Below are 72,089 nucleotides of genomic sequence, written 5' to 3' on the forward strand. Positions count from 1 at the left end.
ATTCTATAATCAACTCTGTGAATGTCAACTGATGGCTTAAGATCCAATACATGCTTGCTAAATCAACATTGTTTTGTGAGTTATTTTCCAAGAAAGTATAGTGGGCAAATACCAGGACATACAATTTTATAATAAATACCATACCATTTCTTTAGATATGATTAACATTATACGTTTAATATGTATATCATATTCACCTTCAATTTTTTAATAATTCTGGTCAACAAGAAACTAGAAACAAGGTGTCTTTGCTTTCACACCCCATACCTATTCAACTATTAAAAAATTATATTTTACATTATTAATAAATAATTATTAATAAAATTACATTTTAGGCATAAGTTTGTAATTTTAGCAGCAGTTAAAAGTATCTTTATAATAAAAATTTAGTCTTTAGAATTAACTCTCAAAAATTATAAATTATCTCAATTTGAACCTAATTTTAAAACATTTCAAGAAATATAAGAAAATTCATAAATATTTTCAAAAATATATAATAATAATATTTTAAAATATACAAAAAAAATTATATTAATATAAACTAAAATAAAATAAAATAAAATACTCTCCTCCCTCCCCCCGGCCCCTATCCCTACCACCGTCGGGGATCAATTTCTTCCGGAGATTGCCCTCTCGAGCTGATAGCATGCTCTGACAAATTGCTACTAGTATACTTTCCTTTTTTTTTTTTTTTTTTACTCTCTTTCGGATTTCATTCTTTGTCCTTCCAATAAAGTTAGTTTAAGGGGCTATGTTCTACTGGATTTGTTCCAATGGAGTTAAAATCTTTTTATTCACAAATTATGTTGGCTGCAATGACACAGGATTAATTGACCCTCACTAAAGCAACACCATTCATCCGGTAGGGTCCTGCAATGAAATGAAATTCCCAATTAGGGTAAACCATGGAAGAAATTCTAAATTCTAAACAGAAAATATGGATATTGGTTTTTTGGATTGAGTCATGAATAAGTTTGCCAACAAATAAGGATAAGCAGTAAGATTTTTTTCTAAAAATGGTTTAAATAGAGGAGAGGGACGGGGTTGGGGAGGGCATTTTTTTTGGTTTTATTTAATACTAATATATATTTTTATTTTAATATAATATTTTTTATTTATATATTTTTAATTTATTATTATATAATTTTGAAAATATTTATGTATCTTTATATACTTCTTTGATTTTTTTAGAATTGGGATCAAATTGAAACCATTTGTAAATTTTAAGGATTAGTTTTTTAAAATTATGACTAAATCGATATAATATATAAAATTTAAGGGAGAAATTTATTATTGTACCGCTTTTTTTAACTTCCACGTCAATTTTCCGTTTGTGATTTTAAGGGAAGTGACAAAAATGATCGAACTATATAATGTGAATGTTTAAATTGCAAACCTTTTATTTTGAGTGCCTAAAAAAAAAGTTTTTGATAATTAAATAACTATTTGTGTAGTTTACCCTTTTTCTAAATCTAATGATCCGTTTAAACTCTTAACAGTGACTAGGTAATATTGAAGTGGCATTTTTCTAACACATCTTTTTTTTAGATAAATCCCAAAACTATACATAGACTATGATTTAATGTATAATTGTATACATGAACTTTAATTTTGTATAATTTTATACATGAAATTTTGATTTGATCCTATTCTTGTAAATTATTAACACGCTTATTGATATAACACCATTTTATGTTTATATATTGTATACATAAATAATAATACTTATCCAATATAAAAATAAATTAATGTATTTATTTTTTAAATGTGTATGATTAAATCAAAATTAAAGTTTCAAGTATACATTTGAATAACAATTATTTAAATTGAAACCGAAACCGAATCGGTTTATTCAGTTATCTCGATTTAAATTTTCAAAATCAAAATTGAACTTGATTAACCATTTAAATTGATTTAGGTAATCGAATTAACCGAAAACTAATTAAACTAAAAAAAGTCAATTAATTTGGTTTGGTTACTTTGTTTAAACCAAAATAATGCTCACCCCTACTCAAAATGTAATCCTTGTAATTTGGTCATCCAATTTTTGGGATGCGCATAAAATCTCTAACGGCGGTTAATTGTGCATGTCAAATCATATTTACATTTTCATTTTAATCACCCGACTTCTAGGTCGCTTTTATTTTGGTCACCCAAAAAATATTTTTTTTAAAGTAAAAAAATGACTAAAGTGAAAAAGCGGTAGAAGCTAAAATAATGGGCAAAATTGTCAAATTTTAAATTTCTTTTTATTAATATTAAAATTTTAAATTTCAAAACATCAAAATAAAATTTTGAAAATTTTTATTTATTGATAATAATATCAACCGAGTTGTACTATAATATTAAAATTAATTAATTTAATCTCCTTTTAAATTTTAAATTTTAAATTTTAGTTTATATTTCTAAATTATCTTTAATGAAATCATTTCAAATAACTCATATTTAATAATTTTTATGAAACTTAAATATCTTTTCATTATATATATATATATTTTGGTGAAATACAAAAAGCATAAAAACTAACTAGTTACATCCAAAAAGGTTTGAGAAAAATCCCCTAGTCTGGTCCAAATCTAAGAAGATATGAACCCTAAAAGGGGGAACATCAAAATATTGTAGCTCAATTGTAGAGGATAAAGCTCCTTTCACCATACAATCAGCCACTTCATTGTGTTCTCTGGGAGTATAACGCAAAATCCAAGAATTTTCCTGAGATAGCAAACTCTGAATACACCTGATTATAGCATAATTCGATGTGACTCGGTTACTTCCTTGAATGGCCCGAATGACATCTAAACTATCCGAGAGGATTATTACTCGATCATGACCTCTTCTTTGAGCAAGTTTAAGTCTTTCAAAAATGCCCTACAGTTCAGCATCGAAGATCGAACACCTTCCAAGGTAACGATTGAAAGCCACTGTCCATTCATGTCTTTTCCAACCCTCCAGCAAATACATTTCCAGTATCCGAGCGTACTGCCTCATCGGTATTAAGGAAAATCGTAGACTCATAAACTTACTCTTCCAAGGGAGAACCAAAACCACAGCTAGTATCAACTCTAGAGAGTGAAAAACATTGAGAAGCCCAACAAAAGAAGTTGTTAACAATCTCTCTTGAATTCCAAGGGTGGCCCTGAAAAATAAAAAGATTGTTGTTCTTCCAAATCTGCCAAACCAAAATTCCAAAAAGACAAGCCCAACTAGCTCCTCCCTCCGTGACTAGCGACGAATCCTATACATTGAAAAGAATCCAGTCTTGTAAGTTAAGAGAGAAAAAGTTTGTTAAACGATTACCTATTAAGATCTGATTCCACACTTCCTTAGGTGCAGTACAATCTCTGAGAATATGCAGGATATCTTCCGAATGAAAACCACATATAGGACATGTAGGATCATCCGCTAAACCTCGTTTAACCCTTTCAACATTGCCGAGGAGACGTTGTTTGAGAACCAGCCAAATGAAAACACGAACTCTTTATGGTTCTGGAATTTTCCAAACACTCTTCCATTTATCATCCTTTGAATTCTATTCATCTCCCTTGTAACACTTATAAACACTTTTGACCAAAAAAGTTCCAGTCGAAGTATGGCACCAGGAAATTTTGTCCGACCCATCAGAAGGAAATTTTGAATCTTCCATGCTAAGGTAAAAAAGTAAAGGAAAATATATTCACAAGTAATTAATTCAATTAATTGCTTGTTCTTCGTCTAGGTGAAGAAAGTGATGAAAAATTTATGAGTTTTCTTTAGAATTTAAGATAAAATTAATTAATTAAATTAATTGCAATGATTTTTCTATACTTTTAGTTTAGCATGAAAAATTTAAAACCATATAATCAAAAGAAAATTGGGTTACATAGACAACTATTAAATTAAGACAATAATTTTCATTTATAATTTTGAAAATAATTTCAAAACATAAAAATAAACTAAATAAATTGTTGAAAATTTTTCTATTGATAATGTCAACTGATTTGTTACTATAATTTTGAATCTTAATATTTAAAATTTTATATTTCAAAACAAGAATTTAGAATCTTCGCAATTGGATAAACAATTACAATTTGACAATTTTGTATATATTTCTACCATTTTTCACTTTAATCATTGATTATTTTTACCCCAATCAATACTTAAAAATATATATATATATTTTAGTAAACAAAATGAAAGCGACCTAAAAATCGGTGACCAAAATGAAAGTGCAAACGTGATATGGCGTGTACGATTAACTGTCATTAGATATTGAACACTTGAGTGACTAAAATGGAAGCGTCTAAAAATTGAGTGACCAAATTGTAAAAATTTTATTTTAGATGATCAAAGTAAAAATGCCCAAAAATTCAATCAACAACTAAATAGTTTACTTAAATTTATTATTTTAACTATCATCCTATTCACCATATTCGATCAATATGGATTCTTGGTTATCGAATTGTTTTAACTTTCTTTCGTTCTTCCAACTTCACAAGAAAAAAAATACTATTGATATAATAAATAATAATATTATTAAAAATCAAATAATAAAAGTATCAAACATCAAATAATAATAAAAATCAAACATAACAGATAATAATGAGAACTGGGGGTGCAAATGAGACATTAATACTTGCAAGTTGTTCGAATTTGAGTCGGAAAAATTAGAATTCGATTAGATAATTATTGTACCGAGTTGAACTCGAGCACTATAATACTCAATTAGAATGGCTCGTGATCCTATCGGGCCTTCCATTTTAATATTTTTTTTTATATTATGAAATTACATTTTACTTTTATTATATAGTAAGAGCTTGAGTACAAACGAGCTCAAGCTTGAATGTGAATTAACTCGAATATGAAAATTGATAAATGAGCTTAATTGAGCTTTGATTAGAGAACTCTCAATTATATATCGAGCTGAGCTCGAGCTTAAAAATTAATGTTTATTTGAGCTCGAGCCAAGTATTGGACCCTGAATTTCGATCTACTATTCGGGTTTGACTTGATTACACCACTAATGAAATGATTTTTTTTTTTTATGATGGAAACAAAATATGAAAAACTGATCTTTTAGCTGTTGCTAGAACGAAAATGCCTTGTTAATGCATTGCTTATAGTGCTAAGAGCTAAGTTTTAGTTTCAATTAGTATGTAACTATAGCACTTAATCAATATTTTTTTATTTTTTTATTATCTTCGAGCCTATATCATCTAAGTATAAGACAAAAAAATCTAACCACTGCTCCAAATAAATTTATTTTTGTAGATTTATTTTAAATATATATTTTTTTGAGAAAAAAATGAGTAACTTGAACAAATATTAATTAGTGAAACAACAGCAGAAGCTGAATATTCCGTACACACTGCCATACTTTTAATTATAGGGGTTGGTTGGTGCACAGTGAAACCATTTGTGCTTTTTAGCCACTCTTTAAATTGAGTGGAGCATATGACAACAGGGTTTGGTGCACTTAGAAATCCTTTGTGTTTTAGTCTTTCTCTAAATGCACTTGGATATATAACAACTGAGTCTAAGCATAGACCACCTTTTGTATGTGTGCAATCGATTTGAGTCATTGATAACTTTATCTTTGTTGATGAGTCGGGGTTCTCAACGTTGAAGTCTCCCACATGGTAGTGAAACCATTTGCCTGCTTCATTCAAACTGCACTCACATGTGCTATGCTTATCACCTGATGTCCAGAGCTGAAACCTTACGGGTTTTATATCCCAACCGTGGACCTGCTTGGGGTCGCAAATTCCTCGACCGAAACCCCTAGATGCACGGCCGAGCTGTAGTCGGAAGAAAACACTATAAGTTCCCACCGGAAACGGGAATTCCACCTCCCCGTTGACTTCGAACCACCAGATTTGCCGAAGATACGCAATTGAGTGGAACCTAAAATCACAAATGAAATTGAAATTGAAATTGAAATCACTTGGGCAGAGTTTGATTTTGAACATGTGGCCTGAAGATGTATTTGTTCAACTAACCAACATTCAGAACATCAATTACATCAAGCATTCACGCATTCAACTAAGTTAAAGGATCGATCCATTGAAGAGAAATTTATACAAAATGACGAATTTCAAACGAAAGTCAGACTAGCAATGATGATGATACATTACTTAAGCACTAGAGGTACCTCATGAGCCTCCAGAAACACTTTGCCAAACAGCCAATGCCTGCCGGCTGAGTCGGACAGTCTGGTCGTGACAAGTTATTAAATCATTACCTGGATTCATTAGTAGGAATATGATTCCAGTATCTTCGATCATCAATCCCCGTTATTTGTAATCCCTTTGAAGAAATTGACATACAAACACCACCTGTGCTCTTATGCAGCCATACTTTCTGCAAAACCAACCAAATTCTCTAGTCATGAATGTTGATCTAGAAACCACCAACCAATACAATAAATCCAAGAAACCAAACCCAATTTTTTTTTCTCGGTATACACCCGAGGGGGAAAAACAAAAAACAGAACAGAAAGCCGTACCTTGGCGCCACCATCAAAAGTATTAGGTCGACATAGCCTTGTATAAATGTCTCGTTTACCCAAGTTTTGAGGCACAAAACCCAGAATTTTATGAACAAGAATATGATAATTAGGTGGCAATTTGGATTCCCAAACAAAATCAGCCCAAGAAGCAGCACTAAATGCTCGGTTCAACTTTGCAAGTTTACATATCTCCGGAGGATCCAAATGCTGAATAATTGATGCCACACAACTCTCTGGTAAGTCCCCCAAACAGGGTGAAGATGATGATGCGCCATCTTGGACGATGAACAAAGCAGAGAAACTAGCACCCATCAATAGAACAAGGAAATAAAATGAACAGAGAAGTTAGGAAGTTGTGTAAGGCAGAATATATTGAGAGGTGGCGGAAGGGAAGTGGGGGCGGTATTCTAAAACAAAGACGCCTACTCGTTTTCAAGGGGATTGTTTCCGTCTCTTTGTTTGTTTACTGAGAAAAAGACATTGATTTGGGCGGTAACCACCTTAGCAAAGGTCCATATGTTTGTTGAGGTGATCTCAAAACTGTGGACTGAACATTATGGACAAGGAATAAAGGATTCTATCCGAATTGGAAATATTTTGTACAATAAACAAATTTTATTCAGCTGGATCAGATAGTTTAATATTTTGATATTGCTGTAAGAATAAAAAAGAAATGAAAGACGATGTGTGGTCCTTCATGAGATGTCAGCATCCTTAGCTCTTAACTCACGTTATGTTTGGTTTTTTGGTGTTCAGGTAACATTGACTGTCGTTGGAGCAGTCCTGGAATGAAACGAGTGGTTGAGGCTGATGGTTTTTATAAAAAAATTATTGACCTAAGAAACGCGTCTTGTCAGCAAGACGTGTGTCTGAGTCAGCATGCGACATTGTCATCCACATAAACATGGCATAGGATATAGCCAAGCTATCTCATCTAAAACAATTACTATTGCATGAAACACATTTCATTTATTTATTTATAACATCCGACCAGTCGGATTCGTAAACAAGTAAGTGACTTTTTTAATTTCAACGGGAGATATCTCTCCTACATCTGAATGTTGCTCTTCAAAGGGTTTTAGCAGTAAAAGAACATTTGTTAAGGTGAGAATGCGTACAAAGACTTTGTTATTAGTTCTACAGCTATCAACTGTCATGGGTTGAAAATCACTGCACAACTCCTCCAATTCGCTTGTTTTGTCTCACACTGAATGAGAAAAGCCATTGAATGGGTGGAGTATTGCTTCAAATGTTTGAATCTCATCAATGAGGAGATTAGTAAAACATGCTCTAGTTTTTTTGATTGCTTGCAACTTAAATTTTTTTTTTTATTTCTCATTTACTCTTTTTGCCAACCTTATTTTAATTTTTTATTGATTCTTAGTTTTAGAAAAAGCAAATGCAATTTTTTAATATAATTATAAAATAATATTTAATACACCATTAATGAATAATAACATGATAAATTAAATAAAAAATATGGATAACTTATAAATAAAATAAATATTTTTATTTTAAAATAATCAAACATTAATCATAACATTTAGGATCTTAGGTTTAAAGGTGTAAGGTCTAAAATTTAGGATTTCAGGTTTAGATTTTTATAGTTTGTTTATAATTAATTATGTTTAAATAAATTTATTAGTATTTATTTTTAAGTCCTCCACAATTTTTGTTTTCTTCAATGATGAGATATCATATTATTATGCACCGATAATGCATAGTACTTATGCACGATAATACATCAAATATTCTCCTTAACTATAATATATATGAACAAAAAAATATAACTTTAATATGTAATTTTAATAGTTTTAACTACTATTTAACGTTAATATTATTTCATTTTATATTTTATTATAGAATATTATTTAATATAAGTATGGTTTTAATAATCTTTCTTTTTATTATATCTATATACTCATTTTAATTTAGTGTTTTTTAATTTTATCATAGTTGATCTCATTGCTCATCCAAATAAATCTTAGAACAAATGTTTTACCTTTAATTTTTTAGGCTTGTAGTTGGCATTCCAGGCAATGTTATCTTTAATGTTTGAATTTATTTTCTTTAAAGTGAACTGCCTTACCGCGGCTCGCAATATTTAAATAAATTATTGAAATAAAATTATATTATTTAATTATTATATGTTCCACTTGAATGCTTTCACAGTGGCTTCAACAAGATGGGTTGGGAGTACAGAGTGTGAGAATAGGCTGACTGATTCTTTCTTCTGTAGTTAGTTTCTCCTTTTTTTTCATTTGAGAAAAAAACATTAACTCAAGGAAAGGCTTGAGAATTAATGGAGTCAAATATGCATGGCAGCGTAGTATCTCATGAAGGTATTTGGCATGCTCAAGACCTGGGAGAATGACTGTCATGCATGAAACGTAATTCAACTATGTGCTGTATGTATTTTATGTTGTGCCACAATCACAAAGCCAATTGGGGAAGTTCATTGAGATATTCACGGTTTGAGTTACTGGTTTAAGGTGCATAATTTTCTATATCATTCGCTTAATATGATTTTTGGGTTTCAGGGCACTACTGCTTTCAAAGGGATGCAACACTTGACCCTGGTTCAGATCTAGTGTATGAAACTGCGTTTTTTTTTTCAGCAGTGATGACATCCTATTGCGCTGCTATGCTATCAACTTGAATATGGAAACTGGTGGTTCAATTAAATTAGCCACAGAAACTACGAGATTGTCTTTATGGTACCTATGAAAGCTCTAGTCGCTGAAGTGAGAGATTCTTAGTCACGCAGGAATGTTTCAAAGCAATAATCTTAAGGGTTTACCATGGTTTAACAATTCCTCATGCTGGGATTGGCAAGGAATTTTCACCAAATTGTATCTTCCAACTCCCTTTGCTGCTCCTTCAGATTCAGGGGGACCAAACCAACAGAGGTAAGTCCAAAATTTCAGCTGATTTTGATGGATACTCTATCTGGTTTCATCACAAATTTTTCTTTATTGTCTTTTGTTACAGGCCCTAAACTTCAAATTCTTATACCGCTGGAAATAAACAGGCATGCATCCATCCAATACATGATCTAAAATTAAAAAAATCAACAAAGTTTTTTTACAACATAAGTTTCAGCTTGATTGAAAACAACAAAACAATAAAGGATTCACACCATACAGTTTAGATTAATAACTAAAACCACAAATTAACAATCCCCCAACAACAAAGTTGGTTTGATTGTTCTAAAGAGGTGCTTAATTCCTTACTTTTCCCACTAAATAGCATTAGGCAGATCTAGAAAATGATATTCATTTTCCCATCAATCTTCATAGATCCTACACTCTTCAGTCTCAGGATTTTCCTGGCAAAAAGACTCCAAAGGATCTTTCTTTTCTATTTCAAGTCTAAGCCTAAGATCAGCCTTTGCTTGACTTACCTCTTCGACCTCGTCCCAAGCAACTTTGCACTCTTCAGATGTCTCATCTCCTTCACAAACTTGCTTAGCTTCTGTAACTTTTTTCTCAATCATCTCAGTTAGCTTCTTTTCCCTCATTTGAGTTCCTTTGTATTTGGCTGCTCCCATTGCTTTGACTGTCATTCTCGATGCCCTTCTTTCACCTTTGTTATTACATTGAAAGTAAGCCCAACACAGCCTTGGATTTGAAGAAAAAAATGATGTCGGGTTCTTTTCTAGGGTCCCTGTCAGTGAGTTAAACCTTAGAGTTGCCATGCCTGAAGTCTGGTATACAACCTTTTTTTATTTTTTTTGGGTTAAATGGAGTTTGTGGGGGGTTGTTTGACCAAGAAATAGGGGGTCTTTGTCATGTTCAAGAAGATGATAGTTGAAAGAGAAGGAAAAGAGGGTTTATGAAACGACAACGAACTAGTTTGGATGAATTGTGATCAGCATTAAGGCTGGTGAGGAAAAGATGGTAAAATCATACTCTTAGTCCTTATACCATGTGTAAATTGTAAATTTAATTTTTAGTTTTTAATTTAGTTCATTAGTCTTTATGTGGTATTTTTTTAAATAATTTCATTATAAATTCTAACCATATCTGATTTTATTGATGTAATGTCTAAAACTAGGCATAGCCCCTCCCCAACCCTAAATAAGAAGATAATGCACTTCAACGCACTCGAACCCATGTCTTTTTGCATTGACAACAATATCCATGCAAATTGAACTAAGACTTAATCAACAATGTGGTATTTTTAAATAACGTGATATATTTGTTTAGCTCATTGTACTTTGAAAAATTTATACATTTAGCCCTACTTGATACTATACTTTATTTAATGTTTAAAAGTAATATTTGAACTCACCCGATCTGGTCGTCGGACCCAAGTTATAGGATGCTATAACAATTAATGGAACAGTTACGTAAAAAACTAAATTCAAGAATATCAAATTACATACAATTATACATATATCATGCATAACAAACAAAATTGAGTTTTAGTCGAGCTTACGAAAACTCTAAAATTGACTCGAAAACAAATAGAGATCAAATTGTACCATTTATAAAATTTATGGGTCAATATATAAAATAAGAATCACGCGACCGTGTGCCTAAGTCGTATATTTCACAGAGGTTATGTGGCATAAAATCGACCTTGTTCACCAATAATCACACAACAGTGTCATTAGACCATGTTAGTAATTTAACTAAATCTATTTCATAAAATTGATATTGTTTAACTATTACAAAAATGATTATTTTGTTAATTTTTTATAAATAGAAATATTTGTAACACATACAATAAAATAATGGAATAAATTATTGTATTTGTGGTTTGTGTTTGGTTTTATCAAGTAGCATTCTCCTCCACATATATCACGCAAAGTCCACACACGTTTCAAAGAGAACAATGAATGCTTGTTTGGTGATGGTGATGGTGATGGTGATGGTAAGTAGGACAACGCCAATGCCCCATTTCCTCTTCTTGTCTTTACTTTTTGCATTTGAATACGATTACTTAAATTTAAAATATTTTGGTTTATTTAAAAGGTTTAAACTATCATTTTTCTCATTTAATTTTTTTTCAATTCTGTCTATTTTTGATAAAAAATTTGAAATGTGACATAATTAGAATATTTCGTATGGCACTTCAATACAATTATAAAGTGCCATGTGGTATTTATATGTATTAAAATAAAAATAAATTTATAAATTCTAAAAATTAAAAATTCTAAAAGTATTTATAAAATAAGAATATAATTAAAAGTTTTAGAAGTTACCATTTGACTTTGACCAGGGCAAATAATGTTTTGAGCCCATTTTGAAAAACGAGTTAGATTTTAAATGAGATTAGTAGTTTTGTAGGATTTGAATAATATTTTTATACTGATCAATTGACCGAAAAAAGTCTTTTTTTTTCAAAAAAATTATAGAAATAGATTTTTTTTAAGATGACGGGAATGATCCGTTTTTACAAAAATCCGTTAAACTAGCATCATTTTCAAGGGATACGCAAAAAAGCGTGTCTATTCAGCCTTTTTTTTCTTGATGTCAGGTAAAACGCATTGACGTGGAAGCACTTTTTAAAAAAGTGTCCACATGGGCGCACTTTTGCCCGTGCTTTCCCAGTTATGGTTTTGTTAAAATTTTTAATTATTAGGGTTAATGTTTAGGGTTTATAAAATTAGGGTTTAGGGTTTTTATTTTTTAAATGTCTAAGTTTAAGATTTCTTTTATTTTTTAGGGTTTAAGGGATCTAAAAAATGATTTGTACAGGATGGATTTTGGAAAAATAGTTTTGAGGGAATGGGTTCTGAAGAAATAATTTTGGCAAGATGGGTTGAGGTTTGTAAAGGAAAAACATTCCAAGCAGAATGCACTGTCAGCAAAAGTACTAGAAACGCTTCCAACTGGACGCCTTTTTTAGTACTGCTGCTTCTGAGAAAATAAATCTGATGAGATGGTTCTGAAAAAATATCTCAGGATTCTCAGGATGAGGTTTGTGAAAAATGCCTTGAATAGTGGGGGTTGAGGTTTCTAGTGGAAAATGCTCCAAACATGATGCACTGTCAGCAAAAGTACTGAAAGCGCTTCCAGCTAGATGTTCTTTTTACTACTGCTTCTGATAGTGCGTCTTGTTTGGAGCGTTTTTCCTCTACAAATTTCAACCCCCACTATCCGGGGCATTTTACAGAAAGGAGTGGGATGCATTCGCTTAGGCTATAAATGACCCATATTTCAGCCTCTGATGGCATAAGTTGGAGCAATAGAAATCGAAGAAATTCAGAAGAATAGAAGTTTAGAAGAATAGAAGTTAGGGTTGAAGGTATAATTTGATTTTTCTTGTTAATATTTATATGAAGCATTATATTTATTGCATAATGTTTTGATTTTCATGTTAATTTTTTGTGTTTTAATTTTTTCTCGATAGATAAATTGGTTGAAAATGAGTAGACGAATTAATGCTATTATTTATTATGATAGTGAGGTCTGTGACACCGAGAACGGCGTGACTTTTTTATTGGAGACCACAACGCGACTGGCTTTTAACCAGAACACAGATTGATAAAACTGGGTTAACTTCCACGTGGTTAAATCCAAATCTGAGAAGTTTGAGGGGAAGTGTGTAGTCCCAGATGGCAGCTGCTTATGAAAAATCATGGTTTCTGTTAGGAAGAAGATAGGTTTATAGATGATTAAAAAGTTCACCAGTTCGCATACATGTGTTACCTTGGGTACATTATCACTGGGTTATTAGAGTTTTATTTAGGGTTTAAGGTTATTTCTAATTTAATTTAACGTACTTGTTAGGTGGCAGGTGTTTCATGAGATCATCCGAAGCTGGATTCAGATATGATCGTGGGCTTAATACTATCGATGTGAAAGCAGATTTTAGGACTAACGTGTCAGTTTTAATTGTCAATATTCGCAGCCAAATCAAATATACGCCTTCGTCCCGCAAGGCGTGGATAGCTAAATAGAAGGCCTTAGAGAAGATGCACAGTGTGTGGAACGTGTCACTTAACGAGGTATGGCAGTGGTGTCAAGTGCTGGAGAGGTACATACTTGGTTGTATAACAGATCTTGAAATGGGTTTCGCATACTACAACTATCGCTTGCTCTGTGAGTGCTGAGTGTTCAAGCGGCTATTTTGGACCTTCAAGCAATGTCAAGATGCATTCCAGTACTGCAAGCCTTTGGTACAAATAGACGGTACCTTCATGTATAGAAGATATACCTATCAGCTGTTGTTGGCTGTGACACAAGATGGTAATCGGAGAATCCTTCCAATTGCGTTTGCAATAACACTGAGGTAGAAAACAGACGACTGAGATTTCTTTTTGTTTAGGTTGATAAGGCATGTCTGCCCCCAACCTGATATATACGTCATCTCGGATCAAGGAATCAGAATACTGTCTACAATTGAACGACAGGGAAACCTTTGGGATCGTACACACCATCAGTACTGTCTAAAGCACATTGTATCCAACTATTGCCAGCAATATCAGTTTACCATTGAGCAAAGACAAGTGGTGAACATGGGTATCTGATTGCCACTAGTATTATTTGGTTTGTAATGTTTCATTTGTATTTTTATATTTTTTTTGGTATGTAATCGTTACTATACACTTATATTGACAGGGTACGAGATCATGAATGATCGTTTTCATAGAATGTTGACAATATTGCGGTCAACCAACTCGGCAGGGGCAGCATATCTTGAAAACATACCATTCGAACAGTGGACACAAGCATATGACGTCGGGCTACGATATAGCCACATGATATCGAACCTGACGAAATGCATCAATTCTGTTTTAAAGGGAACTCGTCATTTGCCAATAACCGTAGTTGTGAAAGAGATAACTTCTGTCTTGCAGAACTTTTCCCAAAGCAAGCAACAAGTTATGTCAGGCAATTGTAGGGAGGTCATGTATAGTGCCCGACTGTAGTGGAATGAATTAATAAAGGTAAGGTATAAGCAAACTGCATGCACAAAGTTTTTCACATGCGCGGTGACCTATGGTGTAGGGCGACAGAGTTTGACAAGTCGGATCAAGGTATTGTCGGGAGCTGTAGATCAAGGTATTATCGGGAGCTGTACGGGTACACCTGAGAAATATGACTTACAATTGTGAGATATTTAATGCACTTCAGTATCTATCTGCTCATGTAATTGTAGGTTGTATGAATCTTCGTTTGAATCCAATGGGCTTTGTCAATGAATTGTACAAATTAGGAAACTCGTACAATGTGTGAAGATACGTATTCCCATTGGTTCTAGATGAACGTAAGTGGCCACCTGTATTGTTTGTTCCATTTAAGTTGTTACCCGATAAAAATTTGAGTCGCAAACCAAAATATTGATCGTGCTCGACCCGAATACGCAACAACATGAATATTCGTGAGCGTTCAAACTAATAGAGGTTATGCGGGTGGTGTAGGAACCTAGGTTATACAATGTCGTCCTATCCACATCAAAGTTAAACATTGTTATATGTCTTCATGGGAATTGTTAGCCATTGTTAATCTAAAATAAATTTAATACTTGTTCATGTGAATTTTCAACAAAAACATTTGGTATTTCTATTCACATCAAATCTTATTGCAATGCTATATGAAAATATTCAAGGTAAATTCGAATTTTGATTAGGGTTTAATGGATAGCTAAATCAGATAGTGTACAAAAAATATATTCAAAAGAATTTATTATATTAATTTAAATGATACAATTTACAATTCATCAGTGCATATACCGGTCGAAATCTATGTCACATCGGAGTAATCAACGATTACACACTAGATTCCTTCTAGGTTTAGCTTCTGGCTGAGGTTGTAGTTGTTGGGGTCTGCCTTCGGTCGATGTAAATCCTTACATTCATGCAACCTCCAATCTATACCTAAGTGGTTGGGAAGATGACCCACATTGATAGAACAAAAATACTGGAGGTGTTTACGTCACCCACGGCGATGCAGATCATCAAGCTCTTGAGATGCCACAAGAATAGATTATTGGAATCCAAAGTGTTGCAACACTCTATCCGCCTTGCATCTCGATGGTAGCATATACTACCAATTAGGCCTTAATGTGCCAGCGTTGAGATTTACAAAGAATTCCTCAAGAATTACTGCCCGAATTACCGAGTCCACGTATGGTGTGCATTCAAACTATATGAATATGATAAAAACACTAGTTATATATATACTAGTAAATACTAAATATTAAATACGAAATCGACTATGTTATTTGTATATAGTTCAAAAATAAATAAATACATACATCCGTTTCCTATCGCTGGTCCAATAGAAGTTATATATCTTCAAACTCGGTAAGTAATCCCACGTGACTCGGGGCATGGTTCTACCGAATTAAATAACTTATTAGCATAAAAATTTTATTTGAAATCAATTTAATAATGGTAATATATACTGAATTTTACCTTGTTACGAATGGAAATATATACAGGTTGTTCACTCAATGACGTAAAAATGGAAGGCGATATCGAGCCTATGATTGTAGTAGTAAAATACAACCACCAATTTTGATTTTTCTTGGTTTTGTCGCCCGACACATCTCCCGAGACAATGTCGCCAACATTGCAGACCCCCAATTGAGTTCGCCAGCCTGTCTAAAATCGACGAGTTTCAGCAGCCACCTTAGATGTACAAAGTTTCATGACTTATCAGACATCAGAATACCCCTGATAATTTGAAGGATGTATGCCCAAGCGTATCGTAGTCTTCTCTCTTCAGTAGAATCCTCCGCCAGCTCCACAAAATTATTTTGTAACCAGGCCATTTCGATCCTACCTCTGGTAATCATCTTTGGTACCACACCCAAAAGTTCGTAACAAACGATCCCCTAATTAACAGACTGAATAGACCCAATGACTACCGATCTGTCCATGGGCAACCCTAACTATAACTGCACGTCCCCTAGAGTGATAGTACACTCACCATATGAAAGATAGAATATGTACGTGTCTGGTCTCCACCTCGCCACCAACGCACTTAGGAGTTTCGGGTCCAACTTACACCCCCAGCCTAAGTAGGTCACGTTGAAAAAACCAGCTTCTCTCAAGTATGTTGTAACACCCCCTAACCCCACGCCGTCAGCGGAATAGGGCTACGAGATATTACTGGACTTATACACTAACATTTATACAAAACCCAGTCATACACTTTACATTCCAGATCAATATTCATCAAATTTCATCATAAAGTCCCCAATATGGACCTACAGGGCCCAAAATATGTTTTAGAAGTGATTCGGGACTAAACTGGCAACTTTAGAAATTTTTTTCCTTTGGAGATAGGGCACACTCCCATGTGGCCTGGGACATGCCCGTGTGGCCTGGAACATGGTCGTGGGGCCAGGCCGTGGGCAGATCTAACTTGCACACACAACTGTGGGAACAGCCCGTGTGACATAAACAGAGGGCCATACGGCCTGAGCACACGTCCATGTGCCTTGGCCGTGTGAAAACATGATTTTTGACCATTTTTATGCTATTTTCACTTGCTAAACACATCTAATTCTTGCCCAAACATTTACTGATAATTCTTAAACCAAATATCATACATTATGCCACTTAGACTTAGCAAATATTCATTCATTCACTTTAAAACCTCTTAAGGATCACTTACCACAATACATATCAAAATTTACTACAGTATCATACTAGTCAAACTCATGTAAATTTAATTTTTAAAAGATACATATTTCATACCATGCTTCAACAACTTTCATGTTTATACACTATCATATACAAAATAACACCTTAACAACCTAGGTACATGCCATTTTACCAAAAGAAAAGTTTCACCACTTTGAGTCCGGGATTGGCTTGGATGCTGAGTCCTTAACTTTCTTTCATACCTAGACCTACGCACGGAAACTGTAACATTTCGAAATAGGGCCTAAACGAAACAGTGGTTGTGAAACCACAAATTCAGGGTAAAATATATATATATATATTTTATTATTATTTTGAGGTTCATGGTATGATTACATGATTGTGTGAAAATTTCGTGATAAAATTCTATGCATAAAGTGCTTAAATTGAGGTTAGGGACTAAATCGAATAATTTGCAAAACTTGCATTCTAGAAGTTTTTAATATGAAATTATTTTGGAACATTAATTAGGAGATCTTAAATGGTAATTTGACCAATTTTAAGTTCATGGACAAAATTAGGACATGGAAGGAATTTTTGAAAGTTTAGTAAGGAGGGCATTTTGGTCATTTGGTTATTAACATTAATAAAAGGTAAAAAGATGATAAAATTGTATCATCTTCTTCAAGTTACCAGCAGAACCTTACCTCTCTCCATAGCTGGGGTTTCTTCAACTTTCAAGCTTCATAGTAAGTGATTCCAAGCCCGCTTTTAATGATCTTTACGTTTTGAAGTCCCTAGAGCTCGATAAAGCTTATGCTAGCAATAATTTAAGTTAGGAATCAAATTTGGAAAAATACCCATAGGTGAAATTTGTGTATTTTGATGTTTTATGATGGAATATGAGGTTTTAAATTATGTTAGACAACTTGTGCTACTTGGTTTTAAGTGAAAACGAGTAAAAGGCTTAATTCCAGAAAATACCTAATAGTCATAAGTACATGTTAGTGTGTGAATTTGATGTTGCCATAGAAGGGAAAAATGATCAGCATGTCATAAAACATAAGAAAATAGGATGAAGTTTAATTTACGAGCCTTGGGGTAAAAGTGCAAATATGTGAAAGTTTAGGGGCAAAATGTAATTTTGCCAAAGTTTGAGTAAAGGGTTGTTTTGATAAATGTTGATATTAAATAAGCTAAATTTGCTATTATAGATCAAGAAGAGCGAAATTGAGAGTAGATCGGGAAAAGAAAAGTAAAGGACTAAATTGTAAAGTTTAGTCACATTTTGTATCGAGGTAAGTTTATAGTAAATAAATGCAATATTCTTTTATTTTACATTATTATTGTCAATTTCAGCATTTATATATTTATGTTATGAAAATATTTAAAGTCGAATTTAAGGTGAAGTGACAGAGAAAAGTGTTAGAAAGCCGGTTGAACCCTAGGAATGTTAGGATATTAGGGTTGACAGATGAATCTAAATGAGCCATGTAAGTCCATATTAGAAATATGGCTTTGGAGACAGGATTGAGCCATGTAAGTCCATATTATATATGGCATTGGAGACAGAATAATTCATGTAAGTCCATGTCAAAGACATGGCATTGGCGAGATATTGATAGAGCAGAACGACCCTAGTATCCTTAGTATTCCGAGTGGTTCAACGGGTCAGGATACGAGTTAAATTACAGTGAATTAACAGCAAAGGAAAAGTAGATTATACTTATGAAAAGGAAAGGTCGTAAGAAAGAAGGTAAGGGAATAAAGAAGAAGATAGAAATTGAGAAGTAAAGAAATTTATGATGTTAGATGATATTATGCATAATTATCCATTATGTTGAATTTTGTGATTTATTTGCTTGTAAGCTTACTAAGCCTAGTGCTTAATCTCTTTATTTTCTTCTTCTTATAGTACTTATCTAGCCACTCGGGATCGAAGGAAACGTCGGAGGCCGATCACACTATCAAAGAAATAACTCGGTATAATTAGACGTTTTGTTTTGTGTATGGCATGTATAAAAACTTAGCCACTTTTGGTATAATATGAACAATGAATGATGTGTAAATACTTGCTAGTGATTAGCTAATAAAATGGCCGATGATATGCATGTTTATTAATATGTATGATTGAATGGTGATTATCACATGAAAATTATGAAAATGTGAAAGTAACCTAAAAACAGATTCAAGTAACAAGAATGACGTAACTTTGAAAAATCACTAAAAATTGCATAAACATAGTTTGAAGATGAATAATATATGAAATTAAATCTTATTATGTCTATTTTCTTATGGAATAAGAAAAATAGGTAAAGGTATTATATTTCATGATATATCTGAGTTTTAGTGAAACAGGTCGAGTAATTTCTGGAACCCTGTTTCAACTTTGAAATTCACCATAAATTGTACAAAACTAATTAGAAGGTATACTTTATATGGTTATAATCCTTGTTGAGTCTAGTTTTAAGAGAAATAAACGGCTTAGTGATATGAATTTTGTACAGGAAGAAACATGGTTCGTAGTAACAAGAGGTTAGTGCAATGAGTTTTGAAACAGGGAAACTTTAACTAATAAACAATTTAAACCTATTTAAGGGATAGAATAAGTTTAGTAATGCCTCGTGCTCGATTCTGGCAACAGTCTCGGGTAAGGAGTGTTACATTTATTGGTATCGAGCAGGTTTAGTCGGTTCTCGGAATGTTAGTGTGAGAAAAGTCTAGCTATACATGCCATACTTGTATTTTGATAGTGTGACGACTCGACGATTTTTTTAAATATTTTGTTTTATAGTAATGGATCCGGCGCAGCCGGTGATGATGATGTAGAAAGTAATGCTTGCTTCCACGTAAGGGCGCCATCATCGAGAATAGGCCGAGAATAGTTGATCGGGAGGAGTGACTCGAAAGCTCTCTTCCGAGCTTTGAATGATTTGTTTGCCGAGTTCGTTCGCATTTAATCCGGCGAGCTAGACCTCCACCCCTCATGATTCTCGGGCTACCCATGTAGCTCAAGCTTCCCGATCCACAGTACAAGTGGTAAGAGAAAAACCACCAGTTGATAGAATCAGAAACAAGGGCGTAAGAGTTCGAGCAACAAAAGATGATGATGCAGAAAGAGCGAATTTTGGTTAGAAAATACTATCGAGTCTTTGACGAATTATCTTGTACACCCGAGGAATGTATGAAATGTGTAGTATCACTTCTTAGAGACTCGACCTACTCTTGGTGGAAGACACTTGTATCGCTTGTACTTGAAAGAGAGGTCACTTGGGATTTCTTTCAGAAGAATTTCGTAAAAAGTACATCATCGAGGTTTATTGACCGAAGAGAAAGGAATTCTGGAATTGAAACAAGGCAATATGATTGGTGACCGATTATGAGCGTGAATTTGTCGTGCTCGAGAAATATGCTCAAGAATGTGTGTCCACAGAGGCTATCCTGTAAAAGGTTTGAGGATGGGTTAAATGATGATATCCAATTGTCGGTGGGTGTCCTAGAAATAAAAGAGTTCGTTATTTTAGTTGAGAGAGCACAGTAAGCGGAGGAGCTATTAAAAAGAAAAGGCAAAGTTGAGACAGAGACACAAGATACAAAGAAGAGACAGATGAGCAGATCATTTCAGGCTACATCCAAGAGGCCCAGAGAGTTTTCTACCAGATCTAGCTTTTCGGCAGGGCAATCTAGTCAGAATAGAGGTAGCAGATTTAAGGATCCGAAGGCTCAGACCACCTCGACTACGAGTGTAGGTAATGTCAGACAGGGTAGATCAGGGTGTCCACGGTGTGGTAGACTTCATTATGGTCCTTGTCGGGCAGGCAAAAATGTTTGCTATAAATGTGGTGCTCCAGATCATTTTGTACGAGAATGTCCAGAAGTGGCTAGCCGAGAGGTAACACAGAGTGCTAGATCCGGAAATGCTCCTACTAGAGGCAGATCACCGAGGCAACCGGGAGTAGGAGCAAGTAACAGAGGTACCTCTAGAGATTCGGCTGTGAGACCAGATGTTAGAGCCCCTGCAAGGACTTATGCTATTCGTGCACGCGAAGAGGCATCCTCCCCCGATGTGATTACGGGTACATTTTCTCTACATGATATTAATGTCATTGCTCTGATTGATCCGGTTCAACTCATTCTTATGTTTGTATGAAATTGATGCCTAGTATAAGTATGCCTATAGAATCTCTGAATTTGTGATTAAAGTATTGAATCCATTAAGCAAGCATGTATTAGTAGATAAGGTATGTAGAAATTGTCCTTTAATGATTAGAGGCTCTTGTTTTCGGCCGATCTCATGCTATTGCCATTTGATGAGTTTGATGTGATTCTTGGTATGGATTGGTTGACTACACATGATGTGATAGTGAATTGTGGAAAGAAATTCATTGAGTTGAAGTGTGAAAATGGTGAAATTCTTCGGGTTAATTCAGAAGAGTCAGATAGTTCATTTCCTATAATTTCTGTTATGTCTGCTCAGAAATACTTGAGAAAAGGGTATGAAGCTTATCTTGCTTTTGTGTTGAACACTAAAGATCCAGAATTGAAAATTGAATCAGTGCCTGTGGTATGTGAGTTTCCCGATGTGTTTCCTAAGAACTACCGGTTTGCCTCTGTTAGAGAAGTTGAGTTTGGTATTGAGTTGATTCCGGTACCACGCCCATTTCTATTGCTCCTTATAGAATGGCTCTATTGGAATTGAAAGAATTGAAAGCTCAGTTGCAGGAATTAACAGATAAAGGCTTTGTAAGACCCAGTAGTTCACCATGGGGTGCACCAGTGCTATTTGTGAAAAAAAAAGACGGATCGATGAGATTGTGCATAGATTATCGGCAACTTAACAAGGTAACAGTAAAGAACAAGTATCCATTGCCTAGAATTGATGATTTGTTTGATCAATTGAAGGGAGCTACTGTGTTTTCCAAGATAGATTTGAGATCCGGATACTATCAGTTCTGGAGTTAAAGAGTCGATGTCCTGAAGACTGCTTTCCGGACTAGGTATGGTCATTATGAGTTCCTTGTGATGCCATTTGGCTTGACTAATGCTCCTGCCATTTTATGGACTTAATGAACCGAATTTTAGACCATACTTAGATAAGTTTGTAGTTATGTTCATTGATGATATTTTGATTTATTCTCATGATGAGGCCGAGCATGCGAGCATTTGAGAACGCTTTACAAATTCGAGAGATAATCGGTTGTATGCCAAGTTCAAAGAAAAGTGAGTTCAGTTACGAAGTTGGTTTTCTTGGACATATTGTCTCGGTGAAGGTATTAAGGTTGATACGTGTAAGATTTCAACCATTGTTGATTGGAAGCCTCTTAGAAATGTATCGAAGTTAGAAGTTTTCTTGGTCTTGCGGATATTATAGGCGATTTGTGGAGGATTTTCCATGATAGCTACCCGCTTGACGAGACTGCTACGGAAGGATGTTAAGTTTGAATGGACCGAGAAGTGCCAACAAAGTTTTGACAAGTTAAAGGCATTGTTGACGGAAGCTCTATCTTAGTACAAATTTAACCGGGTAAAGAATTTGTGATTCTGATGATGCATCCTTGAATGGGCTCGGTTGTGTACTCATGCAGGAAGGAAAGGTAATTGCTTATGCCTCTAGACAATTGAAGCCACATGAGAAAAATTATCCGACACATGATTTAGAGCTAGCTGCTATTGTATTTGCATTGAAGATTTGGAGACATTATTTGTATGGTGAAAGGTGCTTGGGATATTTACCGATCATAAAAGCTTGAAATACTTGATGACTCAAAAGATTTGAATTTGAGGCAAAGAAGATGGTTGGAATTGCTTAAAGATTATGAGTTAGTGATTGATTATCACCCGTAAGGCAAATGTAGTTCTTGGCGCTTTAAGCGAAACTTTTATTTACATTGCGAGCTTTGAATACCAATTTAGCCATGTCGGATGATGGTTCTATTTTAGCTGAATTTAGAGCTAAACCGGTATTTCTTGAAGAGATTTGTGAAGCTCGAAAGATGATAATGAGTTACAAGCTAAAAGAGTTCAATGTGAGTCGGGCATAGAATCGATTTCGGATTGGTTCGATGGTTGTTTGATGTTTAGAGACGAATTTGTGTACCAAAGAATGATGAGCTTATTCGGAAGATTTTACGGAAGCACATAGCAGTTCTTTATCTATTCATCCAGCAAGACAAAAATGTATAATGATTTGAAGAAATTGTATTGGTGGGTAGGAATGAAAAGAGATATTTCGAGTTTGTTTCTAGATGCTTGATTTGTCAACGGTAAAGGCCGAACATCGGTACCCTCGGGATTATTGCAACTTTGTGCTAGTTCCTAATGGAAATGGGACAGAGTTACTATGGATTTTGTGACAGGATTGCCGTTAACACTGAAAAAGAAAGATGCAATATGGGTTGTGATTGATAAGCTAACTAATGGATTATTCACTTGACAAGTTGGCCGAGTTATACATTTCAGAGATAGTTAGACTACATAGAGTGTCATTATCGATCATTTCGCATGAGATCCAAGATTTACTTCACAGTTCGGAAGAAGTTACAAGAGGCTTTAGGTACGAAGTTGAGTTTTAGTACGGCTTTTCACCCTCAGACCGATGGTCAGTCAGAGAGAGTTATTCAGGTACTTGAAGATATGCTTAGATGTTGTGTATTAGAATTTCAAGGTAGTTGGGAAAAATACTTACCATTGGTAGAGTTTGCCTATAATAATAGTTATCATCAAGTTTGAAGATGGCACCTTATGAAGCTTTGTATGGACGTAAATGCCGTACACCTTTATATTGATGAGCTTAAAGAAAGCCGATTTACGGGGTTGAACTAGTTAAAGAAACGGAAGAAAAGTGAAAGTTATCGAAATTGTTTAAAAGCGACTTGACAAAGGCGTAAGTCGTATGCGATTTAAAAGAAAAGAGATCGAATATCAAGTTGGTGACAAAGTTTTTTGAAAGTATCCCGTGGAAGAAAGTTCTCGATTTGGCAAGAAAGGCAAACTAAGTCCACGTTTTATTGGACCGTTTGAAGTGATTGAGAGAGTCGGACCATTAGCATATCGGTTAGCTTTACCGATTGAGTTAGAAAGATTCATAATGTATTTCATGTGTCTATGCTACGTCGTTATCGTTCAGATCCGTCACATGTGATTTCTCAAACAGAGGTTGAGATTCACCAGACATGACTTACGGTGAAGAACCCAGAAAGATTCTAGCTCGAGAGGTAAAGCAATTAAGGAACAAAAGTATTGTACTTGTGAAAGTACTATGGAATAGACATGGGGTAGACGAGGCTACATGGGAACCCGAAGAGGCTATGCGAAAACAGTACCCATATCTCTTCACAGGTAAGATTTTCGGGACGAAAATCCCTAAAGGGGGGGAGAAATGTAACATTCCAAAATAGGGCCTAAACGGAACAGTGGTTGCGAAACCACAAATTTAGGGTAAAATATATATATATATATATATATATATATTATTATTATTTTGAGGTTCATGGTATGATTACATGATTGTGTGAAAATTTCGTGATAAAATTCTATGCATAAAGTGCTTAAATTGAGGTTAGGGACTAAATCGAATAATTTGCAAAACTTGCATTCTAGAAGTTTTTAGTATGAAATTATTTTGGAATATTAATTAGGAGATCTTAAATGGTAATTTGACCAATTTTAAGTTCATGGACAAAATTAGGACATGGAAGGAATTTTTGAAAGTTTAGTAAGAAGGGCATTTTGGTCATTTGGTTATTAACATTAATAAAAGGTAAAAAGATGATAAAATTGTATCATCTTCTTCAAGTTACCAGCAGAACCTTACCTCTCTCCATAGCTGGGGTTTCTTCAACTTTCAAGCTTCATAGTAAGTGATTCCAAGCCCGTTTTAATGATCTTTACGTTTTGAAGTCCGTAGCTCGATAAAGCTTATGCTAGCAATAATTTAAGTTAGGAATCAAATTTGGAAAAATACCCATAGGTGAAATTTGTGTATTTTGATGTTTTATGATGGAATATGAGGTTTTAAATTATGTTAGACAACTTGTGCTACTTGGTTTTAAGTGAAAACGAGTAAAATGCTTAATCGGTAAAAATACCTAATAGTCATAAGTACATGTTAGTGTGTGAATTTGATGTTGCCATAGAAGGAAAAATGATCAGCATGTTATAAAACATAAGAAAATAGGATGAAGTTTAATTTACGAGCCTTGGGGCAAAAGTGCAAATATGTGAAAGTTTAGGGGCAAAAATGTAATTTTACCAAAGTTTGAGTAAAGGGTTGTTTTGATAAATGTTGATATTAAATAAGCTAAATTTGCTATTATAGATCAAGAAGAGCGAAATTGAGAGTAGATCGGGAAAAGAAAAGTAAAGGACTAAATTGTAAAGTTTAGTCACATTTTGTATCGAGGTAAGTTTACATAAATAAATGCAATATTCTTTTATTTTACATTATTATTGTCAATTTCAGCATTTATATATTTATGTTATGAAAATATTTAAAGTCGAATTTAAGGTGAAGTGACAGAGGAAAAGTGTTAGAAAGCCGGTTGAACCCTAGGAATGTTAGGATATTAGGGTTGACAGACGAACGAAATGAGCCATGTAAGTCCATATTAGAAATATGGCTTTGGAGACAGGATTGAGCCATGTAAGTCCATATTATATATGGCATTGGAGACAGGAATAATTCATGTAAGTCCATGTCAAAGACATGGCATTGGCGAGATATTGATGACAGAACGACCTAGTATCCTTAGTATTCCGAGTGGTTCAACGGGTCAGGATACGAGTTAAATTACAGTGAATTAACAGCAAAAGAAAAGTAGATTATACTTATGAAAAGGAAAGGTCGGTAAGAAAGAAGGTAAGGGAATAAAGAAGAAGATAGAAATTGAGAAGTAAAGAAATTTATGATGTTAGATGATATTATGCATAATTATCCATTATGTTGAATGTTGTGATTTATTTGCTTGTAAGCTTACTAAGCCTAGTGCTTAATCTCTTTATTTTCTTCTTCTTATAGTACTTATCTAGCCACTCGGGATCGAAGGAAACGTCGGAGGCCGATCACACTATCAAAGAAATAACTCGGTATAATTAGGCGTTTTGTTTTGTGTATGGCATGTATAGAAACTTAGCCACTTTTGGTATAATATGAACAATGAATGATGTGTAAATACTTGCTAGTGATTAGCTAATAAAATGGCCGATGATATGCATGTTTATTAATATGTATGATTGAATGGTGATTATCACATGAAAATTATGAAAAATGTGAAAGTAACCTAAAAACAGATTCAAGTAACAGCAATAACGTAACTTTGAAAAATCACTAAAATTGCATAAACATAGTTTGAAGATGAATAATATATGAAATTAAATCTTATTATGTCTATTTTCTTATGGAATAAGAAAAATAGGTAAAGGTATTATATTTCATGATATATCTGAGTTTTAGTGAAACAGGTCGAGCAATTTTGGAACCCCTGTTTCAACTTTGGAAATTCACCATAAATTGTACAAAACTAATTAGAAGGTATACTTTATATGGTTATAATCCTTGTTGAGTCTAGTTTTAAGAGAAATAAACGGCTTAGTGATATGAATTTTGTACAGGAAGAAACATGGTTCGTAGTAACAAGAGGTTAGTGCAGTCAAGTTTTGAAACAGGGGAAACTTTAACTAATAAACAATTTAAACCTATTTAAGGGATAGAATAAGTTTAGTAATGCCTCGTGCTCGATTCTGGCAACAGTCTCGGGTAAGGAGTGTTACAGAAACATACCGTACGTTGAGTATACACTCAGTGGTATTTCTATAAACTAATACTTAAAACAATAATAAGCTATGTATATACATTGTAACATAAATTTTTATTTCATAATCTTATTAGCTTCATCACTTCCCTTTAACTTATAGCTCTTAAATGTATTTAAACAAATCTTTTTATACTTTTCATATCATTCAATATCTTTCAATACTTGTAAAACAATTAAATAATCAATAGTAGTCAGTCTTTGTCTTTAGTACTTTCAATTACCCCTATTAACATAACTCGGACCTAGACGGATACACGAATCCAACCCATACACCGGGGATAATGTACAGTGTTTCATCAGCCGAAACCAGAATACACTGTGGGGTAACAGTAACAGTAGCAGTAACAATCATAGTCAGGTACGGAGTACCTCTTCGGAACGAATCCGGAACAGTCACAATAGTCGACACATATAGTGTCTCATTGACACACAGTTGGAATATCCCTGAACACTTCCAATCCTATGGCATGTCAATTATATCTGACTAGTCCGACACTTATTAATAGGGTGTAAAAATTATTACATTTCAATACAAAAGCAGTAATAATTTCTATCATATCATTCATTATACATTCTAACTACTAAGAATAGAAATTACATTGTATTAAATCATTAAGCATAGTTTATAGAAATACAAACTGAATTTCTCGAGTTTACTCGATATCCTCGTTCACTTTCTCCTTTCCCTTTTTCGATGATGTTTCTAGTGCTACGTTGGCTACATAAAATTTAACATTTAAAATTATCAATATATATTATTTAATAACACACTCTTGTATTTCCATGTTTCTTTTACTTAAATTCCAATTTAGTCCTTCCACCATAACTATTCTTTTTCTTCAAAATAAATCCTATATTTTCATTCAATTATCATTTTAAACTATTCCAACTCTTAAATTTTCAGCATAAAACACTAATTATAACATCTTCTCAATTCAATCCCTATTATTGCAAGACCTATATTTTCTTTCACAATTTAATCCTTCTCCCACTTCTAACTTGAATTTCCATCAAATTAACATTTACTTCTTCCATTTATTCAACTTAATCAGCATCTAAAAATTCAATATCTTTCTAAATTTCAACATAACTCAAGTAGTATTCTTTCCTAGGATTCCATAGACATCAAAATTACAAGAAAAAGGATCAAATTGACTTACCAATCAAGCTTGGAACTCCAAAACCCTAAATTTTCCTTTTCCTTTTCTTTCCCTTTTTCTTTCTTTCTTTCCTTGCTCTGTTTCGTTTCCATTCATTCTTTATTTTATTTTTTTTATTTAATTACTTTATTATATTATATTATTATAATATACTTTAATCATTTTTTATTATTTCTTATTTAATAAGTAAATACTTATTTATACATACATTTGTACCAATTAAAATAATACAAATGTATTTATACATACCACACACTTGTCCCCAAAGGCTTATTTGCTAATTTAGTCTCTTGAATTTTCTATAGTTTATAATTAAACTTTTACACTATATTCGGTCTAGTCCTTTCACTAAATTAGCCTTGATTAAGCTAAATTTACTTAATTAAAATCTAATTAACCTCTCACTTAACTTCGTAAATATTTCTAATAAATATTTACGAATCTAATTTCTAAAATCGAAGACCCCAAAACTCACTTTTCCGATGACCTAAAAATTTGGGTCATTACATATGTTTCGATCAATAGTGATGGAAGACTGGATAAATTACGAATAAAAAATATTAAGTTCAATTATAACTATGAAATAAAAAAATTAAAAAATTTAAAAAATATTAAAAATTATTCTTACCATTTGCAATTGATTGACGGAGATATGCTTGTCATCAAGACGGATTAGAGACCCGGCCATTGCTTAATTGAATACGGACAAATTTTTAATAAAAATGCTGTTTCTTGGAATTACTTATAAAATAATAATAATATTAACTTAGATAAAAATAGAATTTAGGATTGTAATTTGAGACCTTTTTGAGAATTGTGAGAAATTAGGAGAGAATTTGTGAGAATTGTGTGTGAAAAATGTGATGGGGGGTTTATCCTTTTTTTTTTTGGACTATTGGGGGTCCAACGGCTAGTTCAAATAGCCATTGGAGTTGACCATTGGAGCACGGGCAAAAGCGCGCCGACGTAGACGCTTTTTTGAAAAGCGCTTCCATATAGCGTGTTTTACCTGACATTAGAGGAAAAAGTGCTGAGCTAGACGTGTTTTTCTGTGTTTTCCTTGAAAACAATGTTAGCTCAGCGCGATTTAGTAAAAATTGACCATTCCCGTTATTTTTGAAAAAATGACCCATTTTCGTAATTTTTTTTTGGAAATGGGCCTTTTCTGGTCATTTGGTCTTTTATACTAACTTGAATTGATTGAGTTGGTTAATTATTCATTAGTATTTTGTAAGTATCAAAGTTTAGGATTTACCAAAAGTTAATTTCATAAATACCATTATTAGCTTTTTAAATTTAGGTTATAGTGAGACTAAAGACGCACACATGATAATTGCATATGATAAGTTTTAAGCTTGAGTACTTCAAATTTAGGTCATATGCAAAGCCATGAACTTTGTATTAGAGGGGTCGAAATGAAATTAAAAAATTTGAAGGGTCAAATTCAAAATTATTTATGTCAAAATGGTTGAAATTAAATTATTAATATTTGAAAGTGACCAAAAATGTAAATTTTCCATATTATTAAAAAGCTAAAAGAATTATATTGAATAATTAAATTTCAAAGGGACTAAAAAAGATATTACACCTTTTAGCCAAGGGGGGCTAGGACTCGTGCCTTTGACATGGGCTGCATACAAATGCCCTTCACCAAGGCGCAGACTAATAACCTTAGTTGCTCTTATGGATGATTTGGGGTCGCTTAGCCTACTAGGACTGGTCCAATACTAGAAAGATTCAAGGTTTATCTACTTGAAGTTTAGTGAAAATATAAACACTCTAATAACTTGTATTGTACCAGGTAATTTTGTAATTCTAAGGTTAAGATTGTACAAATAGTTTAAATTTCTTAGTACTCTATCTTGTAGATATGTTTGAATCTAAGCCGTTGATGTAATTTGATTTGTACCATTAAATGTAGGAAAGTTTAACTATAAATAAAGGAATTCTCCTACCTCATTTGTAATCATTCAGTTTTGTGTAACTAAATTGAGAGAACATTTTCTTTAAAAATTTTGTTGTGCTTTTTTTTTTTCTTTTGATGCTTATTGCTTGTGTATATAATTGGTGCCTTAGAAATTTTTTTATTGAGATTCTCAATTTTCAGTGATTTAAGTTGATTTAAGTAAATTTGAAACAAATACATTACTTAGGTTTACTAAGTTATAGTCTAGGTCCATTGTACCTGCCCTCTTTGATTACACCCTTCACCCTTGCATCTAAGTGCTAAATAAAAGCTCTAAATACATTCCAAACAAGTTTTAAAATATATGTAATTTAAAATATATTATATAAAACTGTTTTTAGATGTTATAAGTTATATAAAAAAGTTAAATAATATATATTATGTAATTAAAAACAAGTTTAGCAAGTAAACTTAAGCCTTAAATATTCAGTACACATGCATGGACTTTAGAGGAATAACTCAATATATAAATAGATGTACTTTTAAGTCAATTTAATTTTAAAAATTAAATATGTATTTGATTTTTCACACTTTAGTTGAAATGACTATGTTAAAATAGTGAAATGCATCATGTCATGTGTTCAAATATCATAGTTTTTATTATGTGTATATATATTATTAGATTTGCCAAAATACAAAAAGACATAAATATCTTCAAAATAACGATTGTTAATTTGTAAAACTTTTTAATATTTAGTGTATATATATAAGGCTTAATGGATAAAAATTCTCAGATAATTAAAAAAATCAATTAAGTTCCTCTCAATTTTTGCATTGAATTAAACTCCTCATGTCAACAAAAAGTAAAAATTTAAAATATTTTTAAAATTATTTTAAAAATAAATTTATAATGAATGGAAAAATGTGGGTATTCAAAAACTCATTTGTTCAGATTCATTTTAAAAATATAAAAATTATAAAAATTGTAAAAAACCGTTAAATTTACAATCCAACCATAATCTTTTTCCTTTTTTTTTTTTTTCATTTATTTCAATTTAAAAGCAGTCTATTTTCACTTAATTCTTTCCCCATGTTCTAAATTTTGTTTAACTTATTATATAGATACGTACACTTACATTCCATTAATTTATACTTACATTCCATATTTTATATTTCAATTGAAAATGATATATTTTGAATATTTATATAAAAATTAATTGATTTGAAATATCAATTAACATGTTTGTTAGATGATCTCTCTTGCAAATGTGTTTTAAAACAAGAAATAAATAAACAACAGAATAGACAGAACATAATAACTGTTTAGTTTTAATTAACTCTTTAATGTTCAATTTTATATGAAAATGTGCACTTTATAATTTTAAATAATTTTAGTAATTTTAAAATTGTTTTATTTTTATATTCAGAATTAATTTGTTTTCGATTTAATTTTTAAAATAATTTTATTTATTTTTATTTTTTGAAAATTTTATTTTGACTTTCATCAATGATTATGTTTGTCATTAGTTTTCAACAATCAATGTTAGTTAAAGGATCCCACTAATCAAAATTGTCTATTCAAGAACTCAATTGGGTGTAGACCTATTCACGAGCCAGGCTATCTATTCAGGCATGAAGGTCCACCTGAAATTTAAGAGGGTTTAGACAAAAATATTATACCCAGAAAATGGGATTGAGCAAAAAATTTAGGGCCATTTAAAATATGAGCCGGGCTCAAGTTTGAGCTTGAACACATTGAAGTCCGAGCCTGACCTGACCTATTTTTAAGTTTATAATATTTTATGCTATGTTATTTTTATATATTATGTAAACTATAGCACATAAAAATAAATCTATACTAAATATATAATATTACTTTAATGCAAACATTAAAAAAATGTTAAGTTGAATATATAAAAACGTTAATAAAAATTATAAATTATTAAAATAAAATAAAATAAATATTTTAGAAAAATACTATTAGGCCTAAAATGGGTTTGAGTTAATCTTTTGGAAATATAGACATGCTTTTTAGGCCTATATTTTAATTCGGGTCAAGCTTAGACAAATATAAAGCATGTTAATATTATACTTAAGCTCAATCCGAATTTAAAGACCCGACTCTTAAACAAATCTAATTAAGGGAAAAAAATTAGGAGGAGCTTATTTAAAATAATAATAATAATAATTGAGGACTTTCTATACATTAAACCTAAAAAGAAAGATGGGAATTGACCGAGGCTAGCCCAGTATGTCAAGTTATTTTATTCCAAATCTAATTCTCATATAACGGCAACTTTTCGAGGAGCCGTTGTTACATTTCAAAATTTGAAATCTCGTCTCCTTTTTCTAAATTTCTCTCTTTTTTTTCCATTTCTCAAACTCAGCAAGAAGAGAGCAGAAGAGCAGCCAAGCGATGGATCCAGAGACCGAGTTCCTTTCATCGAAACGACAAACGGGAAACGAATGGGAACTCTTCAAAGAAAACGTGAGACCTTTGAAGAGAGGCCGAAACGTCGATCTCTTAAACCACGCTCTCAAAGCTCACACCAATGATCAACTCAAGAAATCTCTCCTTGAAAACCGAAGGTCTCTTCCAAAATCCTTATCTACGATTTTTTTGTGTTCTTTTTAACTTTATTTTTAATATTTGATCCATTTTCTTTCTGGGTACTTCCTTTTTTCTTACTTTGAATCTTTAGGAGATTGATCGAGGCAATAGATGAGTACCAAGGAGACGATCCTCTCCAGCCTTGGCTTGAGTAACTATTCTTCCCATTACATAACTTTTATTTGAACCTTGAAATGTTCTAATGGTTGGAAACGAATTTGGGTTTTGCATTTTGAATGATTGAAATTCGAAATTGAGTAAAAATGGAAAGCGGGTAGTGTTGACTGTTGATTCAATTGTTTTATTAGGGTGTCCTTGTTTCAAATTAGATATGGTTAAATTATTTCAGTGGCTTATTGTTTGTTTTGTGCGTTTTCTTTTTTGGGGTTAAGTTGCATTAAATGGGTTCAAGAGGCATTCCCACCAGGTGGAGACTTCTCAGGACTGGTATTGATCTATGAGCAATGCGTTCGTGCTTTCTGGCATTGGGATCATTATAAAGATGATCTCCGCTACCTGAAAGTTTGGTTGGAATATGTGGGTACTTTTCACCTTCCTTCTTTTTAATCATCTTATATAGAATCATAGATGGTGATGTTTATAGTTTGCTTAAGTTGTTTATGCTTGCTCAGATGTCAATTTAATCAGAAATATGCTGCTTAACATGTTATAAATGAACACATCGAAAGCATACCAATTGAAATGGCAATGGTGTTTTCTCTGAGTTTAAAATGCTGAATCAGTGTTTGGGAAATGGTGTTTGCAGGCTGAGCATTGTAGTGATGCTGAGGTCATTTATTGTTTTCTTGATGCCAATGATATTGGGAAGACACATTCAGCTTACTATATAGCATATGCTTTGCACATGGAGTCCAAGTCTAAGATGAAAGCAGCAAATGATATACTCAATCTTGGGATATCAAGGTAAAAGCTGTCTTCCATATTTAGTTTTGATGGAAGATATATGATTTGATTCAACTGATACTGAAGTGCATTTCATTTTATGTTAAAACATGCTTTTTCTCTCAAGGCTTACTTGGTTTGTGTGTAGATTTTTTTATCCATTTATACTTTTGTAAATTTACATTTGTTGATCTAATTAAGCTTTCCTGCAAATGTAGTAATGCTCAACCAATAGAGAAGTTGAGGGATGCATACAAGAAATTTCTTGCTCGCTCAATGAGAAGACCTAATGCTACTGAGGTATAGACTATAGACTGATGTTTAATGTCTTCTCTACATTTGAATTGCTTCTATAGGGATTTTCTTGGTTATGTTTTTCATTCTTTTCCCAAACTACAGGAAGAGTTGAAGGAAGATGACTTACCAGTCCGAAGTTTCGGAACTGTCTTGGCCAGGGGAGAGAGTCGTAAGTTCTATTTCTCTTCTTTGTCAATTTCAATTTACCATCTAAAAGCTTTTTCCACAGCATAATATGTAACTTCATGTGATTGCAGAAAGGCAGGCCATCAAAACTTTTGAGCTTGGCAGAAACAAGTTGAAGCAAGATCAGTAAGCAAAAGAACCTTTCTATACTTAAGTTTGAGCTCTCATCTTGTGTTATTCGGACTTGGATACTTGGAATTTGTATCTCCATATCCATGTTTCAGACACAAATGTCAAACACGTGTACTTCAAGAAAAATGAAAAGCCCAAGCAATGTAGCTCTCATCTTCCTCTACTTCATTCTAACCATGGAGCTCTCATTTTAATCACGGCACTCTATTATCTTCCGTTCTGCTATATTTTTAATAGCCATAAGAACTCCATTATGAGCTTGCTTTTCTATTGGTTTTCATTCATAGGGTGCATCGAACTCCATTATCTATTTACAATGATACAAATATGGATGTCACGAGGGGTCATCACTCTAAGCCAAATACCGGTTCAAACTCTTGGCACACTCTTGGAGGTAGAGCTGAGAGAAACAAAGAAAATAATGCTATGCCTGCAAAGTGGACATCACACAAGGTTTACTTCAACTCCCAAAACATGATATTTTTGCTACTGGGTGATGTATTGTTCAGATTGTTCTAAAAATGACATTGAGCTTCATAAAATTCTTCTCAGATTCCGCAGAGACCTGTGCCTAGAATAGTAGGGGCTGTTGCAAGTGCTCAAATTGAAGTTTTTGTTGATGAGGAATGTGAAGAGTAAGTACTAGTTATTTCTAAAAGTTGTATAACTTTTGGACATGCATGTATACAACTATGTTATTCCATCTCCTTATTTTTTCTTGAGTATCCCTATACAACATATAATTCTATCACATGAAAATAGAAACATATGGAACTGAATCATTTGTTCAAAATGTTGGTATGTAATCAGTGCCTGTTATATGTTCTATGGTATTTGCATTGCTTATTTTATCAAAATTTTGTTATCAGAAAGCCAAAAGTTCATGATGAGAAGGACAGAACTTCAAGTCTGCAACTGAGAGAGTTGGACGGCAGAAACATAAAAAAGTAAAACACAATTCGAGATTTCTGGTCTTTAAGCATTGTCTAAAGACAAAGATCACTAAGTTAGCTGATATCTCAAAATCTTTTGTGCAGGGAAACTGAATTACTTAGGGAGAACCCATTGCGAAATTTCCCTTCAAATAGTCTACCTAGATGATTTCAAAGCACTAATGACAATGGTGGCTCCTTGGTGTGTTTGTATCATTTTCATGGTGGGATCAGCTTTTAACTCCAAAGCCTGGTCCATAATATCATGCTGTACTACGTTTTTTACTTGTTTGTTGGCATTTAAGGTTTCATCTTTTGTTGCTCTCAATAAATAGTTGGAAGAACACCTTTCTAATGCTTGTAGTCAAGTTATTTCATGATTTCCCAGTGAAGACATAAGGTGGCTGAATGATTTAATGAAGGTTTGCCTTCTCTGGCAATTCAAATATTTGTATTGTATTCATGTATTTTACCATATTATAATTATCAATTCAATAGGTTCATGTGAAACATTTCTGATTTAGTGGATTGAATCAATTAATTTGATTTTTGGATTTAAGTGTCTAATTCCTTTCATCCGTTCCCAATTTTTGAGGAAGCTTTTATTGCAGGTTTTTCATAGGAAAATGACAAATTTGAAGGGAGGCAGAGATTTTAGAGAAAATGCTAATACAATGGGTTTGTGTTTGGGAGTTGTGTGTAAGCAAGTTTATCTAATCCATTTTTGGTTCGTGAACATAGATCAAAGGAACTAAATCATATTAAATTTGTGTTATTAATTATTTTTTCTTCTCAGAGTATTTATATAATTCACTAAAGAAAGGATACTTTTTGCTAATATTGTATGTAATTAATATTTATATAACTTGAATTTTAGAGCTACGCAAACCCAACTTTTTGGCAAGGAAAGAGATAATTAAACTTGAGAAACCTAATTCACACTAGATCATTAAATCTGATATATAAGCATTTCAGTATAATTTATTTAATATATGAAATAAGGTCTCAAATATACATTTAAATACAATATCATTTTCTTCTTCAGATTTTTAATTAGTGTGTCCTTGTAAAATCTAACAAAATCCCACAATACTATCTATGATATAGCTAACAACCACCTCTATAGTTATGAAAAACCTTTAATTGTGTCAAAACACACCATAGTGACCTCAACTTCAAGGATCACTATCATTGCTGCTATCAGAATAGAGCATTTCCAACATGTACTTACACGTTAACTTGGTATCTTATACCCATGACAACATATTGTCATTAATCATTTGCACACTAGTTTCAACGTACTATTGTTGCCCCAACTCACAATTGTAACAATTTAATTTCCAGTAGTATCAGAATCCCCTTTTCGAAGTTATTGTTGTTAGTAATACCCATAAGTACATGCCATTCGAAATCCATGAAGGATTGAGGATGTATTGTGTGTATGGTTGAGTGAGGGAATGCAAGCATAGATGGTTTTGTTGGGTTATTACAAGCATTGAAAATACTGACCGATAGTTATTTCACATGAAAGAGAGTTGCATTAGGATTTGATGTTTTTCTAAAGGATGCAGTTGTATCCTTGCTTCCATATACTCAACAGGGTGCAAGCGAAAGGCTTTTTCCTTGTAATCATGAGTGTTTTTAGGTAGAATCCATTATTTGAATTGAACCATCCAATTTCTCCATTTGGAAAATGTTAGACCTGATTGATTAATTTAACCCTAATCAGATTGACATTAAATGATGAGGTGTTCCAACTAAAGAATTAAAACATATAAATATTTATTGATAAATATTTGGGTGTAGTAATAAAATATATGATACTATTAAAAGAATATTATAAATTTAAACTTTAAAACGATATTATTAAAAGAGAAAATAAAAATATCAAAAATATTTAGAAAATTCACTTATACTTTATAATATTTATTTCATAAGTAACCATATAAACATAAATAAAATAAAGACAGCCTAAGCACATTATTCGTTTGCTGAAGCTAGGAGAAAGGTAATCCTTCATTAGTCGCTGTCAAATTTATTTAAATATAATACAAAATAAAATAGTAGTGCAACTGCAAAGTGTAAACAACTACTATTTTATATAATGCTTGACAGCCACACACACACCCGGCTCACATCATAGATTGCCTAGATATGATAGAGAAGCATGTAGCAAGCAAAGCCAAGCTAGCTTAACTCTGCTGAAACGAGATCATAGCAGTAAACATCTGCGAACCACTAGAAATTGGATTGATATCAGCCTGTGATGAGTATACCCTATGACCAACGTTGAGCTGTTCGGTGCTTCGGTTTGGTTGAAGGTTGTCTAAGATGTCTTTCCAAATAATAGGATCTCAGGATTTAAGGAGATTAGTAAACACCTACAATTAATTAAATTTATAGATAAAAATAGATTTAAATTACATTAAAATCATCTTAAATGTCTTTTTATTTGTATTATTTAAAAATTAAAGTCTAATTAATAATTTTGTTAATCGATCTTCTTTGAATTTGTACACGTGGCATTTTAATATTTAAAGGTCTTATTTAAAAATCAATGCGTAATTGATAACAAATATTTTAATATAACATAATTCAATTAACAATGTTAACAATTAAACTTTTAACTTTTAAATTTAATAAGTAGAATAAATTTCTAGATTAATAGTAGATAACTAAATTTCAAAGCTATGAAGAATCTAAAGATTGAAGGAAAAATTAGACCTCAAGGCAATTATATGCTATACTATTTTTGTTTTGTCGGCTAACCTCGTTAAGTTTCGATTAAATTTAGAGTTAAGGTCAGACTTTTAACCGAAAGCAACACTCACAAAATTTTTTCTTGACCTACAAAACTCCAACTTAAAATCTTAGTTAAAAAATATTGAACTTCTTACTACTTCACCTAAATCAGATGTTTAATATTATAAGTTATACAGTAGTACAATATAATGTGAGAGTTAATAAAATGTATGAAATCATACCTGATTATCGGTGGTCCAAAAGATTTGTAATGATTTGCGTAGGTTACTAAGTACATTGGTCATTTAAGGAAGGCTTTGTACGTTTGTTTCGGTACCATTAAATAAATACTGTATCGATGGAGTTGTATAATCGCAAGGTAGGTGTCTGAAATTTTAAAAGTTTAAATCCTTTCATTTCATACATTATTAAAATAAAGGGTAAATTATACTAACAGTCACTCAACTTTGGGGTAACTAACAAAACAGTCACCTAGGTTTCATATCAGTCACTCAACTTTTAAAAAATAACAAAACAGTCACTAACGTTATAAAAAAGTGACAAAACAGTCACCGATTAACAGTTTCCGTTAGGGGGTTAACGGGACCCCTGATGTGGCAAGTTAACCAGCTGATGTGGCAAGTTAACTTGCCACATTGGATATACACAGTAAAACCCACCCAATTTAAGAAAAAATTGAAAAAAAAATAACGTTAATAACAGAGAAGAAGAAGAAGAAGAGACTGTAAAAAAAAATCTTCTTTGCCTCTTCCTCTGTAACCTTCTGCCATTGTTGTCCTGGCAATATCGATCTTTCAATTTCTTGGATTTCCCATGGAATCCATCTCAAAAAAAAATTCTTATCTTTTCAAACAAAGTCTTCGCTGCTGGGTTTAAGTCAATGAGTTCTTCTACAAATCTCTACAATTTCTCTGTTTGGTATTACAACACATCTAGAAATAACGCCCTTGTTTGGTTGGCTAATAATTCTCTGCTGACCCAAAATTCGTCTCTTGTCATCGACTACTGATGGTGTAATTTACCCGATTAACACAGCCAAGAAAAAAGTGATGACAGGCAGGCAACTTGTCGTAGCAGCAGCTAAAGTTGCAGTGGTATAAACAAGGGCGATACCATTGATATCCAAGCTTAAAGTTATCCTGAAATCTAAAATTTATCAACAGTTGATATGATTTCTTCCACTGAAATGGCTGTGCAAAAACCTTAACAGCATCCATAGCTCTTCCTTCTGTAAGCTTCTTCTTCCTACACAAACTATTCAACAAAGTAGTATAACTCAATGAATCTGGTACAAATCTTTTATTCAACATATCTTCTAACAAATCTACAGCTCTATTCACTTGACTCTTCTTGCATACCCCTTGCATTAATATCCTATAAGACTCGACATTAGGCATAACACCTCTCTCAAATAATTTTTTGAACAGTTTGTATGCAATACTTAAGTCCCCATTCAAACAAAATGCACCCATCAAAATGTTGTAAGATTTGGTATTGGGGAAAACACATTATTTATAGGCAATATTGAAAAGGTTGAAAATAGGCATGATGAAGTCACAATGAGAAACAAGCAGCTCGAGGATATGATTTAAGTGTCTGGGTAAAGACTTAACATTGAATTCAAGCATTTTGTAGAAAACATTGAATTCAAGCATTTTGTAGAACACATTGAGAGCTTTCTGGGATAAATCAGCTTCAGCATAGATTTTGATGAGGTAAGAAAAGAGAGTCGACATAGATTTTGATCGGATTTGAGACGAATGAGAAGGTTGTTGACAAGATAGAAGTGCTTGGAACCACCGAGTTTGAGAATGAGGATGAGGAAGGAAGAGTAAGAATGACAAAAACCGGGTTGGGTGGTGGCAACATCGAAGATTTCTTTAGCGAGGGGAGGGTCGAATTAGGCGGAAATCAGTTTCAAGACTCGCGTAAGGGAAACTATTAGCGACAGCGACGGTTGCCGTTGATTTGAAAATTAGACACATCTCTATTTTTTCTCTTCTTTTTCTTTTTCTTCTCCTTTTCTTCTTCTTCTTCTTCTTCTTTTTCTTCTTTTTCTCTTTTTAAACCCTAAATTGGTGCTGATAGGGCTGTTAAATTGGTGGTAACCAGCCACCTGGAGACCGTCATCTGCCATGTCACTTTACTGTGACGTCTGTGACGGAAAGGACTGTTTTGTCACTTTTTTAAAGTTGAGTGACTGAAATGAAATTAAGGTGACTTTTTGTCAGCTGCCCCAAAGTTGAGTGACTGTTGGTGTAATTTACCCTAAAATAAAATAAAATAATTTAATATACATAAGATTGTTTCTTTTATCTTTCTCCATATTTCTCTTGATCCCTTATTCTTTCTCTTCTTTTTTATCAATACAATATTAGAATAGAGAGGAATCATGCAATTTACATGAAAAAAAAACCCTTTAAGCATTGATCCATACAAAATTCAGTTTTTTTTTATTACTACGAAAAATAACAAAAGGAATAAAAATAGCAACGTCTCATGTGGACATTTGGTACAACCGTTTGTATATCTAAAATTTGGTAAAAATATTAAATAATATTCACTTAAACTAAATATATTATGTCATATCCTAAAAACTGAGTTAGAAGAATTGAATTGTGAAATTATGTTAAGTGTGTTAATTTGGTTTAGTGGATAGGTGTTGTGCTTATATATTTGAGGTTCTGGGTTTGAATGTTTTCCTTAAATTTTTGCTATTTTTGCTTAAACCTCTACCTTTGAATATTTGATTTATATATTAGTTTCGCTCAATTAATGATAGAATGAGCTTGCTGGTTCAATGGTAAAGTGTTAGCTTACCTTTTGGTTTTGTGTTTGAGTTCCTGCGTGCAAAATGGAATATTAATTTTGTTTTAAACTCAGGGAAGTTTTAAAATTAGTGGTGAGGGATTTTAGGAGAATCCTAAAATCCCTCTCTCACAACCGTCCCTCTCTCCCCACTCTCTCTCAATTTGATGTCCAGTCTTCCACTTTCACCATTTTTTCCCTTGTTTCAATTTGAGTCCTTTTTACTTCTCTTCTATCGAAATTGCTTTCTCGTTCACAAATTTTGTGTTTTCTTTCTTTTATTGTTTCAAATCATGCGTTGGTGTGGTGTGAATTTTAATGCCAAGTTCTTTTTGGCCGTTCCAATTTTTGGTGTTGGCTTTGTTTGGTAGGATTGTTGAGTTGTGGTTTCGGTTTCTGGTAAGTACAAGAATGAACATATCTTTTCTCTATAGTAAATTTTGGGTTTGTGCCTCTTTTCGTGCAAAGAGGTTGTTTTAATTGGTTCTCATTGTAATTGGTTTTGTGGAATTTTTTTAGGAAAATATCGTGAGACTAATTTTCCTCCGACAATTAGTTAGCTTTAGGATATTTTCCGCAATTCGGGTAAGCGATCGAACACCTTGTGAGGGTTGTCTTTGTTTGCATTAAGGTTGATAGCATTTATTTCGCTTGTGGACAAATTAATGTTTGGGTTAGGGCGTATCGATTCTAATTGTTCATTTTGGATACTGATTTTAGGGGTCTATGATTGTGGCGAAGTATCGTATTTCAAAAATAATCGAGTGTGTACCGGAAAACTAAAAAAAATAGTGAATGATAGAATGCCGAAAACTAGTCTGTCAACGCCACACGGCCTGGCAGTGTGGCAGGCCATGTACGACACAAGGTCGTTTACTAGACCGTGTGCAACACACGGTCTGGACTAATTGGGTCGTGTGGGCCACACGGGCGTGTAGGCCTATTTTCTAAAAATTTCTTTCCAGGCCTGATTGGATCCGTGAATCGTAATTAGCCTTTCCGTATGGTTCATATTGCTTAAATGAGACTTGTAAATAAGGTATCTGTGCATATGCTTCTGTGTTGATGTATTTAAGGTTTATGTAATATATATTTGTATATGATACTGATAGTTCTAATGGTATGCCCTAATTTTGCTATGTTTGTATATGTATGTATAATGTACGATTATGTTAATTTGTATTTATGGATCTGTTATAACCATGCATGTGATTTCATGACAAAATTGATGTGTTTTCTATAAGGTTTGATAAATCTATCTTGTAAAGCATGAACTTCCATGCCTTCTGTTTTTGTTATTGCATATCAGCATATCCTATATGCTCATCATTCTGATTTCGTATATGCATGCCATGAAACATTGCGTGGGGTTTTGGATATTGATGAAAGGAGGAAGATTCTGGCAGTTTAATGATCTGGACATTTTGTCGTTTATCCACATTTCTGTCCGGTAGCTTGTCTGCAATTATGGTGGCTTGACCACATATGTTTGTTTTGGCAACTATGCTACAATACAGTGGCTTGTCCACATATATCTGATCTGACAGTTTTGTTGTAAAATCTAGTGACATTGACCCTAATTATTCTATTGGTGTGATTTAGTTGGATGAGTTCTGGGGAACTCCATTTTGGTGTGTAGCAGAGTTGGGTAGGACGTTTTCTGAAAAATCTGCATTATGATTTTCTAAAAAATATCGCATTGGCATAATCATGCATACTCAATTCAGTTTGATTGATTGTTATGAAATTTATTTGTGATTTTTTGATTTGTATATTGTATTGTGTGTGTTCTCAGTTTGAGTTTTAGTTACATACTGAGCTTTATAGCTCACTCCTTTATTTTATCTCTGACTTTCAGGTAATCAGTAAGTTTAGAATTGGACGGTGTGCGGGAGCTCATATGGTTTTATCAGTTAATTAAAATATGGTGATTTTTAAAATTATTTATTTTGGACTTTTGGGACTATAACTTGTTTTTGGGTTTTGTTTTGGTTTCTATTTAATTCGTCGATATTGATATTTGCATAGGAAAGGATTAATGAACATGAAAAAATATGAGACAACAAGTCACAATTAATAAATCCAACAATTATATACAACTATTCTAAGTAAAATGTAACCAAATTATTAATCATGGATGGTGAACAATCAATACAAAAATAATATACAACAATAATTAACATGGCACAAGATAAAACGATCCACGAATATGTACAAAATAAAATGGAATTAAAAATCAATATAGTATTGGACATTTTCAAAATAATGATGAATTAATTAACACATAACATAAGTTGATAAATTTGTATAAAAACTAGGGATATATTATCATTTGAAATAAATATTGTAAAATAAAGCCTTTGAATTGAATAATATGCATAATATTTTAAGCACAAATCCATTTGAAAATTGACAACATGCATGATAGCTTAAATAGCATATAAATATAAAAGAATAATAAAACACATTATAAAATATAACGTACATAATAAATTCATAAAGCATGTATATATAAATAAATTTGGGAATAATTATTTTTAAAAAAATGAAATTAATAATGTATGAAAAAATAAAGTAAATATATAAATTATTCATGTAACAAATTTTAAAAACATAGTCATATACACAAAAGGTAAAAAAAACTTTATTTACAAAATACATAAATTTAGTGATATATATTTATAAAACTATATTTATAAAGGGAATTTTAAAGCAAATAATATATAACTTAATTTTACATGTGGCAAATTGGTTTGGATTGATGGCACATATAAGTAACACATATATAAGGATAACAAAATATGAGAGTGTATACAATAAATAAATGGTATGATTTAAAATATAGTTCTTAAAAGAAACACATTATACGCATGAATAATTTTAAATATATATATATATATATACATAAAAGAAATATTAAAATGAAATCAATAATGTAGACTATAATAAAATAATTTAATATGAGTTATATTCAAGTGAGGCAATTTTAGAAATAATTGAATGTTAAAACAACATGGAATAAAAATATGAATTATGAAATTAACTTAATTTTATCATATTCTATACATTTAATAAAACTAAAATCAATTAAGTACAAATTTACTAAAAGCTATACCTATATAAAAATAAACAACGTATGTAGATTAAATATAAACACTAAATATATATTTAATAATTTATATGACACATAAAATGGACGAATTTCTAAAAACGGATATAAACATTAAAATATGTGAATGAATTCAAAAGAAATTACAAAATAACATGAAATTAATAGCATACATAAACCCAAAAGAATTTTATTACAAATAATACACCAATTATTAAAATGATTGAATAGAAGAGAAAAGATTATAATAATATTTTTAAAACAAAATTCCATTATCAAAACAACTTGAAATATAACAGCCAACAATCAAACATGTAAAAGGCACTGTACATGCAGTAAAATAAAAAAAATGAGGATAAAAACTTAATTAAAACAACATTGAATTAAGATGCCCCAGATATGTAGCAGATGCCCCAGATATCACAGCTTAGGCTTTCGTATGCGAACTCCGTGAAGACTACTTTGAGTTTAACATGTGTTTAAAATATCCAAAGTAGTTTGTTGATGCCCCGACATGTAACATATTTCACTTCTTGTCGAATCTAGTATAGCAAGATCACTGCACGCCTTTCAAAATTTGAGCTGCCCTTTCGGGGTTTCAACTCAAAACCCTTTTGGTCTCAAGGCGCCTTTTGTGGTTTTTCACCTTGGCCTCTCCATTTTTTCTTTTTTTTGATTTTTTTGATTTTTTTTCTTTTTTTTTGAAAGAGAAGTCCCAAAGTGCCCTTTGTGGGTTTTCACCTTAGCTTCCCTTCTCCTTCAGACAAAGTACTCCTTGACCGAGTTCGAATTCACTGGCTGTTGTTTGTCAAACCCTAATAAAAGAGGGTTCAATGATTCTCAGCGGACAAGAATGAAGTTGCTGACTTTATCCTTCAACTTGGAAAGCTGAGGTACAGAGATTACTTTCGAAGCATACATCCCACCATGACTCGATGATGTTTCTGAAGCATCCCTAATCTTCATAAATTGCCTCCAACTGTAAAGTTGCCAAATGAGCGTAGCAAATAGGAGCCACAACAAATATGGTTGTGGTGCTCCTTTGATACATATAGGATAGAGAATGAACAAACTCTTGCAGATCATCAGCCGAAACCCCAGCCTGGTCTAAGAGAACATGATAGTGGGTCTGCCTCGTGATTCCAATCATTCCAGCATGGGTACCAAGGTAAAAAACCATTGTTCTTTGGATGGCATACTTTGTTGTCAATGACAGTACCATGTAGCACATTGTCAGGAGATCCTTCCTGAAAAAACTTGGTATGATGGTTTTTCGTACAACAATAATCACAATCTTTAGGATTCCACTTCTCGTTAAGGAACTTGCAAGCCTCAACAACTTGATCAAAACTTGATTGAATTGAAACTCGCTAACCTCATCCCTGAAAATAATGATTTGAACTTCCCTGAACTTGTATAGAAGTCTAAGAGAGCTTCCTTCATGATACTGTCATACACTTTGTCAGAAACTGGTTTTGATGAAAGAATCTATCATTTTAAGCTTCAGAGACTGTGTACGGCCTGATGCCCCATAGCTGGAAATCAATGGCCACCGCCTGGAGCTAACCATTGACGGCACATCAGACTGCTCAGGAAAGCCAAACAAGGTACCCATTCTAAGGATGATGGTTGGAACCTTTGAAACAACTGGAATTGAAGGTGTTTGCCCCAGCGTAGGCATAGAGAGTAGGCGGTAGTTTCTTATGCCAATTTTTACCAGTCTCAGTCATCTTCTATAATTTATTTTTTTCTTCTTTTTCTTTTCTTTTGGCAACCTTTGTTGTACTGTGGTATGGCGCATTATCTTTGAAAAGACTGCAAACTTTTGGCATTATGCAGTTATATATAATCTTTTTTTTTTGAAATGGATGACTTTTGACTTTGTAATATTGGCATACGAAGCTATCTCCCCCTCTTAATGGAGTAGTTGACGCCCACAAAGATGAGTCATTGTCAGCTTGAAACTTTTGATGAGCTCGGGCGCATAACATATATGCCCCATAAGTCTTGACTCCTTAAAATTTGGCATTCATTGTATAACTGATGCGATCCCTTTCCATGGTGGACCAACAGTACCCCAAAACCTCATGTTTATCCTAACAATTGCAAGCCCTCCTGCATGCGTCTTTGGACCACATTTTTGAATTCCCATAATAGTCTCAACAAGGTCTTGTTTTGTCTCCTCAGCTAATTCCAATTTCACAATCTTTCCTTCCTCTAAGGCTATATTTCCTATCACCACTTCATGGGGTAAAAACCATTTTCAACAAATTCAGAAACAAGTCACAATTTCTGTCACCTTCAAAATACTGAGATTCCTCTAAACACATATCGCACTTATATAATATGGGGTACGGGGGCTGCAACGGCTTTATATAATATGGGGACACCACATGTGAATCAAATAAACTTTGATATAACTCCTTATACGACATTAGGATTGGCGTAAATTGGAGCTTTTCAAAATTTTTCCTTACGCTTGATTCCTTCTTTGTCGAACCTTGTTGCCCCACCGTGGTTACCTTTGGTTGATTGATAGTTATTGACCTTGAGTGATCTTTATTGTATGAGCTCGTACTGTTCACTTCATTCTCTCTTTTCTTTGGAACTGACCTCTTGGTAGTTTCTCCAACTTCAATCTTGCCACCTCTTATGGCATTCTCAATCATCTCGCCTGCCATTATTATATCAGAAAAACTTTTAGTAGTATTCCCAATCATATGGGTGATGAATAGGGCCTTCAAATTATTAATGAAGAGCATTGTGGTTTCTTTTTCAAGGAGCGGTGGCTGAACTTGCATGGCCACTTCCCTCCACCTTTGTGCATATTGCCTAAAATTTTCATTAGGCTTTTTCTCCATGTTTTGCAGCGTGATCCTATCTGGAGTCATGTCAGTCACGTGATTGTACTGCTGCATGAAGGCTTGTGCAAGATCCCTCCATGAACTTATTCTAGCCCGGCTCAGTTAATTGTACCACTTGGCTGCTGCTCCAACTAGACTATCTTGGAAACAGTGTATCAGCAACTGGTCATTATTTACATATCCCATCATGCGTCTGCAAAGCATCGTAATGTGGGCCTCTGGGCAAGTAGTACCATTGTACTTCTCGAACTCCAGTATTTTGAACTTATGGGGAAGCACCAGATCTGGGATCAAACTTAAATCTTTGGCATCAATCCCATGATGCCCCTCAGCACTCTCCAATGTCTTGAATTTTTCCTCTAGCCATCTGCAGTGTTCATCCAATTGCCTTGCAGCTTCGGCTCTCAAATCTTCCTTTTCTACCATATCTAGATCAGGAATGACTGGATTGGCAGAATTGTCACCCACATTGAATCCTAAACTAGTTTGGAAGTTCATGGGTACTCCAGTATCGACAGGCTCCTGTTGAGGCCTTATCGTGACAGATGGCCTCCTCGGAAGTACCTCAGTATGTGTTGGCACATGGAGTGGGGTAAAACCCGGAGGAGGATCCTCGTTATCCTCTCTAGTAATAGCCATAGGGGCCTTTCCTTTATTGGTGGCCCTCAGCAGCTGAACCATCTCAGCCATCATATTCTTCTGAGCCTCTAGCATTTGCTCCCTCATGTCATTTTGCATCTTGGCCAACTGCTCTTGCAATTGGTCTTGCATATCCTTCTGTAATTGCTCAAACCTCTGATCCATATTCTTGGTTTTCGCTCGAGTTCCGTACGGATGTGTAATTTTCAGATTTTCCTCTCTAATTTCTGTAGTAATTTTAACTAATTAGAGTTTCTCTATAATTTTGAATGCAAATGGTGCAATGAAATGCTACAAGATGCAAATGAATGCAAAAGGTATCGATCTCGATTCAATCTCATTTAGAAAACTTTATTTAGAAAAAGAATATCTTTACATATAAATGGATTACAAATATGCTTTCGCCCTAATGCCTAAAGTTTTAACAACAAAACAAACTCTTGGCCACGATCAGATTGTAGCTCATATTGGTGCTCAAAATGTCAGCCTATACCACCAATGTCTGTAAATAATCAGCTGCCTCCTGAGTTTGAGCTACGACCTCACCTGTGGGGTAATCCATGCAGCTAAGGGCACCTCCTCCAATACCTGTGAAGTTGTTCTGATTATTTTGAGATAGATTAGCGAATAGGTAGGTATCCGGCTCTACAGTGTGCTACCTTAAAATAATATCCTATATCCTCAATGTTTCTTGAGAGCTTTCAGATTTCTACCCACGCAGAGCATCCTGCCTCGGTACCTTCGCAGCATAGCTAATCTTTAAAGGTCTTTGTATGATACTGTCTTCTTTAATCGCTTTCTTTCACCCTTGCTTGCATTTCCATTGTTTCTGATAAGTACAACAGTAAGCTCAAGCTTGTTGTTTGGTAGCGGTCCTATAGTAAACGAGCTTTTTACCATCATAGGCAAAATTATTTCCATCCAACTCATTTTATAGGTCTCATGCACTCTATCAATCACTTTCCTTCCAATACCCTTACCATCTACATGGCAATCGTCTTTATATGAAAGAGAAATGCTATAATGGTAGAAGTGTCCATCAATACTCCCACACTCACTTTGAATTGCTCATCTATCCTCTAGTCAAGCAAATACTGCAAGTCCCCTTAGTTATTGTAGAACAACTACTTGGCTTCATTACTCCATTGATCCCATATTTCCTTTAACTCCTGGAGATTATTTTGCGCTACGCTGATGCGAGTGTAACCCTATAATTCTGATGTGTATCCTTCAGTTTTTCCTTTGACCATTTATGGACGTTAACGTTGCCCTCATTTCTATCAAGAAGTCCGTTCTCCATAATAAAACTTTCTAACTTAGAAACTGACCGTGAATCGATACCTTTTAAATGCAAAATGACATGCACAAAAGAAAGAAAACAGTCAGTATCATATGATATTAATAAACATAAAGATAACCTAAGTATAATTCTATCTATATTGAGCTCTTACTATTTTCTATATGTGGTTTGTTTCTAAAGTTTGAGGTACCCGAACCAGCAGATTCCTCGATCTTCATCCATTATAGGCTCATTTGAATCGAGTTCAGTTCAGGGGAATACATTTCCCTATGGCTACACGAAGATAAAAATCTCACGAAACCATAGGTACGGATGTATCCCGAAAGTGATCCACTATCCTGCACGGAGGCGAAAACCTCACGAAGGCGTAACTTCTCACTCCCACTTAAGGGTGTGACTACAACGGTCATGCAAATGCAATGCGTATCAGAATATAGCAACACATGCAATAATACAAACACATGTAATGCAAAGAGGATTAAATTTTAAAATTTTTAATTTCTGACATTAAGACAAGAGATAATCAATTACACGGCTTGACTCTCTTATTAGTCCCTAGTGGAGTCGCCAAGCTGTCGAGACCATTTTTAAATCGAGTTTTGGAAAATGGGAATCGACTTTAAGAAAAATGAAAATGGCAGTCGCCACCAATCTTTTTAGGTGTGATTGGAGCACCTTATAAAATGTTTTGTTTTTAAAACAGTAATTTTGGTCTACGAAAGTCGAGAAAACGAATTTGGGAGTCGGTTACGTATGAGGAAGGGTTAGCACCCTCGTAACGCCCAAAAATTGGTACCTAATTGATTATCAAGTGTCTTTAATGTCAAAAATTTGAAAGTTTTAAGATGCAAACCTCTTTTAATTAGAATGTCTCAATTTTGAAAATTAAGGCTCACTTATTTCAAACGAGTCAAAACATCACATCCAGTAAGTTAGGACGCAACATTTTAAAACCTTCAAACTAAGCTCGTCTTTCAAAATTTCTATCTCAAACAACAAAACGCCATATCCAAGAAGTTAGGACACTATGTTTTGAAATCTCAAATAATTGTTTAAGTTTTGAAAACTCAAAATCACTTAGAAGGGTGCTTGACTATTCAATTCAACGAGAAAAGTCGCAACCCAAAGAAGTTAGGGCACTACCTTTCTCAAGTTTCCAAACATCAAGCATTGCCTTTTAATTTATTTTTAAAAAACCTTGGAATATTATTTTTAAATGACGTTTTAGGATGACATATTAATGCATCATGAAGCATAGATGTACAAAATATTCTAACATTTCCATACAAACATAAATAATATAATTTTGACAAAACTAAATAACATGAACATACGTTTAATGAAAAAAATCATACTAGGGTAAATATAAGATAATAAACAAATAAAAACATGAGTAAACTAAAAGAAAAACATAATACATGCAAAAATTATACAACGATATATATCATAAAATAGCACATAAAAGAAATAATTAAACATAGCATATACAAAAAATGAAACTATGCACAAATAAGATAAATGAAATACACTAAAAAATGAATAAATAGAACATTTACAAATTATAAAAATATAATGCAATAGTTCAAAATACATGAAATGATAATATAATATACATACATGCATAGAAAATATATATCCGACAATAAACTATATAAAAGGTTAAATATTATAATATATAAAATACATAATCAAATGTATAAAAGATAGGAATAAATATACATATTTGAAAAATGAAGAAATTAAAATAAAAAAGGTTGAAAAACTAAGATAGACGAAGAATAAAATAAGAGCAAACCACAGAGAGTAAGAACGCAAGGGGGAGAGAAATTTGAGTGAATGCTCTCAAGAATTCTTATTGCTTCCCAAAACTCAAGTGATTTACAATGAAGGGAGAGGCCTCTATTTATAGTTGAGCCTCCCCAAATCCAACGGTACAGATCAATTACATCAACGGTTAAGATTAAAGGATATCTACAAATTAAATCTCCAAGATTACAAGATCATATCTTCAAGATTGCATATCATATCTAAGATTGTATCATATCTAAGATTGCATATCATATCTAAGATTGCATATCCTTAAAGATTATATTTCCATATGAGTCAAGCTTATAGATGGACCTTAAATCCTTTCAAGTAATGGGCCATTCCGATTGGGCCAAATTATATGTTTGTAATTTTGTAATGGACTTGGACTTTGTTTTATTTTTATTTTTTGGGGTTTATTATTTGTAAATAAATTTGGAAATAATTATTTGTAAAAAAATGAAATTAATAATGTATGAAAAAATTAAGTAAATATATAAATTATACGTGTAACAAATTTTAAAAACATAGTCATATACACAAAAGGTAAAAAAAAACTATATTTACAAAATACATAAATTTAGTGATATATATTTATAAAACTACATTTATAAAGGGAATTTTAAAGCAAATAATATATAACTTAATTTTACATGTGGCAAATTGGTTTGGATTGATGGCACATATAAATAACACATATATAATGTTAGGATTTTAACCCCATTAAGTAACGAACAAGAAAATAGCAGAATAAATTGAGAAATTGAACACACAAATTTAACGTAGAAAAACCCCTCCAAAGAGGATAAAAAAACCACGGGCAAAGATAATTTTACTATAATGGCAAAAGAATGAAGAGTACAAAAGATGGAGATAAAAACTAAACCCCAAAAACCCGAAAAAAAAGAACCCATAAAATGTAAACACAAAATTCTCTAAATGTATTATGAGTTCTAATCTCTAATGAGTGTATTTTCTAAGGTTGTAAAAGAGCCTATTTATAGGCTAAATTCATAGATCAAATAATAATAAAATAATCTAAACTAATCAGTGTTTGATTGAAACAAGTAAACAGAGTTTAACTGAAAGACTATTTTTCAAATTTGACTGAAAATAGGAGTCATATTTAACAAATCTCCACCTTGATTCATATTTCCACAACGCCATCTTTGCCAAAGCCCGCCACGAGCTTATCTTGAACTATGCAGGGAATTAACTGAGTCGAATTTGTACTTAGAAACTGGGAGACTTCTAGCTTTCGACTTGTACACTGCCAAATCAAAACTAACCCGAGTCTGATTTTCACGAACACAGTGCCCTAACTTTTCAAAACCTGCATCCAAAAGAGAACCTCTCTTCAACGAAACAATCATACCTTTTTCCCTCCTATGACCAAGTTGCCTCTGCTCCAAACAAGTTGACTTCAACACCGTAATGGATGAGGGACGTCCGATTTCACCGGCCACTGTATAACCTTCCAGAATATAAAGACTGCCGGTTCTTTTACCTTTTAACAAAACGAGAGCTCTACGAGATACTTTAATACCGCTCGACTCGATGTTGATTTTGCATCCTTTCAAGTCTAAAATACTTAAGGAGATGAGATTCTTTTGTAAATTAGGTACATACCTGACATCTGAGAGTGTCCTAATCGTCCCATCGTGCATCTTAATTTTAACAGTACCAATACCAATTACCTTACTAGACGAATCGTTTCCCATGCGCACAACTCCACCTTCAATTGAACTGTATGTGGAGAACCATTCTCTATTGAGACACATGTGGAAAGAACATCTTGAATCTAGGATCCACTCGGAAGTGAGCTTGGTGTTATCACTTGTTGACACTAACAAGAAATCATCCCCATTTTCATCGACCAAATTAGCACCAACTACATCTTCCTCGTTACTCTCAACAGCTTTTTTATTTCGCAGTTTATAACAATCTGCTTTGACGTGACCTAACTTTTTACAATAGCGACACCTTTTATCTCGTTTCTTTGATGCTACCAAAACGGAAGCTTGCCTATCTGTCTTGCTATCCAAAAAAAAAAAAAACTATATTTACAAAATACATAAATTTAGTGATATATATTTATAAAACTATATTTATAAAGGGAATTTTAAAGCAAATAATATATAACTTAATTTTACATGTGGCAAATTGGTTTGGATTGATGGCACATATAAATAACACATATATAAGGATAACAAAATATGAGAGTGTATACAATAAATAAATGGTATGATTTAAAATATAATTCTTAAAAGAAACGCATTATATGCATGAATAATTTTAAATATATATATATATATATATATATATATATATATATAAAAAGAAATATTAATATGAAATCAATAATGTAGACTATAATAAAATAATTTAATATGAGTTATATTCATGTGAGGCAATTTTAGAAATAATTGAATGTTAAAACAACATGGAATAAAAATATGAATTATGAAATTAACTTAATTTTATCATATTCTATACATTTAATAAAACTAAAATCAATTAAGTACAAATTTACTAAAAGCTATACCTATATAAAAATAAACAACGTATGTAGATTAAATATAAACACTAAATATATATTTAATAATTTATATGACACATAAAATGGACGAATTTCTAAAAACGGATATAAACATTAAAATATGTGAATGAATTCAAAAGAAATTACAAAATAACATGAAATTAATAGCATACATAAACTCAAAAGAATTTTATTACAAATAATACACCAATTATTAAAATGATTGAATAGAAGAGAAAATATTATAATAATATTTTTAAAACAAAATTCCATTATCAAAACAACTTGAAATATCACACCAACAATCAAACATGTAAAAGACATCGTACATGCAAGAAAATAAAAAATGAGGATAAAAACTTAATTAAAACAACATTGAAATAAAATGGTCAATTTACAAATGAAATAATTGTAAAATAGGATCAATGTGCCATGCGCACAAATGTTTGGGGATTGTAATTGGAAATATCCCGCGCCCTCAATGCCGCACCGAATCATGGATCAAAGTGAAAAAGCACACAAATTAGAAGGCCAAATTTAGACAACAAGGTAAACAAATTGGGCGCAAATTGAAGGCTTTGCGCCAAGGGAAGGATTTGTCGCACAAATTCCCCATTTTTGAATGGAAATGCGCAGATCGGGCTGCTAAATGGATCACCGCGCGCTTATTATAAACGGCGCCGTTTGATAAGCATGTTTTAAAACCTTTCTCCCTTTATTCCTTTTTTCAAGCGCAGTCATCATTTTGGCAGAACTCATAACCCTAAAGTCGATTTATTAGGGCTCATTCCAGCGACCACCAAATTCATCATTTCCTTTGGTGATCGGTGGTGCACCAACGTCACCCAGAAGCTGTCAAAGGCCCTGCTCAAGGAGAACAGATAAATCGTTCCATTTTCCCACTTTTTAAAAAAAACACTTTTAGTGACACCTTTGGATCCCCCTTTCAACTTCGATTTCAACGTAGTGAACAGAGGTCCAGGTCTGATTCACCAGATAAGACTCTTCTTTGTTTTGAAATGCAAATAATACAAACAATGGCAGGCTAATAAATGAAAATAACAGGAAAAAAAAATTAAAAGACAAAGGTAAATCACCTTTTCGGAAATTGTTTTTTTTTTTAATATGCGTATAGTGTATGAGTGTATGCGTACAGTGTGTGTGTCAAAATACATGGAGCATCGGTGAGGCTTTTTATAGCCTGAATTCAAGATAGTGGGTAATCTCATCTCAAGATACCAAACATAACATTAATATCAAGTCTTTGGACAATACTATTAATAGTAAGCGGTACTCTTGTTGTAACAATCAAACATTGACAATAAATTATGTCAAACAATGAATCAATCTTTGAATTAATTTGTTTCTCACATAAAGTATCTTATAATTGTCACATATTTATCACCACAGATGTCACTGAAATTCTGCCAAATATTAACTTACCATTAGGTCAATTAATAAATGCATGAATCATAAAAACATATAATCATTTTGATATTTTAAATAAACTAATTTATGCAAAAAAGGTCTCTTTGGTGACATTTTCCTTAATTTACAACAAAAAATAGCAAAAAATAAAAATATTTTCCTGCTGTCATCTGCATATTCTGTTATTCTATTTCTTCTCGTGTATTCCTTTTGCAGGAATGGCCGTACGGAGGAGATGACTAGGTGACATGGAGGCCACACGCGAGGGTCTCACGTGGGAAACCGACCTTCTGGTGCCCTTCCAGTGCATTCCAGGAGCTTCTGGAGTTCTTGGCTGCTGAAATTCTTTTTTCTTTTGGGCTCTTTCGGGTTTGGACTAGGTTTAGAATATGGGTTTATAAATTTGGGTTGAAATTGTATTTAGGCTGGTATAAGCTCTTTATTTGGGCCTAAAAATTTGTAAAAGGACATTGGTAATGGACTTCTATTGGTTTTTACCTTAATTTATTTTTTTGTTTTTGTTTATTTTATTTTTTGGTTTTTTTCTAACGAGCCCGGGCGAAATGGGCCAATTATAGCTGCCCCTCTTTGCTCATTGTCGTGCAACGAGAATAGAGCAAAGACTTTAAATAGGACCAATTTTGCCCGATTTTGTTGAATCTTGACTGCCTTGAAATAGGACTAGCTTAAACTTGTTCCATTGCCAATACATGGAGATAAGATTCGCCATTTTTGATCTCCACCATTTCCTGATTAGATAAGATCTTCAATCTTCAGTCTGCTTCCTTGCTACCTCAGGAAGATAAGACTTGTATATGAGCCTTCTCTATTGCAACTTCAGGAAGATAAGGCTGGTAACTTAAATCTGCTCCATTACCGGTACACGGAGATAAGATTTGTCATCCTCGATATGCTCCATTACTGCTTAGGGAGATAAGATCTTCAATCTTCAGTCTACTTTCTTGCTTCCTCAGAAAGATGAGACTCCATTTTTAACCTGCTCTCTTGCTACCTCAGAGAGATAAGGTCAGTTGCTAAAATCTACTCCATTGCCAATACATGGAGATAAGATTCACCATCTGTGAAGATCTACTCCGCTGCAATCTCAGGGAGATAAAATCTTCAATTATCAGTCTGCTTTCAAGCTACCTCAGAAAGATAAGACTCCATCTTCAACCTGCTCTCTTGCTACCTCAGAGAGATAAGGCTAGTGGTAAAATCTTCTCTATTGCCGATACATGAAGATAAGATTCACCATCTGCAAAGATCTGCTCCGCTCAGAGAGATGAGACTGGTGGTAAAATCTGCTCTATTTTCGATCTGCTCCACCGCAACTTCAGGGAGTTAAGATCTTCAATCTTTACAAATGTCGTTACACTATCCTCTGGGGAACCTATCCTGTAGACTCCATTTTATATGCACATGCTTATGCCAATTAATTAGGATGCTATGATCGAAATGAACCCCATGCTCCTAACTAAATGTGTTATGAATGATATATGCAAAAATGAGGATGATTCCATTTTAACAATTTAGGGTATCGTCACTCGTTGTTCATTAATATGCTGTTACTGACGCATTTGCTCAACCATCATCTTGGCAGTGTATCAAAAAAACAAACCTATCTTGTCTGGAATTCCAACGTCCCTTCTACTACTCTTTTTTGAGACAAAACATTGCAACACATAGTTGAATTTCCCTTTGTTTAATCTGCTACCTCACCCCTCATGTGCTATAGCCAAATGTACATTTTTGATCTTTGTATGAATACACCACGTCATTTCCCTTTTCTCGAGAATAAAATTGTATCATCAATACTATATCCTGCCTATTTGCTCTATCATCATTTGGACAGAGATCTCAAAAAGGCGATTTATCCAAATATATCCTTGAACTTGAGCGTGTTCTAAACAATTATTCCACCTCAGATTCTCGCATTATCTAGAAACTCTTAGAGTAATATGCAAAACTTCTATTGTGAAAACATTACTAGTTCATTCATCATTATGCCAATACAACATGCTTGCAATCAAAACATAATAATGGACAAGAATGGAATTGAACTTGAGTTCAAAGTAGAACAACAATGGCTATTAATTTGGGGATGCATATCTTGAAAAAAAAAAGGGATAAACCAAAGATAACCAATTCACTGAAAATGAATACTAGGTACCCTTGTTATTGCAACCTGAGCTTCTCTGTATAAACTTCTTGAAGACCAATTCAAATTCGACATTTGTTTAAGAGATCAGAAGCACTTTGTCAACGCCCCAAGATGCAACATACCTCCTTCATGGTTAATTCAAGTATAGCAAGACCACCGCCTTCTCACCTTGTATCCATATTTGAGCTGCCCTTTTTAGGTTTTCAACTCAAATCCTTTTGGCCACAAGGCGCCATTTGTGGGTTTTCACCTTGGCCTCTCCTTTTTCTCTTTTTCTTTCTTTTTTATTATTGAGTTTCAAAGCGCACTTTGCGAGTTTTCACTTTGGCCCTTTCCATTTGTATTTGGTCTCAAAGTGCCCTTTGCGGGTTTCCACTTTGGCTTCCTTCCCTTGTTAAGTTTAGTACTTTTTGACTGAATCTGAATTTATCAGATTAGACAAATTTCTTCAATCCATTTTGGCCAGGACTAATGCACCACCGGAGAAAGCCTTCTTTACCACATAAGGCCCCTCCCAATTCGGTATCCATTTTCCTCTGAAATCCTTTTGTATGGGAAGGATATTTTTTAAAACCAAATCTCCCTCATGAAATTCTCTTGGGCGAACCTTTTTTTCATAAGCCCGCATCATTCTTCTTTGATACATCTGTCCATGCTGAATAGCCTTTAGCCTCTTTTCCTCAATCAAGTTCAACTGATCATATCGAGACTGTATCCATTCTATTTCATCTAACTTCAATTCTGACAAAACTTGAAGAGAAGGTATCTCCACTTCAATGGGTAGAATTGCTTCCATTCCATAGACCAATGAGAAAGGTGTTGCCCCAGCAGAAGTTCTGATATATGTTCGATAATCATAAAGAGAAAATAACAACTTCTCATGCTAATCTCTGTAAGTTTCGGTCATTTTCATCACAATCTTGTTGATATTTTTGTTAGCTGCTTCCACTGCCCTATTCATCTTCGAGCGATATGGTGATGAGTTATGATGTCTGATCTTAAACTGACTGCAGACTTCTGCTATTGTACTATTGTTCAAATTTAGCACATTATCAGATATGATCTTCTCAAGCATTCCATATCGACATATAATTTCTTTCTTTAAGAATCTGCTGACTACCGATTTAGTTACATTGGTGTACGAAGCAACTTCCACCCACTTGGTAAAATAATCAATGACCACAAAAGTGAAACGATGCCCATTTAAAGCCTTTGGTGAAATTGGCCTTATGGCATCCATGGCCTACATGGAAAACGGTCATGGAGAAGTCATAACATGCAAATGTGAGGGAGATACGTGAATCTTATCACCATAAATTTTGACATTTATGACATTTCTTGGCATAATTGATGTAGTCTCCTTCCATGGTTGACCAATAATATCCAAACCTCATAATTTGTCTGGCCATTGTGAACCTATTGGCGTGTGTTCCACAAACACCTTCATGCATTTCTTCCAAGATTTTTTTGAACTCCACGGCATCCACACATCTCAAAAGTACCTGATCCTTCCTTCTTTTGTATAGGATCTCTCCATCTAAAACATAATCGCAAGCGAGCCTTCTCAACATTCTTTTGTCATTCTCCGTGGCTTGATCTGGGTATTCACGATTTCTTACATATCGCAATATATCCTAATACCAAGGATGATCATCTCTTTCTTCTTCCTCTATATTATAACAATAAGACGGGGCCTCATAGATACTCATCTGAATGGGTTTCACATCTTCTTGTCTACTTATGTTGATCATGAAAGCTAAAGTAGCCAAAGCATCTGCCATCTGGTTTTCATCGTGAGGGAGATAATTGAAAGTAATATCATCAAACTCTTCAACTAACCCCAACACTAGCCTTCTGTAATTGATTAGGTTGGAATCTCTTGTCTCCCATTCACCTCGAAGTTGGTAAATTACCAATGCAGAATCTCCATATACTTCTAATTATTTGATCTTGCGCTCTATAGCTGCTTTGAGCCCCATGATACATGCTTCATATTCTGCCATATTATTCGTACAATCAAAATCCAATTTACATGTGAATGGATAATGATCTCCACCTGGGGATACCAGCACTGCCCCAACTCTATTACCCACAGCATTTGAGGCTCTATCAAAATTCAATTTCCAAAAGTGACCTTTTATAGTGTCCTCTTCAGCAGCCACCACATACACTATCTCTTCATTAGGGAAGCCAAAATTCAATGGCTCATAATCTTCTAAAGCTCGGCTGGCCAGAAAATCTGCTATTGCGCTCCCCTTTACAGCTTTTTGACTCATGTAGATTATGTCAAATTCAGAAAGCAAAATTTTCCACCTAGCCATCCTTCCATTCAAGGCATTTGACTCCATCATATACTTTAAAGGATCCAACTTTGAGATTAGCCAGGTTGTATGATACAACATATGTTGCCTCAATCTTCGTGCTGTCCAAACCAAAGCGCAACACAATTTTTCAATTGACGAATATCTCAACTCACACTCAGTGAATTTCTTACTGAGGTAATATGTCACTTTTTCCTTTCAACCTGATTCGTCGTGTTGACCAAGCACACATCCCATTAAAATACTAAACACGGTTAAATACAATATCAACGGCCTGTTTGAACTTGGGGGTGATAACACTAGAGGACTTGACAAATATTCTTTAACTTTATCAAAAGCCTTTTGACATTCCTCATCCCATTCTCTTAGGTTATGCTTTTTAAGAAGACAAAATATAAGGTCACAATTCTCTGTTAATTGAGAAATAAACCGCGCAATGTAATTTAGCCTTTCGAGGAAACCTCGAACTTCTTTTTGGGTGCGCGATGGAGACAACTCCTGTATAGCTCGGGCTTTGTCTGAATCAATCTCAATTCCTTTCTCACTGGCCACAAAGCCCAATAGCTTTCTGGATCTAGCCCCAAAGGTACATTTTGTTGGATTAAGCTTTAACTGAAACTTCCTCAATCTCATGAATAGCTTTCTCAACACCTGGATGTGCTCCTTTTTCGCTCGAGATTTGGCTATCATATCATCAACATACACTTAGATTTCTTTGTGTATCATATCATGGAATAAAGCCATCATAGCTCTCTGATATGTCGCTCCAGCATTCTTCAATCCAAATGGCATCACTTTGTAACAGAACGTGCCCTACAAGGTTATAAAAGTAGTCTTTCCCATGTCTTCAGGATGCATCTTTATCTGATTGTACCCCGAGAAGCCATCCATGAAAGAAAACAACGAGTAGCCAGTCGTATTGTCTACTAGCTTATCAATATAGGGCAAAGGGAAGTTGTCTTTTGGACTAGCCTTATTTAGATCTCTATAATCCACACACATTCGCACCTTGCCCATCTTTCTTGGGAACAGACACAACATTAGCTACCCATTCTGAGTACTTGATCACCTGAAGGAATCCTGCATCAAACTGCTTTTTAACTTATTCCTTTATCTTTAAGACAATATTTGGCCCCATTCGTCAAAGTTTCTGCTGTACAAGCTTGCAATTTGCTCTTATGGGAAGGCAATGTACTGTAATATCAGGGCTTAAATCAGGCATATCTTGGTATGGCCATGCAAAAACATTTTTGAATTCTTCAAGCAACCCAACAAGGTCTCGCTTTGTTTCTTCAGCTATGCATGTTCCAATCTTTACAACCTTCCCCTCTTCCAAAGTCACTATCTCTACGGTTTCTTTATAAGGAAAAAATTGCTTTTCCTCTTGTTCTACCATCTTTAACAATTCCAGAGATAAATTAAAATCTCTGTCATCTTCAAAGTCCTGAGATCCTTCTAAATGCATGTCTTGCTCAAATAGTGATTCTGAGTCAGTAACAGCTGTCGAAACCATCCCTCGAATTAAAAATTTTGAATTTTGAAATTTTTGTTTTAATAAAAAAACGGGGGAATCGACTATTGGGGAAATAGAAATATGAAGTCGCCACCGATCTTTTGTTTTGGTGTGATCGGGTCACCTAAGGATTTGGTTATTTTAATAAAATGTTTTGGTTTACTAGAATAACGATTTTGGTCTCTTAAAATATGAAAAATGGGCTCGGAGTTTGCTATGCGTATGAGGAAGGATTAGCACCCTTACTACGCCCAAAATTGGTACCAAATCGATTAAATACTGTCCTTAGGTCTAAGATAAAAATGTTTTGGAAATGTGGTTCTTTTCTAATAACGTTCGAGTAATCCGAGTTGATTGTCAAAAATCTTCTTGCTTCGATGACAGAAAATTTATAATTTGAAAATCACAAAAGGATGCTCAACTATTTAGTCCAACGAAAAATCGAAACCCAGCACAGTAGGGTATGATTCTTCGAATTTCCAAACATTGACCATTGCCTTACCTTATAAAATACGTGTGAAATTCCGAGGAGATATTCGATTATTTTAGACAAATGAAAAAGCGCAACCCAGCACGATAGGGAACGATTCTCAAATCGCCAAACATTAAACATCGTCTTCGTTTTTAAGAATGTTTTCTAAAAGCGAATGAAAACCTAAAGGAATATTCGATTGTTTTGACTAAACGAGAAATCACAACCCAGCACGATAGGGCATGATTCCCGAATTGTCAAACACCGAGTATTGCCTCCGTTTTAAAGGATTTTTAGAAGAGCCGAGTGAAATTTTGAAGGGATACTTGATTATTTTAAACAATTGGGAAATTGCTACCCAACACGTTAGGGCACGATCCCGCGAATTGCCAAATATCACATATCGCCTTTGTTTTAGAGATTTTAAAATACACGAGCAAAATTTTAAAGTGATATTCGATTATTTTGAACAAATACGAAATTGCAACCCAACACGTTGGGGCACGATTCCGCGAATGGCCAAACATTAAATCTCATCTTCATTTAAGGGATTTTAAAAGATATGAATGAAATTTCGAAGGGAAATTCGATTATTTTGAGCAAATACGAAATTGCAACCCAACACGTTAGGGCACGATTCATGAATTGCCGAACATCAAATTTCGTCTTCGTTTTGAAGAATTTTGGATGAATACTTAAAATATATTAATTCGATTTGAAATAAGATGACATTAATCGTAGAAATTGGATTTTATAAAACCCCATTTCGAAAAACCAAATGAAAATGATGAGATGGGATAATAGGCGCATATGAGATACCATACTTGATGAATGAGAATATCGATCAACCAAGAAAATGAGCAATTAAATATAATTAGCTTGAAAATATGACTCAACCTCAATTATGCATGGAGAACAATTAATCATGGCAATAATGAATAAAATGCAACGACGGCATACATGACATAATAAAATTATTAGAGGCATAAAATAGATTGCAATTCAAAGAAGCAACATGGTATAAGATTATTGTAAACCAATGTCAAGCTTAATAGACACACGCAATCATTAAAATATATGTATCGTAGAATGAATATTTTCATAGCACATAATGTATAAATTGACAAATTTGCATAGAAAATAAGAATATAATTATTAAAATAGATATTATAGAATACAATTTTGAATTAAATCATACGCAAAATGTTTTAAAAACGAATTCATTTGAAAATTGACAAAACACGTGATGACTTAAATAATATATATAACGTGAAAGGATAATAAAATACGTGATGAGACGTAATACACAAAATAGATTTACAAATATATACATACAAATTTATTGTAAAAGAAATCATGAGATTAATAATAATATTAAGTTTTAAGTTAGTCTAAAAAATATACACAGTGCCCTTATATCAAAACATTTAAAATAATGGGCTATATACTGAAACATAAAAGCCATATAATATAAAGGAATATTCAAAATAATAATAATTTTATAATTACAAAAGATGAAGTTTCCAAAATTATTTCAGATATATATAGAGAAAGTACATGATATATCACGAAGAGAAAGTGTTTTAGATAAAAAACTATTTAAGTAAAAAGTGTATTAATATATATACATATAAATTTAAAAGTAAATATATGTAAGATAACATAGAGATAATAATATATATATATAGGTTTAGTAATGTGTGAATCAAATACGTGTGCTAATATAAATGGATATAAAATAACTTGAATCCCATGTAAAACATATATACAAAGCATATTTGAATAAAAATATTAAAATACATAGATAGAGTCAAAGCCATTATATGTATAAAATATATTAACTTTATTATAATACATACGTATATGTATAATAATACAAAGGAAATAAACATTTAAAATGTATAAAATGTGATGTTAACATTGTTAAGAGAAAACAGTTTATAACAATGGAATAGCCATGACCTAAAATTAAAAAATAATTAATTAAGAACACACAAAAGGGCTATGAACTAAAGGACTTAATCAAAATTAAACTAAAACAAGAGGGGAAAATTAAGAAAATGAAACAAATGAAAAAAAGGGACCAATGCGCGAGGCGCGATAATGCAGAAGGATCTAAACTGAAAATACACCGGTCCTCACAATGCAGCATTAAAATGCGGACTAAATTACAAACGCGCATGAATTAAAGAGCCAAATTAAAAAAGGGCCAAACAAATAAGGTGCAATTGAATATTCGCACAGAAGGAAGGATTTAACGCAAAAATTCCCCACTCCTAATGAAAAGACGCAGACTTATTTTAATGCTGAAATACTTATTCCCATTTATTTTCTTTCAAAGCACAAGTAACCTTTTAATTTAAAAAAAGAAACAGAACCCTTCACTCTCTTTGGGTTCATTAAGCAACCGCCCAAACCACATCAATTTGATGGCTGACGGAGCACAAACGAGGGTCAGATCTTGCTGAAGAATGCCTCGCCCACAAAGATCCAGTAAGAGTACTCCTTTCCCCCTTTTTTTTTTAAAAAAAAAACTTTAAAATCCTATACTATTCTATCAAAAATAAGGCGAAATCTGACGAAGAGCAAGAGAAAACAACCCTAGCCCGAATCACCATATTCCTGAGACATGAGAGCTTTCATCGGTGTTGTTTCAAGTATCCTTTTCGTTTTCTATGCTAAAATAATACAAGCAAATCGACGGAAAAGAGGGAAAGATTTGAAATCACCTTTAGATAACTTTCTTGATTTCTTTTCTACTATTTAGAATATGTATTGTAGTGTGCGTGTCTCGTCCCCAAAAAAAAAAGAGACTTTACAATCGAAATACACAGGGCTTTATAGCCAAAATCCCAAAAAGATCAAAACATAAAAAATAAAAAATACAACTTTTCTTTGTTTTTCTATTTGCTACTGCTGTGGTTTGTTTGTTCTTCGCAGGTACGGGGTGCGTTGGCATCGTCTGGAGGTCAAGCTAGTCTTGCAAGTGTGGTCACTTGGAGGGTACTAAGTCGGGGCTACTACGGTGCAAACAGATTGCTAGGGTTCTGCCCTATTTTTGAATCTTGGGCCACTTGGGCCGATATAATTTGGACTAGTTTTATTAGTTTTGGGCTATGGGTCATGTAACTGGGCTATGGGGTATTGGGTCCTCTATAACCTTAGCGTTTTGGGCTTTTTGGGCCTGTTCTTGTAGTTGGGCCAAGGAATTAGTTAGAGGGTCATGTAATTGGGCTTAGGCTATGTAACTGGACAGATAATGGACTATTGATATCTGGATTTTTTTTATATTATTTATTGTTTTTTTATTTTTTGGTTTTGTGTTTATATGGGCCCGGGCTAAATTGGCCCATTACAACAGCGTCGCTTATGACATTGATATCTAGGGACCTATTATAGGTACAAAAATATACAAAGAATGAATGAATTTGGTAATTATTATTTTGTATGATATGTTCATGAATAAAAGAATAATTGAAGAAAGAATCAGGATAATTATTTAAATAGAAAGAATAACACAATTGCTTGTGAAAAGAATAATATTTACTCAAAATGATAGCAAAAAATGTACTTCATTGAAATAATGATGTTTGAACATGAGCCTATTTCACAAAGAAATCTTTATTGTTTCTAGGCTTAAAACAACAAGTTTGTTTCGAACATTACTCTGAGTAAGCTCTAAAAACTACAGAAAGATCTTCTACAGTCCAATTGTCTAGAACACTCCCAGGCTCATATGGACGAATATTTGACGAAATCCCCTCTTCAATTTTCTCTTCAAATATGGCATTGATGTACATATTTCCTAATGTTTCTTCCATGCTTTCTTTCTCCAGCATCCCTCGTTCAGGATAAATAATGCCTCCTGATACAAAAGACTTAGAGATATGAGGAATTATCATGGGCTCCCACTTGATTTCCCCACCACTCACTCGTGCTCTTCTTATTTCTTTCCTTCTTTCTAGTTCCTTTTTCCTTTTTCTTGCATCTGGCTTGAACCCCAAACCAAAGCGATCCTGTTTGTCTTTTAGCATTGGAACTGCAATCCTTCCTTGAAGACATCTTTCGAGTCTCTTTCTTGGTACAGCTCCCCAGCCTACCATCAACTGTAAACCCATCATCGTAGTTTTGGACTTTTTGGCTCTAGAATTCTACTTCCCTCAGTAATGAATGTTACATTCACAAACTCCAAAGACTGAAAAGAACACTCAATGGCTTCCTCATCCGTCTCTACATACAGCGCATCACTGCTTACAGTCACGATAATATCTTCTTCAGCATTTATCGTTACCAACCGCCCTTCTGATACCAGCTTTAGCTTTTGATGTAATGATGAAGGTACTGCCCCTGCTGAGTGTATCCAAGGTCTTTCCAATAAACAGTTGTAAGAGGGCTTAATATCCATTACTAGAAAATCTACCTCATACGTGGTTGGGCCAATTAACAAGGGTACTTCTATTCTCTCCATGACTCTCCTCTCCGTGCCATCAAATGCTCGTACTATGTTCTAACATACTTTCATGTGAGAACTATCCACAAGTAACTTGTTTAGTGTGGAAAAAGGCAACACATTCAGTGCTGAACCATTATCTACCAATACCCCTAGCAACGTGTATCTTTTACATTTGGTAGTTATATGCAAAGCTTTGGTAGATCCCATTCCTCTTGGTGGAATCTCATCATCATTGAAAAAGATGAAGTTGTCTACACTTATGTTGTTAACTAACCGATCCAACTTATTGACGGAAATATCGTTGGTTACATATGTCTCGTTTAGCACCTTCATCAATGCACTCTGATGCACCTCTGAACTCAGGAGTAAAGCCAATATAGATATGCGGGCTGGCTATTTATACAACTGTTCTACCACACTGTACTCGCTATGTTTCAGAAATTTCAGGAATTCCTTAACTTCTTCTTCTTTCACTGGTTCATTAACAGGCACATTAAGTTCAACCGCTTTTTCTTTCTTTTGCTCGACCAGCACATCTCTTTCTTTCACCAGTTCTATTCGGGTATCATATCGTCTTCCACTGCGTGTGTGAGAGCCTATATTTTGATCCTCCTTTAACGGGCTAGCTGAACTCTCCTTTCCTGGGATTGTCACAGTACAATCATAGTTCCAGGGAACTTGTTTACTATCCTTGTAAGAAAAAACTACCGGCCTCTGAATTATAATCTTTGGCGCCATTTGAACTCCTGCTTCATTCTTAGGACACGAGATAATGACCACAGGATAATTGACTCTTGGACTTGATGTGGATTCTGGCGCACATATATACTCCTCCTCATTGACCTCATCATAAAACTCCATTTCCTTTTTGTCCATCAGGCCTTGAATAACAGCTCTGAATTCTTCATATTCTTGAATTTTGTGTCTCTCTTTATGATGGAACTCACAATAATTCTCTATCCCATCATCATTTCTTTCTGTGTTTGAAGTAACTAACCCTCTTCTTGCCATCTCTTTCCAAACTCGTCTCAAAGGAGTTTTTACTTCTGAAACAACCCTCTTGGTCCTTTTTCCAATACCTCCATCTATTGTATTTACCCTTTTATTAGTATGATTAGGTAGTGGATTTTCAGTACTGGGAATATTATCGAATTTCACAATGCCCATATTGATAAATCTCTCAACCAGCTTCTTAAAAGTAGTGAAATTTTCTATCGAATGACCCACAATTCTTGCGTGATACTCACATTGAGCATTAGTATCATACCATTTAGGGAACGGAAGCTGTAATGGCTTTAAGTAAAAAGGTGCCACCATATGTGCATCGAGCAAACTCTGATATAACTCTTTGTATGTCATGGGAATTGGTGTAAATTGAATCTTCTCATTATTCTGCCTAGTTCCTGACTCTTGCCTTGATGAAACTTGACCGGCAGTTGCCGCTTTTGGTTGACTCACAGTAATAGACTTTAAATATCCCACGTTTGTATTGTTCACTTCATTCTATTTTTTCCGTGGCGCAGACCTCTTAGCACTTTGTCCAGCATCTATCCTTTCATTTCTTGTGGCATTCTCAATCATTTCTCCTGTCATGACCACATCTGCAAAGAACCTCATGGCACTTCCTAGCATATGAGTTATAAACAGAGCCTTTAAGGTGTTAATAAAGAGCATCGTAGTTTCTTTTTCCAAGAACGGTGGCTAAACTTGAATGGTTATTTCCCTCCACCTCTACGCATACTGCTTAAAACTTTCATTTGGTTTCTTCTCCATATTCTACAGAGTAATTCTATCGGGAGTTATATCTGTCACATGGTTATATTACTTCATGAATGCCTGTGCTAAATCTCTCTATGAACTAATCCTGTTTCGACTCAACTGATTGTATCATTTAGTAGTTACCCCTACCAAACTATCTTGGAAGAAATGGATCAATAATTGATCGTTATGAACATACCCCGTCATTCTTCTGCAAAACATAGTGATATGAGCTTCAGGACAGCTCGTTCCATTATATTTCTCGAATTCTGACATCCTGAACTTGTATGGAAGTACTACGTCCGGGACCAAACTTAGATCTTTTGCATCAATTCCCGAGTGTCTATCAACACCTTCCATAGCTCTGACTTTTTCCTCCAGCCATTTACACCATTCTTCTAACTACTTTTGTGACTTTGCCTTTACTCTTTCCTCCTTCGCAACCTCATCCAAATCAGGGACCATGGGATTATTCGAATTATTACTAGGATTATAACCTGAACTAGCTTGAAAATTCATTGACACTGAAACCCTAGCCTGAAACTGCTGAGGCCTGATCGTAACAGATGGTTTCTGCAAATTAATCTCATGTTGTGTCTGTACGTGTATAGGAGTGAAGCCAGAAGGATATTGAGGGTCTTCATTATTTTCTCCCACATTATCCATAGGACCCTTTCCCTTATCCACTCTTCCCATCAGCAACTGGGACAACTGACTCATCATTTCTCTTTAGGACTCCATCATCTGTTCTTTCATCTCCTGCTGAATCTTAACCAGCTGCTCTTGCATCTATGACTGCATTTGCTCTTGCATATCCTTTTGCATTTGCTCTAACTTTTCCAGTCTTTTGTCCATTGACTTAGTCTTTTTCCTCGTACCGTAGGGATTTGGTGTCTTTTTTTTGGTTTCCAGATTACTGAAATAATTTTTAATTAATTAGAATCTTGTTATGATCTTTAATGCATATGATGTAATGTAACGCAAATGCATGAATGCAAAGGAGGCATTAATTCTGATTCAATTCCTTTTAGAAAACTTTACTAGAAAATAAAATTCTTTACATAAAACTAAATTACAAATACGACTTCGCCCTAACACTCACGGCCTTAATTTTCCTAAGCAATGAAGCTAGTTCTTGTCCCCTATATGACTCTAACTCTACTTCACACTTAATACGTCTGCTTGTACCACCAAAGATTGCAAATAATAGCTACTTCCCGAATTTGGGTTACAGCTTCGCCCATGATGTAATCCCTGCTTCTAACCTGGTCTTGAGAGTGATGAAGCTGGCCCTTCCATTGCTCCTCATTTGCCTCCAAGAGCTCAATCCTCATTTCACAACTCTGCAATGCCGTTTCTAACTCTTCTATTTTCCCTTTCATCTCCTCAATCTTACTTAAGTTTGCTTTCAACTCTGTCACAGAATTACGATTCCGGTATTAACACAGAGATCTCTCAAGTTCCACTACCCTGGCTCTTAATTCATCTTTTTCATTCTTACTCTCCGATAGACCTCTTTGTAAGGCTTCATTCCGAGCTTGAGCCTCCTGAAACTTCTTTTCCCATTGATCAGCCCTAATTCTTTCTTCTCGAACTTCTTGGTGCCATTGTTCCGAAGTCTTTCCTAATCAGCAGTCCTCATTGATAAGCGCAGCTTCTTATCATCTGTTTTCAAGCTTTCCAAACATTCTTCAACTTTACTCTTCCTTTTCTGTAACTTTTCCGCTTCTGACTTTTGAATCTCTACATCTAACTTTAGGTGCATCTTTTCTTCTTCCAACTGCTCGATCTTCTTCCCAAACTCAAAAATCTTCTTCTCAAAATCTTGCTTTATAATTTCCAACTCCGACGGGGGAATTTGTAATTGTTCCTCCATTGGTTGAATGCTTTCCAAACTTAGTCTAGGAATATTATCATTGACCCTTTTCCTAAACCATCCATTGTATTTAGTGTTACCATGGAACCAACAGTCAACCTCTTCATCTAGTGTGTTTGCCTCCAAGCATCAGATAACTCCCGAACTTTCTTCGTATAGTGGTCTCCTTTATATGGGAATTCACACTGAGCTAGCCCGTACGTCGTAGGTATGAACTGCCTCGATTTATATTGCCTTAATGCAAGTAAAGGAGTATATCCAGCAGCTCCCCAAATTCCTAACAATGGCACCCAATTATAGCTCCCACATCAATACAAGATTTCATCAGGAACCATCCAAAAAGCTCTCCACTCTACTTCATCCTCCTTGAGATTTTGGAGAATTTCCATCCATTTCTCTTCTAAAATATCATCTCTCCTTTCCATAGCCATCTCTTCTTTTAATAGGGAGTAACCTTCGGAGAAGACCCGGTATGAAACCCTATTCACTTTCCAAAAATGCCCGTGAAACCATACCATCAATAACTGTGCACATCCAATAAATCGACCTTCACTTGTCCTTCGGCACATGCTCAAAGATCTAAATGTCTCAGCCAGTATTGCAGGTACAGGTGTGACTCCCTTCTCGAGACAATAAAAAAATCAGTGACTGCCTCATCAGCATGCCTTAAAGCCTTAGGAAAAATCACCAGTCCATAGATGCTTAAGGCAAAGATATCAACCCTTTTCTTTTCATCCGGATGCGTCAAAACCAAATCTTTCAAATTTTCCCAGGGAATACACTTACTATCCCCCTTCTATTAAATTCGAGCAGTGACCCAAGATTCACTCATCCCTGAAATATTCACCAACCTCTTCGCAAAAGTTTGACCATTAGAAACCTTAGCATAAACTTTTCTGACCTGAGCTTTTGGACTCCTCAACAAAGTAGTATATTCTTCCAAGGTAGGAACCAAATCTACTTCCCCAAAAGTGAAGCAATTATAAGCAGAATTCCAAAATTGAGCCATACTTCAGAACAAACGTTTATCCACCTTAACATCGAGCAAGTACGATATATCACCATAACTCTGGTAGAACAACTGTTTAGTGCCCTCATCCCAATAAGTCCATATATCCTTTAACTCCTGCAGCTCATTCTGTGTTACATTGATGCGAGTAAAATTCTGTAACTCTGATGTATATCCCTCTGTCAGGCTATCCCCTTTTTCTATTTGTAACTTCTCTGACTACGCACGGACGCCCGAATTATCCTCAACTTTACTAAGAAATTCATTCTCCATGTTAAACGTTCTAACTTAGCAATCGAATACGAACCAACACCTCATTTAGTATGCAATGTCATGTAAAACACAATCAAAACAAAGCACAAGTTAGTATCAAATATAAGTGATAAAATACAAGTATAACAACAAAGATAATCATAACACACAAATGGGCAATGACTAAGGCTTGACGCGGCTCTACCTAAGGGTAGCTCTTAAGGTTCACTATATGTAGCTCGGTTCTAAGGTAAAGGTACCTGAACCAACAGATTCCTCAATCCTCACCCATTATAGGCTCATATAGATCAAGTTCGGTTCAGGGGAATACATTTCCCTATGACCATGTGGAGATGAAAATCTCTCGAAATCATAGGTACGGATGTATCCCGGAAGCAATCCACTAGCCCATACGGAGGTGAAAACCTCACGAAAGCATAGTTTCTTGCTCCCACTTAACAGGTATAACCACAACGGTCATGCAATGCAATGCCATATTATTCTACAGGACTCAAACCACAACAATCATGCAAACAAATGCAATTAAAAGAATCATGATTTTCAAAATAAATTTTAAACTATTTGACAAAAAAAGACACCAAACAATCAATTTTATGGCCTGACTCTCTTTGTTCAGTCCCCAGTGGAGTCGCCAAGCTGTCGAAACCCTTTTTTACTTGAAAACAATAGGGATAGACTTTTGAAAACAAAAATGTGGAGTCGCCACCAATCTCTTGATTTAGGTGGGATTGGGCCACCTATTAAAACATTTTACTCCATTAAAAATAATTTTGGTTCACGTAAAATCGAAAAAAATGGGTTCAGGAGTCGGTTACGCATGAGGAAGGGTTAGCACCCTCATTACGCCCAAAAATTGGTACCAAATTGATTTGATGCTATCCTTATACCAAAAGGGTTTTTTAAAGAACAGATTTTTCAAAGTATGATTTTTTTTTTAAAATGTTTGAATAGTTCAAATTAGCGGTCAAAATTCTCTCGTTTCAAAGTTATGCAGCATCATACCCAGCACGATTGGATACGATCCTTTATACCTTTAAAAATACGATTGATTTTTTACTTTTGAAAACTCGTACACTAAAATTATAAAAGGTTATCCAAATATTTAGTTCACCAAAAAAATCATACCCAGCACGATTGAGTACGATTTCTCGAATTCCCAAATATTGGATATTACTTTATTTCGAAATTTTTGTACAACAAAGAAAATTGGAAATTCGCTCAAAACCCGTTTATTTGTTTTAAAATAGATGGAAAACTTAATGCATTGTATCGAAACATTTGCATAGGAAAGGATTAATGAACATGAAAAATATGATACAACAAGTCACAATTAATAAATCCAACAATTATATACAACTATTCTAAATAAAATGTAACCAAATTCTTAATCATGGATGGTGAACAATCAATACAAAATAATACACAATAATAATTAACATGGCACAAGATAAAACGATCCACGAATATGTACAAAATAAAATGGAATTAAAAATCAATATAGTATTGGACATTTTCAAAATAATGATGAATCAATTAACACATAACATAAGTTGATAAATTTGTATAAAAACTAGGGATATATTATCATTTGAAATAAATATTGTAAAATAAAGCCTTTGAATTGAATAATATGCATAATATTTTAAGCACAAATCCATTTGAAAATTGACAACATGCATGATAGCTTAAATAGCATATAAATATAAAAGAATAATAAAACACATTATAAAATATAACGTATATAATAAATTCATAAAGCGGTATATATAAATAAATTTGGGAATAATTATTTGCAAAAAAATGAAATTAATAATGTATGAAAAAATTAAGTAAATATATAAATTATACATGTAACAAATTTTAAAAACATAGTCATATACACAAAAGGTAAAAAAACTATATTTACAAAATACATAAATTTAGTGATATATATTTATAAAACTATATTTATAAAGGAATTTTAAAGCAAATAATATATAACTTAATTTTACATGTGGCAAATTGGTTTGGATTGATGGCACATAT

General features: G+C 33.7%; 5 protein-coding genes and 1 pseudogene across 5 annotated transcripts; 1 reads left to right on the top strand and 5 right to left on the bottom strand.

Moving 5' to 3' along the window:
- Nucleotides 1–5,214: 5,214 nt before the first annotated feature.
- LOC108451458 (F-box protein PP2-A12-like) lies at nt 5,215–7,268 on the bottom strand. The gene is made up of 3 exons (XM_017749147.2): nt 6,482–7,268; nt 6,218–6,336; nt 5,215–5,880 (listed from the first exon to the last, which is right to left on the bottom strand). Exons 1-3 carry the CDS (start codon nt 6,794–6,796, stop codon nt 5,250–5,252), a joined length of 1,065 nt encoding a protein of 354 aa, XP_017604636.2. The 5' UTR covers nt 6,797–7,268; the 3' UTR covers nt 5,215–5,249.
- A 2,169-nt stretch (nt 7,269–9,437) lies between these two features.
- On the bottom strand, nt 9,438–10,379 carry LOC108450485 (calvin cycle protein CP12-3, chloroplastic). The gene has a single exon (XM_017748135.2). The coding sequence runs from the start codon at nt 10,179–10,181 to the stop codon at nt 9,771–9,773; it is 411 nt and encodes a 136-aa protein (XP_017603624.1). The 5' UTR covers nt 10,182–10,379; the 3' UTR covers nt 9,438–9,770.
- Nucleotides 10,380–32,140: 21,761 nt separating this feature from the next.
- Nucleotides 32,141–35,479, top strand: LOC108450745 (mitotic spindle checkpoint protein BUBR1). The gene is made up of 11 exons (XM_017748497.2): nt 32,141–32,497; nt 32,611–32,670; nt 32,912–33,056; nt 33,286–33,443; nt 33,641–33,722; nt 33,822–33,888; nt 33,977–34,031; nt 34,325–34,490; nt 34,590–34,672; nt 34,907–34,984; nt 35,075–35,479. Exons 1-11 carry the CDS (start codon nt 32,325–32,327, stop codon nt 35,136–35,138), a joined length of 1,131 nt encoding a protein of 376 aa, XP_017603986.1. The 5' UTR covers nt 32,141–32,324; the 3' UTR covers nt 35,139–35,479.
- Nucleotides 35,480–38,727: 3,248 nt separating this feature from the next.
- Nucleotides 38,728–46,330, bottom strand: LOC108451459 (pentatricopeptide repeat-containing protein At4g01400, mitochondrial-like; annotated as a pseudogene).
- A 285-nt stretch (nt 46,331–46,615) lies between these two features.
- Nucleotides 46,616–47,227, bottom strand: LOC108451460 (uncharacterized). Its single transcript, XM_017749148.1, has one exon. The coding sequence runs from the start codon at nt 47,225–47,227 to the stop codon at nt 46,616–46,618; it is 612 nt and encodes a 203-aa protein (XP_017604637.1).
- A 17,585-nt stretch (nt 47,228–64,812) lies between these two features.
- Nucleotides 64,813–67,629, bottom strand: LOC108451461 (uncharacterized). Its single transcript, XM_017749149.1, has 4 exons — nt 67,333–67,629; nt 65,563–66,651; nt 65,296–65,490; nt 64,813–65,202 (listed from the first exon to the last, which is right to left on the bottom strand). Exons 1-4 carry the CDS (start codon nt 67,627–67,629, stop codon nt 64,813–64,815), a joined length of 1,971 nt encoding a protein of 656 aa, XP_017604638.1.
- Nucleotides 67,630–72,089: the final 4,460 nt, after the last annotated feature.

This window comes from Gossypium arboreum, chromosome 5 (assembly GCF_025698485.1).
Source record: "Gossypium arboreum isolate Shixiya-1 chromosome 5, ASM2569848v2, whole genome shotgun sequence".
In the NCBI taxonomy this organism is placed as follows: Eukaryota; Viridiplantae; Streptophyta; class Magnoliopsida; order Malvales; family Malvaceae; genus Gossypium; species Gossypium arboreum.

What these genes read in the sequence shown, in the direction of transcription:
- LOC108451458 (XM_017749147.2), bottom strand. Translation starts at nt 6,796, where the DNA reads ATGGGTGCTAGTTTCTCTGCTTTGTTCATCGTCCAAGATGGCGCATCA. An exon ending in CTTTTGATGGTGGCGCCAAG is followed by an intron (nt 6,337 to 6,481) that starts GTACGGCTTTCT and finishes TTGGTTTTGCAG; the next exon opens with AAAGTATGGCTGCATAAGAG. An exon ending in ATTCCTACTAATGAATCCAG is followed by an intron (nt 5,881 to 6,217) that starts GTAATGATTTAA and finishes TTGTGATTTTAG; the next exon opens with GTTCCACTCAATTGCGTATC.
- LOC108450485 (XM_017748135.2), bottom strand. Translation starts at nt 10,181, where the DNA reads ATGGCAACTCTAAGGTTTAACTCACTGACAGGGACCCTAGAAAAGAAC.
- LOC108450745 (XM_017748497.2), top strand. Translation starts at nt 32,325, where the DNA reads ATGGATCCAGAGACCGAGTTCCTTTCATCGAAACGACAAACGGGAAAC. An exon ending in TCTCTCCTTGAAAACCGAAG is followed by an intron (nt 32,498 to 32,610) that starts GTCTCTTCCAAA and finishes TTGAATCTTTAG; the next exon opens with GAGATTGATCGAGGCAATAG. An exon ending in CAAAGTGGACATCACACAAG is followed by an intron (nt 34,491 to 34,589) that starts GTTTACTTCAAC and finishes AATTCTTCTCAG; the next exon opens with ATTCCGCAGAGACCTGTGCC.
- LOC108451460 (XM_017749148.1), bottom strand. Translation starts at nt 47,227, where the DNA reads ATGCTAGAGGCTCAGAAGAATATGATGGCTGAGATGGTTCAGCTGCTG.
- LOC108451461 (XM_017749149.1), bottom strand. Translation starts at nt 67,629, where the DNA reads ATGATGAGTCAGTTGTCCCAGTTGCTGATGGGAAGAGTGGATAAGGGA. An exon ending in AGGTTGCGAAGGAGGAAAGA is followed by an intron (nt 66,652 to 67,332) that starts GTAAAGGCAAAG and finishes CGGAAAAAATAG; the next exon opens with AATGAAGTGAACAATACAAA. An exon ending in AAAGATACACGTTGCTAGGG is followed by an intron (nt 65,203 to 65,295) that starts GTATTGGTAGAT and finishes AAAGTATGTTAG; the next exon opens with AACATAGTACGAGCATTTGA.